Source organism: Micromys minutus (assembly GCF_963924665.1).
Source record: "Micromys minutus genome assembly, chromosome: 23".
NCBI lineage: Eukaryota > Metazoa > Chordata > Mammalia > Rodentia > Muridae > Micromys > Micromys minutus.
The window spans coordinates 50,741,003-50,812,769 of NC_137958.1; the positions used below are offsets into that span (position 1 = coordinate 50,741,003).

At 44.2% G+C, this 71,767-nt stretch overlaps 2 protein-coding genes across 8 annotated transcripts; one reads left to right on the forward strand and one right to left on the reverse strand.

Moving 5' to 3' along the window:
* Positions 1-2,103: 2,103 nt before the first annotated feature.
* On the reverse strand, positions 2,104-17,438 carry IMPDH1 (inosine monophosphate dehydrogenase 1). Of its 7 annotated transcripts, none has more exons than XR_013975506.1 (16): positions 17,252-17,438; positions 13,437-13,538; positions 10,552-10,600; positions 8,420-8,521; positions 8,231-8,305; positions 7,791-7,997; positions 7,551-7,638; positions 6,536-6,735; positions 6,093-6,183; positions 5,803-5,898; positions 4,876-5,019; positions 4,627-4,771; positions 4,243-4,297; positions 4,035-4,118; positions 3,485-3,501; positions 2,104-2,821 (listed from the first exon to the last, which is right to left on the reverse strand). XR_013975506.1 is itself a non-coding variant. In XM_080936127.1 (16 exons), exons 1-16 carry the CDS (start codon positions 17,419-17,421, stop codon positions 2,721-2,723), a joined length of 1,812 nt encoding a protein of 603 aa, XP_080792253.1. In that variant the 5' UTR covers positions 17,422-17,438; the 3' UTR covers positions 2,104-2,720. The 7 variants fall into 7 exon arrangements, 5 of the variants coding, with proteins under 5 accessions (XP_080792253.1, XP_080792254.1, XP_080792252.1 ...); XM_080936127.1 differs by having other exon boundaries at positions 4,243-4,386; positions 13,437-13,535; XM_080936128.1 differs by having other exon boundaries at positions 4,243-4,386; positions 7,599-7,638.
* A 46,440-nt stretch (positions 17,439-63,878) lies between these two features.
* Positions 63,879-66,562, forward strand: HILPDA (hypoxia inducible lipid droplet associated). Its single transcript, XM_080936434.1, has 2 exons — positions 63,879-64,072; positions 65,728-66,562. Exon 2 carries the CDS (start codon positions 65,784-65,786, stop codon positions 65,976-65,978), a length of 195 nt encoding a protein of 64 aa, XP_080792560.1. The 5' UTR covers positions 63,879-64,072; positions 65,728-65,783; the 3' UTR covers positions 65,979-66,562.
* Positions 66,563-71,767: the final 5,205 nt, after the last annotated feature.

Genomic DNA, 71,767 nt, shown 5'->3' on the forward strand with positions numbered 1-71,767 from the left:
TGGGTTGCTCAGACTAGTGCTATGGTGCAGACCTGGGGCACAGGCTGACTGCCCATTGATGATCCATGGTCTCTCCCTGAGTGGCTTCATCTTTATACCAATGCTGTTGCTCACAAAGGGAGGATCTGGGGAGCTACCACAACACAGGTTGGTCTTTGATAGGCCATGTTTATGAAAGCAAAGTGGTAGACACCCTAGGCCATATAGCACCAGGGGGTACCAGAGAGAAACACCTGTACTATGCCAACCAGGCTGGACTCCTGATGGGCACAGAGTTCTGCTAACCAGGCACTGTTCCCAGCTTCTCCTACATATTTACTTGTTATGACCTTCCTTTCCTGAGCATCTGTTCCACTTGTGTTTTGACCACAGTGGATGAATTTATAGCCAGGGCAAGCATGTCGTCTGGGTTATCCCCCAGCCCTTAGTCATTCACTCACAGGATCCTTTGGTCATGAAGTCATGGGATAAGTACTGAGTTATCTGGAATTGTCTTCTATAGCACATTCTTTGGAGTCTCAAGAATCATGCCACTGGAAGCATAATTGCCCTCATAACAATTCTCAAAGTTTGCTAAGTATCAGAAGCTGGGGACTCAGTGTCTATTCAGAGTCCCAGGCTCAGTCCACTCCCTGGAACAGCCTGGATCACAAATTCTGTGATGCTTTGTCTATTTGTCCACTTCATAAAATCTAGACTCACTTGAGAGATGAGTCTTTGAGCATGTCCGTGGGGGATTATCTTAATTAAGTTAATTGAGGTGAGAAAACCTGCTTGCCCACTGTGGGTGGCAACATTCTATACGCTTATGGTCTCTCATCACTCTCCTCTTTCTGTTTGTGACCCAAGGCTTCAAGACATTTCTGCTCTGCTCTAACTTCTCCACCATGATGGAAACCTGGAATTGTGAGCCAAGACAAACCTCTTTCCCCTGTAAGCTGAGAGTATTTCATTGAGAAAAGAAACTAAGACACCAACCAAGGAGAAAAGATACTAAGATACCAACCAAGCTAGAACTTTCTTTAGAAAGGTCAGTCAGTATTAATAAACTCCAGATCATTGTGGCTCACTAGCTTGCAAAGTAGCCTATTCTAATGTCACCTATTGGTCAATGAGATCTAATTCAACAATGTTGATCCACTCAACAGCTTGATTCAGAAAGAGCCAAATTTCCTTCCCAGTCCTGAATGTGCACAAAGCTGGAAGGCACTTTAGTAAAAACCTGGTATAGACTCAGTATTCAACAGTATGAAGCCCATAGCCAAAAGGATTACTGCAAGTTGGGCCTGGGTGATAGCAACCACTATCACTGTGTGTCAACAGAGACCTCTGGAACTTCACCTTGGTAGTCATAGGAGCATTTCTGGATCATAAAACTAAGATCTTCCCTACCCTCTGATCTTCCCCGCTACTGGGGTATTCCTAGGTTATCTTCCTTTCTGCCCTTCTGAGTGATGACTATGTCAAAGCAAGACAGCTTGGCACCACTGCCAATCTCTGCCAGCAGCATGGAAAAGCAATATGAATGCCTCAAGGACACCTCCAACCCCCAACTTAAGGAACTCGGTCTTCCATCAAGGTCATCTGAGTATCTGTACTTTCCTGTTAGAACAACCAGACATGCTTTCTAGGAGTTCAGAAGCCCACAGACAGCAAAGTTTTTCAGTAGGGAGAGGGAGGCTGCAGACAGTCTTGAATCATAGTAAACAGTGGTAGCTCACCTATCTGCCTTATACACACAGGGGAGTCCCAGCTGGTGAAGTCATAGGCCTTAAGTGGTTAGGGCCACCTCCACTCCATCCTCCCACCTGTTCAAGTTTGCAGTGGGAGTCTCCTGTGATAGTCTCCAGTTGTAGGAACTGCTGGCCAGCTGGCTCAGGCCTGAAACTCATCCTATCATATGACCCACCTACCTCAGGACACCCTCAAATGTGGCATCTCCACATCTTCCTGTAGAGGACAGGCCCTGATAGGATTCTCAGTCACTACCAGGATAGGGGACAGTCACCTTGAGGGCAAAGGACAGAAACAGGATTCCTGAGGCATTGGTAACTGCTTGATTTATTCAGATTATTTAATATACAATAACACAATTGTGACCCCAAAGTGTGCAAAGTTAAAGCCTTCGACTGCAGCTGAGAAGAGAGGGCAGGGACAGTACACCTGGGGATGATGGTGAGTTAGGAATGAAGGGCAGGTGGCCATCATCAGGCCCTCCCCAGCTGGGCTCAGAGATAGGGAAGTAGGCATAAGAGCAGGCCCCATGGGAGCCTCAAGCCAGAGGAAGGGGGCAGAGACCTCCCTCTGGCCTAGGTCCAGAACCCATAGTGCCACATGGCTGAGAGAAAAGCACTCCAGGGATGGGCCAAAGGCAGGGTCAGGAGAGCACCATTTCCTGGGAGGAAGGGGGCATCGAGAGAGAGGTGCCCTATAGGAGAAGCCAGGAGGGGCTACTTTCCCTAGGGGCCCAGAGTTGGACATTGGGCCAGAGCAGGTTGCAGTGAGAAAGACCTGAGGCAGGCACAGGGCCTGAGAGCCAAGGCTGACTGGGCTCAGGGAACTGAGGAAGGGGGAACCCAGAAAATCTCATGGGGCAGCCTGGCACAGGGGGCTACCTGACTCTGTGGGGTTGCCCAGAGAAGGGCCACAGTCCCCTCAGGGACTCTACTTCTCTCCCTGGAAAGGAGTTGGGGAACCCGTAGTGCAAATCTATGGACCACTCAGTTATGGAGGGAGGCTGTTCCTGAAGTGGGACCCTGGGGTTCGTTCCCTCCACTGCCTTGGCAGCCGCCACTGTCCTCAGTATAGCCGCTTCTCGTAACTGTGAAGACAAATAATACAGGGCTAAGAGAAGATGTGTGGCCTCTATCCCCTTTCCCAGAATAATCTTGCCCATGGCACCCCAGATTTGGGATAGGACAAGGGGCTGTAGAGCTTGCCTGTCAGCCAGGGGCTAGAGGAGGCAGAGGTGACACTGGACCTCTGTCATCCCCTGGCCAGGGCTCCATGAAAAACCATGCCAGTCCCAAAGAAAGATGTGCTCCTTCCAGCCAATGCCACACCTGAGTTGACTGTTCTTGGTGGCCAGGAGGTCGAGACAGCTCAGGAAAGCACAGCCATCCTCACAGAGCAGGCTTCAACTATCTCATGCTTTAATACCCTGTTTCTACTGTGCATGCCCCCCATGGATGGACTCAGGCCCTTCATAATGGGGTAGCCCCAGGCCAGTAGTCACAGGCATCTTTGTACCCCACAATGAGATTTGTGTTCTTATTGGATGAGGGGTCATGTTTGGATGAGGGGCTGTGACTGGCATCCTCCACCATGGTGCTGGGAATGAAGACCAGAAGGGCCCACCTGGGTCCATGTCTCCTGGTTACACTCCAGCATTACCTCCCACCCAATCCCCGTTCTCCCAGCCCATGGCCCACCCAGACTGCCCCTGCTCTATTCTACGCCTGGCCCCGGCAGCGCAGTTACTTACACGGCAGAAAGGTATAGCTACAGGAGGGTGGGGCAGAAAGAGACACAGGTTAGATGCCCGCCTATGCTTAGGGAGATGGATCCTCTTGACCAGGGTAGGTTGCATGCCTACAACTACTGCTGCCAACTAGCTCAGCCCCCAACCCACAGTCACACCAGCATTGGGCCTGGCATCTGTCTCTCTGCCCGTTTCCCCACCAGAGGGTTCATGCCCCCAATTTCTGCCTGCCTGCCTGCCTGGGGCCACCACCAGCAGGAGCCCAACACCAACAGCCCCTACTACCAGTCATCAAGCTTCTTGAGCAAGCAAGAGCTAGAGAGCCCAGGTAGGACTAGCAGCCACACCTCCCATACCCCCTGTCCAGGAAGCTTTCCAACAGGAGGTAGGGGAACAGCCAGCCTACATAAGGCTATGTGACAAGGTTCCAGGGTGGACTGGACCCTGTAGACAGGGTAACAGTGAGGCCATGTTGCCCCTGGAACCTCAGTTTAGCCTTTGAACCTGTCCAACCCAGCACCAGTCAGCAATGGTGAGAAGGGTATCCACTTACGAGTGTAGGCCGTGCACACCGCCCTCTATCTGGGCCGACATGGTCCGCTTCTCAAACTTGAGCTCTCCTGAGTACATCATGGATCTGGGAGGTGGGCAGGTGAATAAGTCAGAAACACTGCCCCCCCCCCAAAAAAAAAAAAGAAAAAGGGAAGAAAAAAGAGGACCTCCCAGAACCCTCTGTTGCCTCTTCAAGTTACAACACTCACCGTAGGACAGACAGGCTTTGGGCCCCAATATCCTGGCAGCCATGCTGGATCCCTGCTATGAGGTAGGGCACAAACTTCTGAATGGAGCCTTTATCCTGGATGGAGCCTGAGACACCCTGTGCGATCTTCACCTTATCCCCCTCACTGCATGGAAGGTGGGAAGGCTGAGCTAAGCAGTCCAAGGCTCAGAGGACCCCACCCTGATTCTCCAGCGTACAGATAAAATACTACCCAGGAGGATCCTCATAGTAGCCCCAGCCACATACTAGGCTACAACAGAGACAATGTATCCCAGGCTCTGCTCTCCAAAATATGGAATGCCATCTCAGGTATCCATCTGAGGCAAGGGTATACAGGAGTTCAGGAGCATGAAAACAAACCTACCTGAAGTATCGCTTCTGGCTGCTGCTGCTCTTCTCCATGGCGTCCAGAGAACCCATGCCTCGGTACTTCTTAAGCCTCACCCCATCTGAGAAGAAGTATTCACCAGGAGCCTCCGTGGTGGCAGCCAGCAGAGAGCCCATCATCACTGCAGAGGTCAAGGTTGAGGGCTGAATGCCTCCTATTCCACAGTATTGTGACTGCCCCATTGGCTTCTAATCCTTACCTCCCAACCCCAAATGTTCCCCTCACCTGTAGAGGCTCCAAGTGCCAGGGCTTTGACCACATGGCCCACGGTCTGGATGCCACCATCAGCTATTACTGGCACCCCAAAGCGCCGGGCATACTCAGCTACCTTGTAGACAGCAGTCCCCTGGGGTCGGCCACAGGCCATCACTGGGAAAGGGGGAGGTAGGGGACAGAGATGAATCAGTGGTCTCTTCTCCTTGTATCTATCCCCACCAAAGGAGAAAGGATGGTGAGGATGGTGTTTCTGAGGCCTAAGGTGAGAGCCAACTGTAACAGTAGAAGAAAAGCCAATCTAGATTCCTAAGCTACCCACCACTAGCAGCACCATAAAGGATATGGATCAGGGGGTCAGTGCTAGTCTTTAGACACAGACAGCGGGGAGACAGCTGCTGGGGAGACAGTTTCCTATAAAGGATTCCTTTCCAATAGCACTAATACCAGAGCTGGGTTCTTATGGCCTCCTTTGGAATACTGTTTTGCTCTCAACCTCCCCTCTGGGGGGGGGGCTGAGGGAGGAGGTGTCTGCTCTTTTACACATGGCAAAGTGTGTTTATGATATCCCTGGATGTTCAAAGACTGTTTTCTTCATACCATAGGCATGATCTGGTCACAAATGCAACCCAAGCCCTCAGCTATCTTCCAACATACACCCTATAGAAAAGTGTCAAGCCAACCTTAGAGAGTGATACCAATAGTGTCTTCACAACCAGTTTGAAAAGCAGGTTGGTCCACCCCTAAAAGTCACATGTCCTTTATCTGCCTACACCTGTCTCTTCCCACAACTATCCCAAGATAGGAGGTGGCCTGAATCCACCTCCTGAGAATCACCTAGTGGGGCGGACACTCATAGAACAAGAATGAGGCTGTGAGGTCCACACTGGACCAGGGTAGTTCTAAATGGCAGTCCTTCCTCCTCCTCTGAATACCCACCTTCTTGGGTGATGCAGATGGAACCACAGCCCATGCCAACACGAAGCCCATCCACACCAGCATCAATCAAGTTCTTGGCTTGGGCAGCTGTTACCACTGAGGATGGAGGAAGCCGACAAAGGAATGTGAGGATCAAGTTCCCACCCTGCCCAGGAACATCCTGGGATCTTAGTATATCTCCCCCAACCTAAATGCTAGCCAAAGCCCATCCTACCCCTTACCCCCTTTGCCTGGAACAATGTCATTACCTAGGAGTTCTGAAGGACTGAGAGGGGTCACTCCACACTCACCATTTCCCCCAATCACCTGGAGGTGGGGGTACTTCTGCTTGATATAGTGCACCATGGCGATCTGATACACTGAGTTCCCCTGAGATGAATCCTGTGAGCAGGGGCAAAAAAGCTCAGACTAGACAGCCAAGTCCTCTCACAGGAATTAGGAACCAGCACTAAAGAGCAGCTGCTAACTAGGTTAAACACTAAGCAGAACAAGTGAACGTGCATAAAGTTGAGCTCAGTGCCTGGCAAGTGGGGCCTCTCAGTGATTATGAGTTGTAATTATCAGGGTAAATGAACTTGTATGTGAGGGAGGGCTATAATTTGTTCTGGGCTCTACAAGTAGCCTAATTCTGATACCAGAGAAGCAGAAAGAAAAGCAAAGAAGGGAGTAAAGGCTTAATAGAGATGAATGGATCTGCACAGGCCTGATGTGGAGGAACCCGCCAGCTCCTTACTAGTACTATGACATCAGCGCCAGCCTGAGTGAGCAGATCCAGGCGGTATTTGTCATCCTCACGGGTGCCCACAGCTGCCCCACACAACAGCTGTTTGTGGGAGTCCTTGGAGGCCAGAGGGTAATCTCTGTTCTTCTTCAGGTCTGTGCGTGCAATTATGGCTACCAGCTCGTCTTGATCGTTGACTATGGGCAGCTTCCCTGACCAGGAAGAAAGAGAAGCAGGGTAGTGGGTGGAAGAATGGGATGAAAATGGAAAGACCCCTGAAGTACCTAAGGCAGCCACTAGGTAACAGCACCCACCCAGGACCTGGACCTCTCCCAAAGATTAGGAAGCAAAGAACCTTCTCAAGCAAGCAAGTTCCTAAGGCTCTTCCTGCCCTGCCTGGCTGGTTGGTGGAAGAGGCAGCCTCAGAACCCTGGCAGCATTTCACTTGCTGGGCCAGGCCACTGCACAAAGTACCCAGACAAGGTCTTAATATGAGATTGCCCTGAGGGAGGGGAATTGATCTTCTCTGCCCATATCAAATCCCAAAGAACTCTCTACGGGGGACCTGAGAAGCAATAGCCCATAGGAACTTAATATATGTTATACAAATGGCAGCCCTATTAAATACATTTAGCTGCAGGGCTTTTCAGAGACTGAGAAGTCAATGGATAATTGTTCTTTCTTTTGGTTTTTGACACAGGGTTCCCCACTATGAAGTTCTGGCTGTCCTGGAACTCCCCAGTCCTGGAACTCCCTCCTCAGTCCTTTCCCAGACTGCTAAGATCAGAAAGCTCTTTTACGGTGATAAGCACCTCTCAGGACTAGTTTGGAAAAACACTGGAAAGATACTGAATTAGGTATGGGCTTCTGTAAGTAGGTAGCAGAGTATCAGGGATCTTGCTCTAGACTGCCTAGGATTATTCAAGTTTTACCCAAGACCTAGTATTATTATTGAACTGACCATGAGAGGCTGAGAAATAGTGGAAATCCCTCTATACAGGAAGCTGGGGTGCCTACTCCCTGGTACCTTTCTTGCTGCGCTGCAAAATCTCATTTGCCTCTTTCAATGTCACACCTGCTGGAGCCACCACCAGCTCGATCCTTGGCGTCATCACCTGTGGGGCCAGGAACATTTGCCTGCAGGTTGGCAGGTGAGAGAGAAGGAGCCAGGCCTCCCTATGGTCCCTGGTCACAGGCACCAGTCTGGGGCCCCTGGGGATGGAGTTCCCAATGTGCTGTAGCTCTGCCATCCCTGCCCTGCAGGCACCTCACTGAGGAGGGTAGTGTGGTCCTTCTCCGCAAGGAAGTCAATGTCTCGGGAGGTAACGATGCCCACTAGCTTGCTCCCCATGGTACCCGTAGCGGTGATGGGGATACCAGAGAAGCCATGCTGTATCTTGGCCTCCAAAACATCACCCACAGTATGTGAAGGGCTCAGGACCACAGGGTCTGTGATGAAGCCTTGCTCAAATTTCTGTGGACAAAAAAAGAAAATTGCTGCAAGAAACCCAGAGGTGGCATGTAGCCTGGCCACCAGGAACAAAGGGGACCCTGATATGCCACTGAGAAGCGAGAACCCTTATAGAGTGAGGACCAATGGGAAAAGGAGGGCTAAGCCCATATTTCATTGTAAGGAAGGGCACTTAGGACCCACATCAGTTAGAAGATAAAACAGGCTGCATCTTTTTGTGTGAGACCAGTACTTGCCTTGACTTTCCGTACTTCATTGGCCTGGAACTCTGGGGTACAGTTGTGGTGAATGAAACCAATTCCTCCCATGAGCTAGTATAAAAGGGAGGTATGGTAAGAGCAAAGGCTAGCCTCCTCTTCTCTTTGCACACCACATTCCTGTTCAGTCCCCCTGCCCTGGAGTCCCCACCCAGGCAAGTGACTCACAGCCATTGCAATGGCCATGTCAGCCTCAGTCACAGTATCCATGGGAGACGAGATCAGTGGTGTCTTCAGTGTGATCTTCCGGGTTAGGGCTGATGTCAGGTCCTAAAGATGGAAGCATGATCCACTGAAGGGTTTCATCCACTGGACAAACACTTGCCAACATCTATATCCTGCATAGGCCAGGCCTTGCGGCACAGCAGTGAGCAGTGCAGGTTTTGGGGAACTGACCATTCCATTTGAAAAGAAAGTGGATGTGAGGCACATGAGCAAGATCTCTTCAGTTGAGATGAAAGCCACAAAGAGTCCCAGGCCCACAGTCCCAAGATGAGGCAGGAAGATTAGAAGTTCAAAGCTAGCTTTGACTAATACTGAATTCCAGGCCAGCCTGGATTATATGAGACTAAAGAGAATAGTAAAAAGGAGATAAAAGGAAGAGGAAGGAAAGAGAGAGAGGAGGGGAGATCAAGGTCAAGTGACACTGGGAGCAGAGTGAATGGGTTCTAGGTGACAAGGGTTGGTGGCAAAGGGGGATCCAGGGAGGCACTTACTAGCCAGGTAGGAACACAAATTACTAAGAGTCTGGAGCTCAAGAAAGGGGTCAGGATTGTTAACACTGGATCTCTAATCTGAAGATCCCAAATCCAAAATGCTTTACAAGCTAAAGTATTTTGAGTACAGAGATATGATCACAAGTGCAATGTTCCACACCTGACCTCTCATGACAAGTCACCTTCAAATGCAGAAAAAAATACTTTAAAAATTTACCCTCAGGTAGTGTGCAAGATGTATATATAATATAAATTTATTTTGGTTTAGATTTAGGCTCAAATCCTGACTTCACACACTATATATGCAAATATTACCCAAAAATTCAAGTCTACAAATCTGAAAGCATTTGGTCTTAGTATTTTGGATAAGAGACACTACCTAAATCAATTTGCAGGCTGTCTGTTTATACATAGCTAGACCATGGACCCTTCTGAGAATCAGGTCAATAAATAGTGATCTAGCCCCCAAGCCCTCCAAACAAACTCTGGATTCAACCTTTGAAACTCACAACCTCCTGAAGTACATTACAGATTGTAAGCGGATCTCTGGGTCCACACCCAGAAAAATCACACTGACTCTTCTTCCATCATGCCCCAAGCAGCTATCACCTTTCTGACAGAGGCCATAGGACAAGGAGACCCTTCATATCTAGGGAGATATCTTCCCAGTACCTCTCTTCTCAGCAGTCAGACCAGAGTTTGATGTATAGCCAGGATGCACAGCTCAGGATGTGCAGTAAACTTTAAGTAGCTAAAGCAAGAAGTCTTCCTGACTATTATCATAAGGGAACAACCAGAATAGCCCAAAATTTCTCCTGCTAAAACTCTTGTCTGGGTCAGCTCTATACACACTAGCTAAACTTGAGTTTCCTCAATATATATATAACCTAGGGCTGGGCATGTGCCTCTCAGGCCTTTTGTGAGAATGAAAAGAATAAGCAGAGATAAACACAGAAATGGGTGTTTAAAACAGGCATTAGTTCAAGACAGAATTGCTACCTTTCCCTAAATTGTCTTACACTATTGTCTCTACTCTTCTTAGCTTCTCGGCCTTCTAATTATTCGTTGATTTGGCTCAGTGCTAGCCCCTCACGGAAAGGAAAGCATTGTGTTTGCTTGAATTGGGCCAAAGTCCTCCCTGATCATCCCACCAGTCCAGTCCTACTCCTCAGACCCTCCTGCCAGTTCTTGTCCATTATGAGTCAGTGCCCAATCATTGAACACTGTATTCAAAGTGATCATAATTTCAGAGCATAGTCCTGGCTCAGCATTTCAGACAACAGCTAATCCTTATTGTCTATATAATAAAGCAGCCACACCCAACCCTTCTCCTCACAGGGCCTCTTCTGTGCCAACCCTCTAACTTCTTCAGTGCCAGGGTATCCTCTAAACCCCGAGGCCACCACTCAAGACTCTTCAGAATCTCCCCCAACCCAGGTGCTTCTGCCCTTTACTCTGTGTGCTGGTTCCTCCCACAACAAAAGGGTAATAGGCAAAAGTGTATTCCCAAGGAAAGCCTCTTCCACAACCTGCCCTTGAACAAGAAGTCAGCCCCCTCCCTGAGCCAAAGGAAGAGGCACTTACCACTTCATCAGCTATGAAGTCTATGAATCCTGGGAGAATCAGGAAGTCGCTGTGAAGACAGAAAGAAAGTGACTGGTGGGCAGGGTATCCAAAAGCACTGACGTCTGCTATCCTAGGGTTGGTAGCAGGGTGGGGGTGGGTAGAGGAGCAGAAAGGCTGGAATCCATTGACCCTGCAGTCATATCATGAGAGTTCTTTCTCACCACACCTCTCATAATGATGTCCTGACAGCTTTAACCTCAGGAACTAGAGGCAAAAATGGCAGAGGGTCTACAGATCCAGAGGCCACCCAGAGTTTGTGATAGGACATAGACATTTCCTATATGGTTACCCACAGTACATATAATGCATGCCTTTGAAGACTTCTCAATTTGTTATTTATTTTATTTATTTAGTTTTATAGACAGGTCTCGTGTAACCCAGACTGGCCAGATTATCTGCTATATATTCAAGGATAATACTGAACTCATTCTCTTGCTTCAAGTGATGTAATTACGTACCACCACATCTAGCTTTCCTTTCCCCGTTTAAAACAGTATTTTACTGTTGTCTAAAATGACCTTGCCTCCCCCTGCTGAGATTACAGGTATGTGTCGCCATGCCTGATTTGAGATTTCTTGACAGGTGTAATGGTACATACCTTTAATCCCAGCATCCAGCACTCAGAAAAGGCAAATAGATCTCTGTGAGTTTGGGGCCAGCCTGGTCTAGAGAATGAATTCTAAGCCAGCCAATAGTATATAAAGAGACCCTGTCTCGAATTTATTTTTTTTTAGTCCTAACAAAAGCAAAGAATACGGCTGGAGAGATAGATGGCTCAGTGGTTAAGAGCACTGACTACTTTTCCAAAGGTCCTGAGTTCCACATGGTGGCATACAACCATTTATAATGAGATCTGATGCCCTCTTCTGGTGTCTGAAGACAGCTACAGTGTATGTATATATACTAAATAAACATATCTTTAAACAACAACAAAAAGCAAAGAATAACTCAAAAAAACAGAAGCTATACTCATCCCTATAAACCTGGGACTTAGGAAGGTAGAGGCAGAAGAACTGGGGTTGAAGCCAGTTTGGGCTACAAGATTCTGTTTTAGAAAAAAAAAAAAACAAAAAACAAAATAATACCAAAATAACAGAGAATCTGGGTTAAGGATGTAACTTAGTAATAGAGCATTTGCCTATTATGTACAAGGTCCTAGGTTTGATTCTCATCACTGCAAGAGAAAAAGAAAACAGAGAATCTGAAAATAAGTTTATAATACATGACCCAAGCACTAAGTCACCAAGGTTCAAAGCATCTGGAGGGACCCCAGAGAGCTGAGCTCAGAACATGTTCTGACAGAGCAGGCATTGGGATAGGAACAACCAACACACATGGGAAGGACAGCCAGAAGTCCAAACAATTAGGATCTGCCAGAGTGTAGCAGCTGTCAACATGAGTGAGGTAACAGTCAAGTGGAGCCTAGGAAAAAAGAGCAGGCCTAATGGTACTTCTAGGTATACACTGCCACAGGCCAGGGATGCTATGGGCATAGTCTACCTGAAGTCACAGTAAGCCTAGATGGACACACTCCAAAGCAAATGGCCCAGCTTTAAATACTCTGAGCCCAGCTACCCAAAGCAGGAGGCACTTCTCATGCAGGAAACAAAAGCCACAGGGCAGATAGGAGTGCTGTGACTAATTTGCCACCAAGCCTAAAAGAAACTCATTTGTTGTTTTGTCCCTACCCCACCCCCTGGAGCTGAGGACCAAACCCAGGGCCTTGCACTTGATGCTCTACCACTGAACTAAATCCCCAACCCCTAAAAGAAACTCTTAAGAGTCCTCTTCAAACTTTTCTAGGAGTGCAGTAAAACTCCTATCAAAGTTATAGCCCCTCCTTAGCATCAAAGACTACAAAAGCAGGAATGAACTTTTACCCCATCTTGACCTTCCCTGGCAGCCCATTTCCCTCTGTGGCTCACTTAGAGGCCAGAGAAGAAACACTGGAGTCTGAGTCCATTGGCATTTTATAGATAAAATCACCCTTCACAAGGGTGTCCTCGTCAGATCAACAAGAAAGTTGCCCGACAAACAGGAATATTTACGAACCAAGGTAGAGATGATAGGTGACAGGCCACAGATGCTACTGACTACTCTGCCCTAATCAAGGGCTCTGATGCTCCTTCTTGGCAGGGACGTTGTCCTGCAGCCAGTAGACACAGCTAACGCCAGGCCTGCAGGGAGAACTGGCCAAGAGCCCACAAGAAAATGCAAACTAAGCTTGAGGCAGACAGGTAGGTTTCTACCTTTCTCCAAAATGCCACGTGGAGTGGGCTTGAAGGGTTGGCACATAATATTCATGGAGGGCACCGGTCCCAACCTATGGGCAGGAAGCAGCACAAGTGGAAGGGGGGCTGGACTAGATATGGAAGGAAAGGGCCACAATGGGCCCCCTCCTGGGGATTATTATTCAACCAGCTGCCTGAGATGGGATCCTGGGACCTCCCTTCTTTCACAATGAGGCTTGAAGAAGGATGGCATCCTAGATCATGCTGGTTAAAGTCCCCCTAGAATAGCCACTTCTCGTTTTCCCGCATGTCCCAAGGCCTCTCTAGGGTGGCCAAGACACCCAGGAGAAGAGCAAGGGGGCAGGCTAGCGTCTGATCTAGCCAGTTATCAGTCAAGGTTCCCTGGGCAGTGATGTCGCTGTGCCACGTCCCTCTCTATTCTTGGTGCGAGCCTCCTTCCTTCCCTTGCCCAGCCCCCACTGGCCCCAAGTCACTCTTATTGGGCGAGGGCATTTGGGCGTCAGCGAGAACAGCCGTACACGTGTGGGGCGGAGGCCAGGGGCCGCTGGGAGGCCGCGTGCTCACCCAGGTAGGGCCAGTCTCTGAGCTTACTTGTAGGTGAGGCCATCCGCGTTGGCAAAGAGCTGCTGCGCGGTGAGCCCATCCTCGGGAACGTAGCCAGTGCCGCCGCTGATCAGGTAGTCCGCCATGCTGCTGAGAGACACCGCGACCCGACATAAACACCCGTGCGGGCCGCCCCGCCGCTACTGCCTCCTCCGCCGCCGCCGCTACTGCTGACGCGCACCGAGGACACGCTGCCGCTGTGGGCCGGGGGCGGGGGCTGTGGCTGCGGAGGGAGGCCCTGGGCACCGCCCTCTCCTCCAGCCCCTCCTTCGGATATCGCTGCCTCCGCCCCTCGTCGCACAAAGGCTCTGCCCGGCTCCTTCTGCTGTGGCTGCTGCTCTACGCCCGGATCACCCGCAAAGGACCTCGACTCTGGCGTCAAGGGGGTTGGGGGCGGGCAGGATGCGAGACCAGAGAAAGCCAAGCATAGACACGCCCCCCTCGCTGCTCTTCAACATACTGCCCGGAACCACTGCAGTGTACCTCACAGGGTTCACTCCTAATCTGTCTGGGCCCCTTAGTCTCCCATTATCTACCCCAGGGGTATCTCTAACATGGTTTTGCCTTTTCCCAATACTCATTCTCCCAGCCTCGATAAAAAGCCCCAGAGCCCTGAATTCAAAATTCCCCTACACACAGGAGACAGGCCTTGGACCACTATTCTTGCCTGGAACCCATGCAATTCCTAAGGAGCAAGTTTTTTTTTTTTTTTTTTTTTTTTTTTTAAACAATGCTTGACATCTGAGAAGCCTTAGAGTAATCTGCAGTCTTCAAAGCATTTTTCATAAATGAGCACATATATTCCACAGTCTATTAATTGATAGTTATTGGGTCTCCACATGCGTAGGTGCAAAGATTACAATTAAGAAGGGGAAGGGCTATTCCTAACCCCAGACTACAGAGACCAGGAAGGTTAATCTAGAGAAGAAAATTTGTTTTGAGTGGGGATAATAATGCCAGGTTAGAAGTTGAGGAAAGCTTTCAGGCATAAACAAGTATGCATAAAAACAAGGACAGAAATGGGCAATTTTCAGCCCCCCCCCCACTCTTAGGAGAACTCTAGTGGTCAGTTCTGAGTGTCTAGCAAGACCCATATTTCAATCTGGGAAACAATAAGATTAGGTAGCAAACCCATTCACACATGGAGGAGGGTGGGAGGTGACCTAAAGTGTTGTTCCAGATCCTCACCCTTTCCCCCAGCTACTAGTCTGCCCTCCTGAGGTTCCCACACATCTGGGGAGAAAACTAGGTGTCCTGGAGACACTCTTCTCCCTCCCTGCCCTGAGAGTGGCTGGGTAGCTCCTTTCCCCCCCCATCCCAGGAAGGCTGGGTTTATTTACCTCTTAACAGTGTGGTGACAGCCAGGCCCAGGGGAGCCTTGGCTTCCAAGCCACCAGGCTCTCTGGGGTGCCCAACCTCCCCAATGATGCCCCCGGGACCCTGCCAGAAAAACAGAGGCTGTTCCATCCATGAGCAAAGGGAAAGGAAAGTCTCTAGCAGAGCTTAAATGCTACAAAGGGTGTCTTCTTAGCTCTTGGGAGGTGGGCACCAGTAGAGCCCAAAAAATAGGCTCTGTGTGAATTCTGAATATCCTAGAGCACCAGGAAGGAGAGTGCTTGGCAAAGTAGGGATTGGTATCTGCTTGCCAGGGATCCCCTCTGGTTCTCCAATACTCAGAGCTTTACTCTAGAAGCCTAGGCCATATGGGGAGCCAGCACTAGAACCTCTTGCTTGCTACCAATCAGAGCAGTGAAACTAGCCAGAAGACACACCCTGGTCATTCTGAACCACCCTTCCTGGACACAGAAGAAATAGCCACCATGTCAATTATAGGCTCTGAGTATGGCCTGCCCCAGTGGTCTCTCTGAGTTTCTAAGGAGCCTGCTATGGGTCACTATTCCCTACATCATGATAAAAGACTAGCTCTGGTTCAGGCTTCAGCCAAGGCTGGTGCCCAGGAGAGCAGCTGGGCCCTACCACCTTGAATGTGTAACTTGAATGTGTCATCTGCCCTAGCCTAGGACTTTGGGTCCCAGGAGAGGAGACTAGCGGTCTGAGCTATGGGGAGGGTCACCTTCCCAGTGATTACAGACTTCAGGGCCCCATCCTCCCTCCTGCTTTGACCTATGTCAGAGCTCTTCATTACTCTAAGCTGCTGGGCTCAGGCTGGGTTAGGCTGTTCTTTTCTAGAGACTTAATCCATTCCCCCTGGCTTCCCCCCTCCCTCTTCCTGCAATTCCCCAGCTGCTTCCTCCACAGGGAGGAGACACCAGGCAACCAGTAGGCCTCTTCTACTGCAAGGAAGGGCAGCTGGTCCCCTGAGACTCCCCTCCTCACAGCTTCAAGGGCAGAGGATAGGTCCAAGCCAGCTGTTCAGGGGAATAGGGGAATAGTGTCCACCAAGGCACTGAAGTTCAGGCAAGCAGCCCAGAGGACTCTATCTGATCTGAGGTTGTTTAGAGGAATGAGATTTCAAAACACTTTTAGGGGGGAAAGGTAATGACAACATTAGCATTGTTAAGCTGGGATAAATGGGCAGGGCTCACCCAAGTTCAAGCCAGGGAGACCAGTAACGCTGGATTCAAGCCCAGCGCTTCTCATAGAACACTTGCCTCTTCCTACAGCTTCAGGTTGGTAGAGGCAGATAAGGGTCTAACCGGCAGGTTTTGAATCTTATACTGGGGTTCAAGTCTACACAGGCCCTTCAGAGCCTAAGTGGGGGGTGGGAGGGTATGGGGTTGGCACTGTCCCTTTGATGCAGCAGTACATCTGGAAAAGAGATGCACCTGCCTGAACTCTGAAATTCTACAATCCTTCAAGTTCACAAGTGCCACAGCCCGCTTACTCCCATATAGTGGCACCTCTCTAAAACCCCAAGCCCTCCAATTTAGATTTCTATTATAAAATAACGGATGGGGGTTGCCTAAGTCAGTTCTAAAAAGACAGCCAGCAACAGCAAGAGGGGCTAAACCTCAAAGCCCCTAAAATCTTTAAAAGTTCTTATGTAAGCGGCCAGACCCTGGGCAGAACTACCTGGCTAATTCCCCAGACCACTCTCCCCGAAAAGCCCAGCTGCCAGGTCACCTCCCCAAGCTGCTGAGCACCAGCAGATGGGGTAGAGAGAGAAGTCCAAATCCCCTAGACCGGAAGGACAGTAGGATTGCATTTCAAACTGCGATACAATCCAGAGATTAGCTGCTGTCTCTTTTTTCAGCTAGTTCCCTTGAGGCCCAGTTCATTGCCCCAACTCTTTCTCCAGCGACCCTCATTCATTGCCTTCCATACCCCCTGCATTGGGGTACACGTTTTTCCAGGGAGTGAACAGCAGCAGCCTCTCTCTCAGTGCCTGATAAGGAAGTGCAAGTACCTTCACCTGGTCCTAGGGAGGCACTCAATCCGGACACCCACACCTATTGAAGACAGTTCTAGGAACAGGTGAGGAGAAAGCAACGTTGGACCGGAATTCCAGCAAGCACTTTTTGTACCCCCAAAGCTCGGAGCCACTTGCACCAAGCGTCGCTGAGAGTGTAGTATAGGCTGGATTTAGGGAGCGATATTACAACCTTCGCCCTCTCCCCAGCTCCCTGAAGTAACATGGCACTGAACTGTTTCCACAGTGCCCGCCTGCATCTGCAAGCCAGAGTCGGGTGTATGACAGTCTAACTGCGTCTGGGGAAGTGGAGTGGCAGTAGAGGGGACCTGCCCCTGGCCTCCCCTGCAGCACTACACGGTATCCCTGCGCTGCCGCGCCCGTCTCTGCCGCCCGCCCCGGATGAGCCCGCGCGCCTTGCCCTAGGCGTCACCTCTCCGGCTCGTAGCCGGCCTGCAGCAGGCGGGCGCTGTACCGCTGCGCCGCGGTCTCACGTCCCGGGTGTTGTCGGGCTCCCTGCTCTGAAGCAGCAGCGACTCCGCCTCCCTGCAGCAGCGGCGAGAGCTGCCCGGACTCCGGTGGGGGTGAGAGCGGTTCCTCCATGCCATGCGGAGAGCGCAGCTCTGAGTGGCGGGAGCCTCTCCGCGTGGGGGCTCTCGGACCAGGGTAGGCAATAAGAGCCCCAGTCCGCTCCGGGAGGGGGCGGGGCCGTGGGTGGGATCTACTGCAAGAGGCAGGGCTGGATGTTTGGAGGCGGGGCTCTGGAGGAGCTGGTTTGGGGTCCTGGAGTCCATCCGGCCCCGCCCTTGGCACTACGTTCTGTTCCGACCCCATTATCTGCTATTCAGTCTCAAGCGTAGTTGAACAAATGGTGAGGTGGAGCGAGTTCTGTGTTCTTCAAGGACCCAACTGAAGAAGACCTCCTCTGTACCCTGTCTCACGCACCTTTGAGTTTCTTTTGGCTTCATCTGAGGAAAGGGAGCGCAAACACCAGAGCAAGGAACCTTTGCATGACCTCTTGGAGTGCTTCCAGTCCTGGGCAAGAGAGGTGGGGCGCTCCATCAAGCCTTACCTATTCAACAACCCCCACCATTTCTTTATACTGTTACCCAGAGAAGACAAACAGGCTACTGGCTCCTGAAGGGAAAGACCCTAGTTTTGCCCTGCTCTCGGTACCCCTTTACAAGGAAATAGGGTTGAGCACACAAGATACTCATATTTCTCATCTGCTGTGTAGAAAACACTTTCTATTTCAGCTTTGTTACTATTGTCAGCTTTCATAAAGCAACTCTCTGGGAAAGCGAGGAAAAGAGCTATTGCCTCTGGGCAATTTGTTTGAGAAGGCCCAGTAGATAGAAAACAAACAGATGACAGATTTTACACATTGAATACTTTTCAAACATCAAACAATCTGAGGAATAATGCTCTTAAACACTGATCCACCTCTCCAGCCCCCCCCCCCCGCCATGTTTTTATTTGGAGAAATATAGACTTTTGGACTTTGGATTTGGGAAGCAGTAGAATGCATAAGGTGGGGCTTAATGGACCATCCTAGCAGGAATGTGAAAACCAGTGCTGCTGAGGGTGATTTAAACTGTGTAGGCCTTCTGGCCCAAGAGGTTTCAGTGGCAAAAAAAATTTAGTATATGGCCTAGAGACTATTCTTGTGATATTTTGGTGAAGAATGTGACGGACTGTTTTTTGCCCTTATCTGAAGTGTCTGACTGAAGCTAAGGTAAAGAGAGTTCAATTAATTGTATTGACAAAGAAAGTCTCAAAAAAGTCTGGCATAGACTTGCCCTCTAGTTTGCTCTTAAAAGGAGCATTTTGATGAAGCATAGCAAGCATAGAAAGAAAAACACAAAATGTATGGTTCAAAGAATAAAGGAGCAATAGGAAATAGAATAGGGCAGAATCCTATCTTCAAGGAGATAAGCAGATTAAGAAAGTGGTGACTGAGAAGCAAGATCCCACCCTGCTAAGCTTATTGTTTATGCTTTTGAAATTGAACAAGAGACTTAGTTATTGTTTTCATTTGGACTTTTAGTCTAAAATAAACTACAATCAGAAATGGAGAGCACAACTGTGATTCAGATCTTGAGGTTGAAAAACACAGGCCTTTTCTGGATCTTGCAGAACAGTGACCATGTAAAGTTTAGGCCTAGGCATGGTGGTTCACACCTTTAATCCCAGGAGACAGAAGCAAGCAAATTTAGTTCCAAGTAGAGAGAAATTTAGGTCCAGACCTAGTGGTACATGCCTTTAATCCCAGAACTCAGGAGGCAGAGACATACAGATCTCTGGATTCAAGGCGAGTTCACAGAGCACGTTCTAGGACAGCTAAGCTTAGGCAGTGAAGGAGTTGGAAAATAGAAAGCTAATGATAATGCAATAGAACAGGATGGGGCATGTTCCAGCTCCAGTGAGCAGCAGAACTCAACAGCTTAGGCCATGTAGCTCTGGCTTTAAAGTCAAGAATAGAAGAGACTACAGGAACAACTGATGCTGGTTAGCTATAACTAAGAAATTAACAGTGATTAAGAAGAGACCAGCATCACTGAGGTGAAATCTTCTGGAACGTGTTTTCTGAGAACAAAGAGCTGTGTTCTAGAGATAGTCAACATTGTACCTCGTGGTGCATCTGAACTTTGTAATGTGTAAGAGTCACCAGGTGGTACTGGTTTTGAAGGCATGAAGGAGTCATGAAGAACAGCTAAGGCTTGGCACTGTGAAAGGCCAGGAGAGGCCATTGGTGAAAGTACAAACTCAGTTGCAGTTGATGACCCAGGACTGAAGGGGTCATGCAAAAAGTTAAGGCTTGGCACCATAAAGGGAGCCGATGAGAGGCAATTGGTGAAGCCTAGTTTCAGTGAAAGACCCCAGCATATTGGAGATGCCAGTGCCCTGTGATGACCACCAGGAACAACAGCAGCAGTGCAGTGGAGTCAAGCAAAACCTAGAGTGCTATAGAGGGTAGAGCTGGAGAAGTGACCTAAGCCCTTTTTGAGAAGCCAAAAAGACCTTGTATGAATCTCAGACACTGGAACAAGAAGCTGAAGTTGTCTTTGAGACCCCAAGATGTTAGAGATGCCAGAGCATGGGATATGCCAAGGAAAGCTGCTAACAGGGAGTGGAATCAGCCCAAGAGAAAGAAGTTTGTTGCCATCAACAAAGATGAAATGAGTTGGAGATTTGAAGACTGCTTTGACATCAGACATGGACATGCAGAGTTTGGGGTTTTCCCATCTGTTTTTTGGTCTTGTTTGGTCCAGTATTTCCAAACTATAATGCTTTGGAATGGTAATGTATATCCTGTGATGTTTACAGTATGTGATCTGCTTTTTTTTCTTTTTGACTTTATAGGGGACTACAGTTAAGTGACTGAATGAATCTCAGAAAAGACTTAAAACTTTGGACTTTTAGCATTGTTGAAACTGCTATAAACTTTGAGACTTTTGAAGTTCCACTAAATGTATGTTGTATTATGCTGTTTTGGTTATGATTGCTATAGACTCATGTGTTTGAACAAGCCTGTGGGGGCCAGGGAGTGGAATGTAGTAGGTAGATTTCATGTTTGGCCTAGGGAGTGGCACTATTAGGAGGTGTAGCCTTATTGGATTAGGTGTGCCCCTGTTGAAGGAAATATATTGCTGTAGGAGTGGGCTTTGAGACCCTCTTCCTAGTGACGAAGAAGCTTCCAGAAGACTTTATACCTAGGTATGGTTTGCCTACCCTGCTTGGGTCTGACAATAGATTAGTATTCATCTCCCAGATAACTCAATCTCTAACACAGGTTCTGGAGACTAATTGGAAATTACATTGTACATACAGACCCTAGAGTTCAGGGCAATTAGAAAAGATGAATCAATCCTGAAGGAGGCCTTAAAACTGGTGGTGATTAGGCAACTCTTCTACCTTATGCCTTATAGGAACAGCCCTTATACTTTAGCCCCCTGTTTTGAGATCCTATATGGGACACCCTCCTCTCATGCTGCCTAACCTCTAGTCTGATGCCTTAACTAAATATAACCAACATAAGTTTTTAAAATCCTTAAAAGCCCTCTCCATAAGGACCATAAACAACTCTGACCTGCCATCCACCAAGTTTGAGTCTGCTCCTTCCCCTAATCCCCATTGCTTTGAACCAGTTGATGAAGTCGAGATTAAGAGGCATAACCACAAGACTCTGGAAAGGACCTCACACCATGATCTCATGACTGTTAAGGTGGATGGGGTTAGGATGTGGATACATAACTCCCACTTTGGGCCTGTGTACTGGCTGGTTTTGTGTCAACTTGACACAAGCTGGAGTTATCACAGAGAAAGGAGCCTCAGTTGAGGAAATGCCTCCATGAAATCCAGCTGTAAGGCATTTTCTCAACTCATGATCAAGTGGGGAGGGCCCAGCCCATTGTGGGTGGTGCCATCCCTGGGCTGGTAGACCTGGGTTCTATAAGAAAGCAGGTTGAGCAAGCCAGGGGAAGCAAGCCAGTAAGTGAAATCCCTCCATGGCCTCTGGATCAGCTCTTGCTTCCTGACCTGCTGGGGTTCCAGTCCTGACTTCCTCTGGTGATGAACGGCGATATGGAAGTGTAAGCTGAATAAACCCTTTCCTCCCCAATTTGCTTCTTGGTCATGATGTTTGTGCAGGAATAGAAACCCTGACTAAGACAAATTGGTACCAGAATAGTGGGATATTCCCGTGACAACCTGTCCATGTTTTGGGGAGGACTGTGGAAGAACTTTAAGCTAGAAGAGCCATTGGCATATTAAGAGCTCTGTGGGATGTTAAGTAGGAGCTTGGAAGATAATGTTGAGAACAGTGCAGAAGATGGAGGCCTGGCTTGTGAAATTTCAGAGGGAAGATTAAAGACTCTTTGATCAGGGTTGTTGCTGTTTTGGTTGTGAAGATTCTGTGGTTTTGGTTAGCTGTGGCTGAAGAATCAGCTGTGATTAACAAGAAACTAGAACTACTAAAGCAAAACCTTTGCATTACTGGGATTATTAATGTTGGTTAGCTGGAGCTAAAAAATTAGTGGTGATTAAGAAGAGACCAGCATCATTGAGGTGAAATATTCTGGGAACTGTTTTCTGAGAGCACAAAGAGGATGTGTTCCAGAGATAGCCAAGGTTGTACCTTGTGCTGTGGCTGGACTTAGTAATGTATAAGAGACACCCAGGTGGTACTGGTTTTGAAGGAATGAAGGGGTCATGGAGAGCCCTGAGGCTTGGCACTGTGAGAGACTATGGAAGGCCATTGGTGAAGGTGCATCCTCAGTGGCAACTAGTGCCCCAGGACTGACAGTGGTGTTTTGGAGATGTCAGTACCATGAGATGACCACCAAGAACAGCAGTGGCAGTGGAGAATTGGCAGCTGGAGACAAAATGTGTACTACAAAGGGCAGAGCTGGAGAAGTGACTCAAGCCCTTGGAGGAGCCCAGAAGTTTGTAAGTGGATTCCCAGACACTGGGTGGTTAGAGATTAATTTTGCTTTGACTGTGATATCTTTCCCTCTTGAAGGAAGAAGAGGAGCCCACAGTTTAGAGACTTTGAATTGTAAAAAGACCTTGATTTTTTAAAGAGACTGAATATTTTAAAGGTATCGCAATTTTAAAATGTAAAAATTGGTAAAGGCTGTGGGACTCTAGATCTTGGGGATGAACAGAAAGTAAGGGTTGAAGCTTAATATTGATTTGTTTGCGTGTCAAGTTGACAAGGAATCAATTGTACTGGCTGGTTTTGTGTCAACTTGACACAAGCTGAAGTTATCACAGAGAAAGGAGCCTCAGTTGAGGAAATGCCTCCATGAGATCCAGCTGTAAGGCATTTTCTCAACTAGTGATCAAGGGGGAAAGGCCCAGGCCATTGTGGGTGGTGCCATCCCTGGGCTAGTAGACCTAGGTTCTATAAGAAAGCAGGCTGAGCAAGCCAGGGGAAGCAAGCCAGTAAGTGAAATCCCTCCATGGCCTCTGGATCAGCTCTTGCTTTCTGACCTGCTGGGGTTCCAGTCCTGACTTCCTCTGGTGATGAACGGCGATAGGGAAGTTTAAGCTGAATAAACCTCTTCCTCCCCAACTTGCTTCTTGGTCATGATGTTTGTGCAGGAATAGAAACCCTGACTAAGACAGCCTGTAAGTAGAGAGATGATCCAGCGGTTGAGGTCCCATCAGTGGAGACGTCTATGGGAACTGCCACAAGAATGATGGAAGGTCAACTCCCTGTCGATCCAATAAAACTGTGACTCCATTATTTATGATCCTGCTTGCTTGCTGTTTACACTTTGCTATACCAGCCAGTAGCCCCCTTACTATCTGGGTACACCCCCCCCCCCCAGTGAAGCAACAACCTTGTCATCAAGTTCACAGTGGCTGTCAAGAAGGTTGATTGGACTGCCAGTTCTTAACTCCTCTCTCCCTGGACTTAGCACAGAACTGTTGGTTACCAGACAGTGATTCTGCTTTGGAAATAAGGTAACCCCAGTCTATTCCCACCTCTACAACCACATTGTAATCCCTACTGTTACAGGTACATGTAGTTGATGTCTATATACAGGTGAGGGCAGGCACAAGATAAGGCAAGGCCTGTGATTTGGCAGTGAAAGAATTCAGGGAACCAGTCACTGAGGGAGGAGTAGGCAGGAGTAGGCAGGGTTGGAGAGAGGAAGAGGGGAGGCAGGAAAAGGGCCCTTTCTTTTGAATGGAAAGGAGATGGAGACAACATGTAGGTAGGGGAGGCTCCTGGTTCAGGTCGCAGATATGTTGGGATCTGTTGGGAGGATTTATAACTTGGAATGGTTTACAATGTATAATACTAAATTGTTGTGCCCAGCGATTGTTGTTACCTGTTGATTCTAAACAAAGATTGTGTGGTGTTTTCCTTTACTCGGTGACTCGACTAAATTCAAGAGAAAGGTACAGTGGTGAGATTCACCAAGCCTGCCACAGAATTGGGATGTGTGGGGCTGGTGTGGCAGCGACCCAGCATGGGAACTTAGGGAGTTGGGTGAAGTTTTGAGAGCTCCAGGCCAGAAAGTCTGCCGAGATGAAAATACCTCTCTAGTGCCATGCGGCCCACTGTGACTTCCTTTGGTGATGAACAGCAATGTGGAAGTGTAAGTTGAATAAACCCTTTCCTCCCTAACTTGCTTCTTAGTCATGTTTGCACAGGAGTAGAAACCCTGGCTAAGACATAAGCCTTTGTTAAATTCAGTACCTTCGACCCATAATAAACAAAATGTATTACCACTTCTGATACATAGTCACTGGACTTAATATACTAAGAACCTCATATGTTTTAGATCTCATAAGTCTAGTGGACAGAGAACAAACTACCAATCAGAATGCAGAGTAAGGTGAGCTCTGACATAGAGGCATGGCTGTGCAGAAAGAGCCAGATTCTCTGAGGAAATGAATCAGAACTAGAGTAAAAGGAAAAAAAAATGACACACACAAATGCATAATAAGTGAACAGGAGCAATGCTGTTCATTACTCAGTACTCATTGAAAAGTGTTTGTCTTATCTCCAGAGCTTGTTGGCTACAAATGTGATTTGCTATCAAACTATTCATTAAAATAATCACATTGGATGGCTTAGCCAGAGGCCATCAAGATGGCATAGGAAAGAGTTTCACAACAATGCCCAGACCAGTGGTTCTCTAAGGAATACTCAACAATGCCTGGAGATACCCAGCCTCATCTTTTGAGACAGGATTCCAGGTAGCCTTGACTGGCTTCAAACTCCCTATGTAGCTAAGGATGACTTTGAACTCTGCTGCTCCTGTTTCCACCTCTCAAATGAGGGGATCTAGGCATGTGCCACCTAGTTAGTGGTAACTAGAAATTGAACTCAGGGCGACTTCATGCGTCCTAGACAAGGACTTTACCAACTGTGCTATATCTACAGATGTTTTTGATGTTATGATCACGAAGAAATGAACATATTTCTTGAATCTAGTGAGTACAGGCCACAAATATCCAGAGCTGTATAAGGTAACTCACCACAAGAAAGAACTAGCTGTCTCTGTAGTGCTGTTTAGAATTCCTGATCATATTCAAGCTTGGCATGGTGGCACACAGCCATACTTTCACCAGTTGGGAGGTGGAGGCAGGGAAATTAGGAATCCAAAACCAATATTGGCTACACAGGGAATTCAAGGCTAGCATGGGGTACATGAGACCCTGTACCCTACCACCAGCAACTCCCCCTAAAGGAGGAGGAGAAGAAATAAGAGGAGGGGGAAGAGGAAGAAGATAATCATAACGCAATAGTGTCCAGCATGTTTCTCTAGGGGAACAGGTCCCACAGGTGTTTGCTAGCCATCCCTCTAACTCTGGGCTGCTTTCTTAGTGCCTCCCTACCTGTTTCTTATTAAATATGCTTGGATCACACCTAGCTAAAAGCTTTGCTATCTCTTATTCGTAGTGTTCCTGGCCTCATAACATTTACTCTTAACTCTAATAACACTCATTCCAATTGTAATGTGAGGAACTGGTGGTTTTTACCATGGCTCCCTTTCTCTTAGTACCTATCGGTGAGAATCATCTCAATTCCACAATCCATATGATGGGTCAGGAAGCTCTTATCTCCGTAAGGGAGTGGGGAGGGACCAAAGTACTAAAAACTGGAGAGAGGATCCTGTAGTCATTTCTGAGCTGAGACTAGAAGCCAATCCACCTATTTCCCAGGTCTCAGCCTTGGTCTAGTATAACTAATACCCCTGTGCTATGTATAGATATTACCTGGAACCTTCAGGCCCATCGTTCAATCCAGTGCTTTCTCCTGTTTCAAATTCAGCTGACCTCCTTTGGAACATTTGTCCTCTTATTTGAAAGGACACCTGTATTAACCCATCCACTCAAGGAGTGGAGAGGCTGAAGAAAATGGGACCACACTTGAGAATACAGACATTCAATTGGTGTTGAGCACCAGTGGAAAAAGTACAGAGAGACTCCACCAAAGGAGAAACTCTGCAGTAGCAATAGTAATAGAATAGCTCTGGCCTGCTGAGGCAAGGCCAGGGTGAGATACGACGACGCCAGAAAGTGTAGGGGCTTGTGTGCGGTATCACTAGAGCAGGGGAGCTTGGAGATGACTCTCATACAGTAGAGGAAGCACAGGAACTGGATGGCACACATTTGAGAAGCAGGAGGCAGCCAAGAACCCCACAGAACTGTTATACAACCCAGATCTATTGGACTGAGGAGGTTCATTCTATCCTGCACTGTGCTACAGTATACTACACCACACTGTATAACACACTACAGTACACAGCACTACATTACAGTGCGTGAAACCACACTATAGTACAGTGTGCTGCAGTACAGTGCACTGCACTATGGTACAGTACACTGTACTGACACCATACTATACTGCACTACACTGTACTACATTACACTAGGACACTATATGGCACTGCACTGCATTGGACTACACTATACTCACTATACTATATATGTATATGTATATATTTATATATATATACATATACACACACATATATATACATATATACATATATATATATACACTATACTCACACTACTACAGTGCACTGCACTACAATACACTGGAGTACACTATATTTCACTGCATTGGCCTACACTGCACTCACTACACTACCCTACACTCAGCTTCACTCTACACTAAGGGATTTTGAGGTAAGGTATCTTGGAGTGCTGCCAGAAGAGAGAAGACAAAACCAGGAAGAGTATCAGGCATGATGATTAGCTCCTATAATCCCAATACTTGGGAGGATAAGGCAGGATGATAGCCTTGAGTTGAACGTACCCTGGGCTGCACGGGGAATTCCAGGAGAGCCTCAGTTACAGAATGACCACATGTCTCAAACGAATCAAAAACAAGGTAGAGGAACCGGAGGTCTTTTAGGACAGAGTAGATGGTGGTGGGAGTAGGTGTGAGTGGAAAAAAATCCTAGTGGGTTACCATAGGCTAACCCCCCCAAAGTCAAGAAGTTATCTGCTTAAACCAGACACTGAGGAGTAGAGAGGTCAGAGATCAGAGGTCCAGATAGATATGCAAAGCCAGAACCCAGGCACCCAGCCCCATGACTTACTGTTCTACTGCATGATCCTACCCTGACACCCTTAACTTGAATACCTAAAAATACTTAAAGCTGTAGCCTGCTTTACCCAGATGTGCATAATTTCTATCTCCATGAAGCCTGTTCAGTAACAGGGGCCATTGGTACAGAATGCATCTAGGGTCTATTCTAGACCAAGACAGCTACTTCACCATGGCTACACTATCCTCTGCATGGTACCTCCCCTGAGATGCCCTTTCCCTTTACCACAGGGGCAGAGAGAGGAAGCATCACAAGTCTCTTTAAAGGACTGTCTGTCCATATTCTCTTGTTTGTATTTCCAACCATTCCCAAGCAGGCCTCATAAGAAACACATAGTCAGGTGGTGATAGCAAATGCCTTTAATCTCAGCAGAGTTCCAGGACACCAGGACTACACAGAGAAAACCTGTCTCAAAAGAACAAAACATAAAAAAATGAGAACATAAGAGAAAAAAATAAAATGAGAAAAAGAGAAGAGAGGAGGGAGAAAGGAAAAGGGGGAGAGAAGAGAAGAGAAAGCAAGACCAGATTACACTTCTCTCTTGCCTGGACAGCTCTGACATTAACTGAGTTTTAAAATATTATCCTATCCTTCACCTCTACTCCTGCCTCTGGCCTAGAGCTTGGAAACAAAGGAATACAGAGTGCTGTTGTCATAGTGTGAGACCAGGGCACCAGAGCAGGCCCCATCTCTGCTCACTTCATGCCCTGGTGTGGGATCATGCTGCTATGGGGATTTACTAATTCAAAGGGTATCCAATGGCAGAAAGGGGAAGGCCTTCCAGTATAGGTCCAACATGTAATTGGAACCAGAGGAAGAACTTATGGGTCAGACCTGTAATCTCAGCTACTTGTGGTGCTGAAGTCTGGGAATCATGAGTTCAAGGCCTGCCTGGGCTACAGAGGAAGTTCAAGAATAGAATGGGTAACTTAGATCTTGCCTTGAAAGAAATGGAGGAAGAAATAAAGAAGAAAAAGAAAAGGCTGGAAATACAATTTGTCCCCAAGTTCATAAAGAGCCCTACCCTCTATACATTCTGTCTAAGTCCAGGCTGTCCTCTCCTCTTATCAGGTTACAGGGTACAAGCAGCAGGTTATGTTTTTGAGTAAAGGAAAAGAAGTGACCTGGTATGAAGGCCTAGAAGGCCTGGATGTTGGGGAGGAAGGAGGAAAAATAGGTTTCAGTCACCAGAAAGAGATAGTCTTGGGTGGACTTACTTCTCTAAACCTCCTTCAAGCCCCAGGGCTTTGTCTCATTCTTGCCTAACCAACCTTCTGGAAGTTTTGCCTCCCATCCAGCTTGTGTTTCTCACTCCTACTGCACCCACTCAGACCCTCTCCTTCCAGATGTCATTCTGCTTCCAATACTCACTGTGCACTCAGACCCCAGTTCAGTCTCCACTGTGTATGAGTGAGAGTCTGGAGTTTCCTGCTTTGAGATATGATGTCTAGTCTGACCCCCTACCTCAGCCTTGCCCCTCCTGGGTACCTGCAGCCTGGAGCTGTATCCACAGCTTCACTTGACCTTAGATGTGCTAAAGCACAGCCTAGAGGCTCCAGGGGAGGCTGTAGCTACATATGCCAGGAAGGGCAGCTGTGGCTTGGAGATGCAACAGTGCCACCCTCTCAGGCCTCTAATCATGCCTGAATCCCAGCATTTAGGAAGCTGAGGCAGAAGCCTTGTCATGAGCTGCAGGCCAGCATAGTCTACACAGTAAGTTGTAGGCTAGCCTGGGATACATAGTGAGACCCTATAATAAATTCCATGAAAAATAAAAGTGAGGTGAGGCTGAAAACCTAGTCCAGGAATCCTTGCTACAATTCACTTCTTGCTTTACAGGAAAGTCTAAATCTCTGTAGGGGAGGAGGGAATGAGGGGGGGAGAAAGAGAGGGGAGGAGGACATGGGGAATGAGTGTCCTGGGCTCCTTCTGCCTGCTACTCAACACACAGATGGAAGGAAAAAAGGATGTCCTATCTACAACATGGAAATTCAGATGCCATAGGTTTGCCTTCCAGCCAAAAAAATCAAGAACTTACACAAGAACCAAAGCAGATTCAGGTAGTGGTTTGAAAAAAATCCCTCACTGTGCCTCACCTGCAGCAGAGGAGACCTCTGTGGGCCTCAACATCTGGAGTCAGTTTGAGGAGGGGGTTTGTAACAAGCCAACTGAGGGCCTGGTGGCTCTGCCACAGAATCTCTGAGGACTGGCATGGGAGTAAGGCCCCCACATACATGTCCTGGCTAGGAGGACAGGGCTTATGAGCAGATGGGGCCTCTGTAGCAACTGGATGCAGACAGTCATCTGTACAAGTGTATAGGCTCTCCCTGCCCCACCAGACAGTGGGCTCAGCAGTCTGGTGGGTTTTGTCCATTATTCTAAAATTTGGCTCTCACTGTGATAGAATATATTAAACCCTGGATGCGATAACAAATGAAGGAAGCACATTTTTGAAAGTGCTTTAAAAACATTAAGAATTATGCAGACATGAGTAGGGTTTTCATAAAGCAAGGAGAGCTGTAGAGGTTGTTGACAAAGCAGGAAGTATCTGAGTTAATCTAACTGACAGCCTTCATTTTTTGAGGTGAGATGTAAGACTCAATGTAAGACTCTGGTGCCACGTGGAGCAATGAGACCAGAGCAGGAATTCAGGGAGATGGCTAACCATTCACTCAGAATCCAATACAGACATAGTCCCCTTTCATATAAATCCATCCCACCTAGCAGCTATAATGAAGAAGGCATATTAATTTTATAGATGATGAAACTGAGAAAGGATTTATAAAACAACAGCAGCAAAACAAACAAACAAACAAACAAACAAACAAACAAAACCCCCCATGGTTTCATTTCATATATTCCAGGAGGCAAGGCAGTTCTCTTACCTGGGTCTCCTAACTGTTGGAGTTTCATGTCTGAATGGCCATACCCGACCAGGGAAAGGTTTTTGTTATTTGCTTGCTTTTTGAGACAAGGTCTCTCTATGTAGTCCTGGCTGTCCTAGAACTCATTATATAAACCGGCTAGTCTCAAAGTCACAGAGATCCACCTGCCTCTGCCTCCTGAGTCCTGGTATTAATGGCATGTGCCACCAGGCTTGGCTGTTTTTGTTGTTGTTGTTGTTTTTTTTTTTTTTAATTCCATTTTTCTGTATCTGATCCTGCCCCCCCCCCGTGTGTGTGTGTGTGTGTGTGTGTGTGTGTGTGTGTGTGTGTAAAACACACACACACACAAATATGTGCAGATGTGCAAGTACCCTCTGAGAACAGAAAAGAACATCAGGTTCCCCTGGAGCTGGAGTTACAGATAATTGTTGGCTACATGACCTGGGATCTGGGAATGCTTTTAATCAGTGAGCAATCTCTCCAGCTCCTGAGGTTTTTTTTTTTCTTCTAGAATTATTACATCTTGCTTTTAATCAGTGAGCAATCTCTCCAGCTCCTGAGGTTTTTTTTTTCTTCTAGAATTATTACATCTTAATTGCATGCATGTGTTTGTGTGTGTGCACCCACACTTTCTGATGCACCTGCTCATTCTTGCTGAGTAGCATCTAATGCATAGATGTACCACAGGTTGTCCATTCTCTCATCACCAGGACATCTGGTTTGCTTCCAGTGTGGGACAGTTATGAGTAGAGATGCTCTACTCATTCAAATATAGATTCTTGTATGAATGAAGTTATCATTTCTCTTAGACCAGAGAAGAATTGATGAGGGCGTGTCAAACATACAGTTGATCTTATAGAAGAGTGATAAGCTGTTTCTCAGAGTGGTACAGGAAGTACCTTGTTCCTGGTACATTGTTCCTGAGTGTCCAGTTCTAGCAGTTCTGCCTCTTTCCTGCCATTTTACAGTTGGTCATATGATCTTTGCCATTCAAATAGATGTTATGACAGGGACTTTGAAACCTGCCTCTAGAGGTGTTGTAGGTGTGGCTGCTGTGTCACATGTGTGTCAGTAGGTGGCAGTAGGAGGAGAGAGGTTACACTCAGTGTTCAGACCCTATGAGCATCGGAATGATTAGATTAGTAGCTTAACATTCCCTGAAAAACAAAAACAAAACAAAACAAAACAAAAAAAAAAAACAAAATCAAAACCAAAAAACCAAAACAAGACGAGCCTGAGACAACTACCAGTCCAGGCCCCACAGGGAACTAAGCTGAGATGACCACCAGTCCTGTGCCAGACAGACCTGGATAGACTCCCAGAACTGGGGACAAGCCAGAGACTAGAAGAACCCCACCTGGGACCACAGCCCCCTCCCTCAAGGAGTAAGCCTGGGACAAAGGCTTGCAAGAGGCCACTTGGGTGGGCCAGGGAAGAAAGGAGCCAGCCTGAGAGAAATACCAGACTGGCCCAGATAGAGAGCTAGCATGAGATGACCACCAGTTCAGTGCTATGCAGGCCTAGGAGGGAAGACCATGCCCAAGATTACCTCTACCTGGTGCTATAATGCATAAGTGGGGCATGGCACACTTGAGACCACTCCTGAGATGACTTCTTATACTCAGAGACCCTGGGCACCATGAAGAGGAGCAAGTAAGTGGTAGAAAGACAGAAGAAAAACAGAAGAATATGGGTACAACAAAGAGACAGAACTGGAGACTCAAGGGTAGTGAGTAGCTGGAGATGTCACCTGGGACCATGATGGGATTCTGGTCTGTGGTTCCACCAGGGGCCACATCTGGGTCTGTGGCCCTTAGCAACGTCGGTTTGTTACCACCAAAAGCAAATGTCTCTGGTCTGGGCTGCTGCCCTATTAACATCTTGATATCTGACAACTGTGCAGAACTGGCCCCACTCCTCACCAGCTAAGATATCTTTCAGGCCCAGATCCAGGGCTTTGTATTGGCCCACCACAACAACTATCCCATGGATGAACTGCTGGGGTGCATGAAGGGGCAAGAAGTCCAAAGATCCAAAACTATAGACTCTCCATGACACATGGCAACAACAGAATATTTGAGAAGAGTCCCAGTGAGGTTCCAGTATTAATAGTGTAGCAGAAGCCAGAGGCCTTGCACCAGATCAATAAGTCATTGCAATGAAATGAACTTCTTTGCAAGCAAAAAGTGTAGATAAAAGGGTTTACTGTGGGACACATTGTGACACACTACAGCTTCTACAGATTTTTTCCCCCTGTTGATGGGGAGGTAGTGAGGATGGAGGGGAGGTACAGGGGGGAGGGGGAGATGAGTGGGATTGAGGTGCATGATGTAAAATTCACAAAGAACCAATAAAAAAAGATACGAAAATAATAAGTTTAGCATGGTGGTTCACACTTTTATCCCAAAACTTGGAGACTGAATCATGAAGAGTGTCACGAGTTTGAGGCCAGCCTGGAAGCCAGACAAGGTGAGATTGTCTCAAAACATAAACAAAAACTTTTAGTAAAACCCATGGGCATAGTGATAGAGCTGATATTTAATTATAGCTTATCAGTCTCCAAAAGTCCATTCTCCCTCTACCACATATGGAACTCCATTGTTCTGCCTTCACTCAGGACAGTGCAGGGAGCTGACAAATGCTTTTGATGTATGCCTTGTGTTATGCAGTCCTGAGAGCAATAAAACCCAACTCTCAGTGGCTCTCCATAGCACAGGTTTGTTCCTCACGATCCACAGACTGTCATACAGAGAAGAATTCTGAAGCTCTTCTTCTATTTATGTATCACTAGTCCTTGGCCACACTCAATTCCCAAGGACCAAGAGCCAAGGAGTGCAATCTAACCATAAGCTAGAGGGAAGGAGCACACGCTAAACTGTCTATTTTGTTTCAGAGAGGGTCTTGACATACATAACATGAAGCTTTGGCTGACTTAGCATTTACTACTGTAGCCCAGGCTAGCCTATAACATAAAGCAGTCCTCCTATCCCCACCTCCGGAATGCTAGTTTTACAAATGTTTACCACCCCACCCAACTTGGTGAAGAGTTTTAACATTTTCCAAGTACAGGCTTGATTTCTTAGAGGGCTGGGCAATGGTGCAGGAAATAAAATCCAATTAAAGGATATTATTTGTGGTGATTTGAATATGAATGCCTCCCCCCTCCCATAGATATTTGAATGCTTAGTCATCAGGGAGTGGCACTATTTGAGAAAGATTAGAAGACTTCTTTAGTAAGGTCTTGTTAGAGGAAGTGTGTTGTGGGATTGGGCTTTGAGATTTCAAATAGCCTACAACCTGGCTCAGGGTTAAGAGCACTTATGGTGGTTCACAACTATCTATACTAGGATCTGATATTTTCTTCTGGCATGCAGAAGAGCTATACATAACAGGTAGAGCACTCATACACATAAAATAAATAAATCTTAAACAAAACACTAACAGAAAACAAATAGCCTACACCAGATCCAGCATTTCTTTCTCTCTGTGTCTGTGGATCAAGATGTAAAGCTCTCAACGACTGCTCCAACATCATGTCTGCCTGCATGCCACCATGCTCCCCACCATGATGATAAAGGACTAATAACCTCTGAAACTGTATGCAAGTTTCCAGTTAAATCCTTTTCTTGATAAGTTACTTTGGGCATGGTGTCTCTTCATAACAATAGAACTATGACTAAGACAGTATTATTGCAAATATGAGTGTTCTTGAAGCTTTTCAAGTTCCTCCGTCCTGTTGCTATGGCCATTGAATGCAGAAATTTAGTAACTACCCTAAGCTGCCCCTTTCCCTAGATTCAGGAAGAATTTATGTGGTTTGTAAATATAGTTTCCATTAATTTAGCATGTCAAGAAGCTATAGGTGGTGGTGGTGGGGGCGGTGGGGGTGGGTTAGAGAGATGACTCAGTGGTTAAGAGCACTGACTGTTCTTCCAGAGGTTCTTAGTTCAATTCCCAGCAACCATATGGTGACTCACAACCATCTGTAATGAGATCTGGTGTCCTCTTTTGGTGTGTCTGAAGACAGCTACTGTGAACTCATATAAATAAAAATTAATTTTAAAAATAAAAAAAAGAAGCTATAGGATAGATTATGTAGGATGAAACAGAGTACTGTAGTAAAAGGAACCTACAGACTTTCCAAGGACCTTGAACTAGATCTTAGAGAGTCTCTCCTTCATGGAATGTCCTGACTTGGTAGACAAACTATCTGGCCAAAGCCCATATTTATTTCCATTAACAGGTGTGTGAGTATGGACAGTCATTCTGAGACATATCTTCTGGAAAATGAGGGTGACAGAGATGTTTGTTAGTTTTTTTTTTGTTTGCTTTTTAAAAGATTTATTTATTTATTATATACAAGTGCACTGTCACTGTCTTCAGACATACCAGAAGAGGGCATCAGATCTCATTACAGATGGTTATGAGCCACCATGTGGTTGCTGGGATTTGAACTCGTGACTCTGGAAGAGCAGTCAGTGCTCTTAACCACTGAGCCATCTCTCTAGCTCTGTTTGTTTGTTTTTTTTCTATTTTAAAAAATATATACTCTCTATATCTATATTTGAAATGTTATCCCCTGCCCCCACCCCGCTCTCAGCCCCCCCCCATTTGTCTCCACAAAGTTGCACTTGCTCCTGATCACCCTCTTTACTCAGTACCTTGGCATTCCCCTACATTGGGAAAACATAACCTCACTTATCAATCTCTCATTGATGCCAAACACTGCTATCTTCAGCTACATATGCAACTGGAGCCATAGGTCTCTCAATGTGTGCTCAATGGTTGGTGTTTTAGTCCATGGAGTTGTGGAGGGTTTGGTTGGTTGATAACGTTGTTCTTCCCATAAGGTTGCAACCCCTTTCAGTTCCTTCAGTTTTCTTTAGCACTTTCATTGGGGTCCCCATGTTTGATCCAATGGTTAGCTGCAAGCATCCTCAGCTGTATCTGTATGACTCTGGTAGAGCCCCTGAGGAGTCATCCCGATTTGTTTCCTGCCAATGAGTACTTCTTGGCATCAGCTCTAGTGCTTGGGTTTGGTGGCTGCATATGGAGTAGATCCTAAGGTGAGGCAGCCTCTTTTCTTCAATCCCTGCTCCTCTATTTGACCTTGTATTTCCTCCTGTGAGTGTTTTGTTCTCCCTTCTAAGAAAGACCGAAGCATCCACATTTTGGCCTTCCTTCTTTTTGAGCTTCATGAGGTCTGTGAATTGTTTCTTGGGTATTCAGAGCTTTCTGGGGCCAGTATCTGTTTATCAGTGAGTACATATCATGAGTGTTCTTGTGACTGGGTTACCTCACTCAGGATTATTGTCTCTAGTTCCATTCATTTGCCTAGGAATTTCATAAAGTCATTGTTTCTAATATCTGAGTAGTACTCCATTGTGTAAATGTACCACAATTTCTGTATTGATTCCTCTGTTGAAGGACATCTGGGTTCTTTCCAGCTTCTGGCTATTATAAATAAGGCTGCTATGAACACGGTGGAACATGTGTCCTTGTTATATGTTGGAGTGTCTTTGGGGTATATGCTCAGAAGTGAAATAGCTGGGTCTTCAGGTAGTACTATGTCCAATTTTCTGAGGAACCACCAGACTGATTTCCATAGTGGTTGTACAACCCCACCAACAGTGGAGGAGTGTTTCTTTTTCTTCACATTCTCGCTAGCATCTGTTGTCATTTGAGTTTTTGATCTTAGCCATTCTGACTGGTGTGAGTGGAATGTGGAATCTTGGGTTGTTTTGATTTGCATTCCCCTGAAGACTAGGAATGTTGAGCATTTCTTTAGGTGCTTTTTGGACATTTGTTATTCCTCAGTTGAGAATTCTTTGTTTAGCTCTGTATTCCATTTTTAAATAGGATTGTTTGATCTCTGGAGTCTAATTTCTTGAGTTCCTTGTATATGTTGGACCTCTATCAGATGTATGTGTTCTAAGCTCTTCACTATTTTCTTTTCTAATAGTTTCAGTGTACCTGGTTTTATGTGGAGATCTTTGATCCACTTGGACTTGAGCTTTGTACAAGGAGATAGGAAAGGATCGATTTGCATTCACCTGCATGCTGACTGCCAGTTGAACCAACACCATTTGTTGAAGAGGCTGTCCTTTTTCTATTGAATGTTTTTAGCTCCTTTGTCAAAGATCACGTGACTATAGATGTGTGGGTTCATTTCTTGGTCTTCAATTCTGTTCCATTGATCTACCTGCCTATCTCTGTACCAATACCACACTTTTTTTTAAAAATCACAATTGATTTATAATATAGCTTGAGGTCAGAGATGGTGATTCCCTTGGAAGTTTTATTTTATTGTTGAGAATAGATTTTGCTATCCTAGATTTTTTTTGTTATTCCAGATGAGTTTGCAAATTGCTCTTTCTAACTCTATAAAGAATTGAGTTGGAATTTTGGTGGGGACTGCACTGAATCTGTAGATTGCTTTCGCCAAGATGACCATTTTTATATGTTGATCCTTCCAATCCATGAGCATGGGAGATTTTTCCATCTTCTGAGATCTTCCTCGATTTCCTTCTTTAGAGATTTGAAGTTCTTGTCATATACATCTTTCACTTGTTTGGTTAGGGTCACACCAAGGTATTTCATATTTTTTGTAACTATTGTGAAGGGTGTCTTTTCTCTAATTTCTTTCTCAGCATGTTTATCCCTTGTGTAGAGGAAGGCTACTGATTTGTTTGAGTTAATTTTTTAACCAACCACTTTGCTGAAGTTGTTTGTCAGCTGTTCTCTGATGGAATTTTTGGGGTCACTTAAGTATACTATTATATTATCAGCAAATAGTGATATTTTGACCTCTTCCTTTCCAAAGTCCCTTTGACTTCTTTTTGTTGTCTAATTGCTCTGGTCAGGACTTCCAGTACTATATTGAATAGGTAGGGGGAGAGTGGGCAGCCTTGTCTAGTCCCTGATTTTAGTGGGATTGCTTCAAATTCCTCACCATTTAGTTTGATGCTGGCTGGTGGGGTGTGTGGCAGGCTCACTGTGTGCTCAGGTGGGAAAGCACTTGTGAGGCTCTTCTGCATGCTAATCAGTCTTTGGGCAGGTCCTGAATCCTGATGGTGGTTACCCAGCTCTCTCTCTCTGGGCCAGATAGCTTGTTTTTTGTTTTTAAAGATTTACTTGTTTACTATTTATACAGGGTTATGCCTACATACCAGAAGAGGGCACCAAATCCCATTACAGATGGTTGTGAGTCACCATGTGGGTGGTAGGAATTAAACTCAGGACCTCTGGAAGAACTTAGGAACTCTTAACCTCTGAGCCATCTCTCTAGCCTGAGAGAGACCCTTGTTAACACAATACAAAGAATAACAATGTATAAAGGAAGCAGCTTGTATAAGACTGCTCAGCTGGTAAAATGCTTGCTGGGCAAGACTAACAACTTGAGTTTGAACTCCAGAACCCACATAAGGGAAAGGAGAGAATCGGCTCCACAGAGTTGCTTTTTGATCTCCTCACAAACATGACACACACCCTGCCCACACTAATGAAAACAATAATTAATTGATTCCAGAATATAAAATAAAATCATGGATGTTTTAACTTTCAACATGAACACTCTGGCATTGCAGTAAATACCTATAAGGGTAGCTGTTGGGAGACAGAGGTAGGAGGATCAAAAGTTCAAGACCTAAGCTGGCAAGATGGTTTAGTGAATAATGAGAGGCTTGCTGCCGAGCCTGAGGATCTGAGTTTGATCTCTGGGACCTACACAGTGGAGGAAAGAAGCCACTTCTGCAATTACTCTCTGACCTTCACACATGTGTTGCGTCCTCCACAAATGAAAAATTAATTTTAATTTAACGATTTTTGTAAAGCTTGAGGCCATCCAAACACTGAGCCACTTTCGAGTAATCACTTTCCTACTCCCCATACTCAATGTTGTGCCCTCCCCACTCTACCCTGGCCCAGTTCCTGCAACTCAAGGAGCTACTGACCATGGAAGAAAAGGAATTGTACATCCGCCATTCAGAATCTTCACTCTTTGATTAATCCCCATTAATTTACATTAGTTCCCATTAATTCCGCATGTCATGAAGCTATAGGATAGATCATGTGGGGTGGAACAGAGTTCTGCAGTAAAAGGTACAGAGCCCTTGCATGAGATCTTAGAGTCTCTCAGTCAACAGCTGGGGAGTAGATAGCACTAGATCCCCCTGGGACTCTTGGTCTTTTGATCCCTTCACTGATGCCAGGGAAGTGATGACTGTTCCTGAAGGCACTGAGAGCATCCATGGAAGAATCCAGGGAAGAACTGACAGGAATGCTCTTACTACTGCCCACAGGACACTGATGGTTACAATAAAAAGAAACTAGCAAAGGCATTGAAGAAGGCATTGACACTGTAATTGAGCATCTAGAACAAGGGGAAGAAATTCAGCTACAGGATGAGTAATATAAAACACGACAGTTCCTGACAGAGACTAGATTGTCCAAGAATGAAATTGAAGTTTAAGTTAAAGGTTCATGAGTTTTTGTTTTTGTTTTATTTTGCTTGTTTTTTTTTTTTTTTTTTTTTTTTTTAATGCTTGTGGCTTTCTGAAGTTTCAGTGAGGATCTTTTTACAATTAGTAGGATTTCCCCTCTGTCCCATGTCACAAGTTTAAAAAGCTTGTATAATGTAACTATTTGAGATCCACTTTTAACTTGGATTAGTATAACTGGATACAGTAAACTGAAAGGAGGCATGGTTCAGTAGTTAAGAACACTGGATATTGGGCTGGTGATCACTCAGCAGGTAAAGGCACTTGCCCCCAGGCCTGATGACCTAAGTTCTGCCCCCAGGACCCACATGATGAAAGATGAGAACTTACTTCTGCAAATTGGACTCTGACCTCCACCTGTGTAATGTGACATACACATGGAAGCACACATATACACATGAATAAATATTTTTTAAAAAGAGTACTTGATGTACTGTAGAGATGGCTGAGTGGTTAAAGCACTGGATGCTCTTCCAGAGATCCTGAGTTCTATTCCCAGGTCACAGATGGTGGCTCACAACCATCTGTAATAGAATCCAATGCCCTCTTCTGGTATGTCTGAAGAGAGTGACAGTGTATTTATATAGATAAAATATTTTTTAAATCGTTTTTTAAAAAAGAGTACTTGATGCTAATCTAGAGTGCCTGCCTTTGGTTCCCAGTGACCCCATGGCAGCTCACAGATATTTATAACTCCAGTTCTGGGGGATCTAATGCCTTCTTTTTGCCTCAGAGGGCACCAGACATGCATGTAATGGAGGCAAACCTGTACACACACAAAATAAAAATAATGTTCTGTTTTTAAAATAAAACTAATGTTGAAAAAAAGTTCAAGGCCAGCCTATGACACATAGAAGAAATTGTTTCAAAGAGGAAGAAGAAAGGGAAGAGGAGGGGGGAAGAAGAAAAGAATGAGGAAGAAGAGGAGGAAGAGGATGAGGAGATTAGGAGGGAAAGAGAGGGCAGCTAATATATTGCCATCTACTGTAGATGGCTACTTAAGTAGCCATATACAAACTCTTGGCCCAGGGCTGAGAATAGACTGCTCCTTTCTGGAACTTTCCAGTACTTCAGTAACTCGTTATGTAAACAGACTCTTAGTGGTTGGATATAATGGGGGAAGGGTGGACCCCAGCCGTCTCCCTCTGCACAACTGTGGGTGAGTGGGCTTCTTTGTGGTGTACAGACCACCACAGGATAGTGGTCCTCGTGTTTCCTGGGCATTTGAAACCTCTCTGAATTTCATTTTTTATGGCCAGACTACATGGTTTACATGGCCCCATCAGTGCCTCACATTGGTATAGTTTAAAGAATAGTTTCGAGGCTGGTGAGATGGTTCAGCAGTTAAGAGCACTGGCTGCTCTTCAGAATTCCTGAATTCAATTCCCAGCAACCACATAGTGTGGACTCACTACCATCTATAATCAGATCTAGTGCCTCTTCTGGCCTGCAGGTGCACATGCAGGCAGAATGCTGCACACATAATAAATCTTTTTAAAAATAGGGTTTTAACAGAGGTACTCTGGGATGAAACTGCTCCCAGGAACCATGTTATTAAGTGAGAATTCAAGCACCAGGGGTGGGCTGCCTCCCTATGAATTGTTGACTAGGGCCCTCAAAGCACTACAGACAGTTTCTATTGCTCTTAGTTACCCACCAGAACTAGATGGTGAACCCTACTGTTGAAGACACCATATGCTCTAATCACAGGGCATAGAGAAATTAAAGTGGAGCTGAGATGGAAGCTTCTTCACTGATGGCTAAAGGTAAAAGGTAGATAGATGATAGATAGATAGATAGATAGATAGATAGATAGATAGATAGATAGATAGACAGACAGACAGACAGATCCAAACTCTACCTGCTATCTTCTGTGAACACAGTAATTCACTATTTCTACAGTAGATGGCAATATATTACTTCCAGTGCTGCTCCCCCATCCCCCACCCCATCCCAAACTGATTTTTTTTTTTTTAGATAAAAAAATCAATGTGAAACAAGAAATGAGTGTGGCAGGGTCCTCCAATCTGATTTCAAAGCCCAAGAAGTGTTCAGTGGCCAACAATAACAGATACTGTGCTCTGTAAGTAACTTTGGTAACTTCAGAACAAAATAAAGGCCAAGTGTGGTAGCACACAACTTCAGTTCCAGTAATCGTGTGAGTTAGAGGCTCACCAGCACTAATGTAGTGCTGTAATGCTGTAACACTGTAACGTAAGACCCTATACCAAACAAAAACAAGAAAAAACAAAGGAATAAAATAGAAAATTTTAGCCAGGTATATGGGCTCACTTGTAGTCTCAGCTACTCAGAAGGTTGAGGCAACCACCATTTGTCTCCTTTTCCAGTTGTCCACATGCTGTTTTTATAGACTTTTAAGTGGGATCTGGAGGTTTGAACTCAGTTTATCTTGCTTTCATAAGCACACTTATATCCTGTGAGCCATTTGTAAGGTTTCCTTCCGGCTTTAAGGCTTTTCCCTACAAAAGGCAGTCTCTCCACATTCCTGATGATTGAACACATGATTGAAGTGTTGTGCCCCTGAGCTATATCTCTAGCCCTAGGGCAGTAGTAACTCTTCCCTGGCAGGTGGTTAGAACCCCAGGCCAACTATTAAGGGGGAAGTGGAAGTAGTAGGAGTGTCCCTAACACATGCATTCCATAAACATTTAGGGAGCACCCACTGTGTGCTGGGTGGAGGCCCAGGGCACAGCAAGACTCAACCACTGCCCTCTAGGTTTACAGTCTAATGAAAGAGTCAGACCAAGAAACAGACAATTACACATCTCCTGGGATCTGTGTTAACACTTGGAGAAAAAGCCAACTCTTGCTCAAGGTCAGCAAAGACTTCCCTGAAGAAATAACATTTATTTGGCATTTATTCCAAAGTTGAAAGTAGGAGGAATATAGGGAATAGTGGCTTATGCCTGTAATCCCAGAATTTGAGAGGCTGAGGCAAGCAGGATCATCTACAAGTTCCAGGCCAGCCTGAGCTACAGAGTAAGACTTGTTTTTAATACCAAAAAGGGTGGTGGTAGATGAAATGACTCAGTAGGTAAAGGCACTTGCTGCCAAGCCTAACAACCTGAGGTCTGTCCCCAAGTCCCAGGTGGTAGAAGAAAAAATAAAGTTGTGCTATCTTCTGATCTCCACAAATGCTCTGTAATACACACACACACACACACACACACACACACACACACACACACACACACACACACACACACGTAAATATGTGTTATTTAAAAAGAACAACAAAACATGAGCCAGAAGAGAAATAGTGACTTAGGCTCAGTGTTTAAGAGTACTGGTTGCTATTTTAAGGGATATTTTTATTATAAATATAATGAAAAGAATTTCTCACCTTAAAAAAAAAAAAAGAGTGCTAGCTGCTCTTCCAAAGGACCCAGGTGCAAATCCCAGCACCCACATGGCAGTTCACAACTATTTTGTTCCAAGGGATCTCACACCCTCACACAGACATACATGGAGGCAGAACACCAGTGTAAATAAAATTTAAAATTAAAAAAATGAAGATATCACCCAATTGGTACAGTTCTTGCCTAGTATATACTTCCTAATCCTCCTAAATTGAGTATAGCAGCAAACACCTCTAATTCCATCACTTGAGAAGGAGAGGCAGGAGGGTAAGAAATTCAAGATGATCTTTGGCTACATACAGATCTCATGTGTTACATGAGATCCTGTCTCAAAAAATATAAAAGTAGGAGGTGGAGAGATGACTCTGTGGATAAGAGCACTTTCTGTGCAAATATGAGGATCTGAATTCAGATTCTAGTACACAGGCAACAAGTGAGGGATGGTCCTGAGCATCTCTCAGCTCTGAAGACATACAGACAGGAGGCAATACAGGGCTTGTTGCTAGCTGCCAGCCCCACTGAAAAAGTTGAGCTTCAGAGAGAGAGACCTTGTCTCAAAGCAATAGAATGGAAAGTAACAGGATACATCCTCTCTTCCCTGGTTTTCATGGCCTGCAGAGGCTCACAAACTTGCACACTCAAACATGTACAAACAATACACATTGTTTGTTTACTATTTATTTATTTATTTATTTATTTATTTATTTATTTATTTATTTATTTATTTATGGAGAAGGGAGGCTGGAGAGGTGGCTCAGCACTTAAGAGCTCTGGCTGCCCTTCCAGAGGTCCTGAGTTCAATTCCCAGCAACCACATAGCAGCTCACAACTCTCTATAATGGAATCTTGTGCCCTCTACTGGCACATAGATGTACGTGCAGATAGAATGCTTATTTATATAAAATATAATTATATAAAATATAAAATATAAATAAATCATAAAAGAAATAAAAGAAGTTAGACTCACATGGTAGTGAGAGGCTATCCACTAAGAAAGAACAGGTGCCTACTTGTCCAGGGACAAAAACACCTGGTATACGAGTCTTGGATTTCCTTTACATTTGCAAAGTGTTGGTCATGATTACGATGGTTTTATTCAAGTCCAGATTTAGTGATTTATTTACTTTTGTTTATTTATTTTAATGGTTTGACTATTTTTAAACTGTTCCATGGTTTTAGTTTTCTTTTCTTTTCTTTTCTTTTCTTTTCTTTCTTTCTTTCTTTCTTTCTTTCTTTCTTTCTTTCTTCTTCCTTTCTTTCTTTTTTATAAGGCTGTCCCTTGAACTAATAACAATCTTTCTGCCTCAACTTCTTAACGCTGGCATTACAGCTATGCACCACCAAGCTTGGAGGGAAAAAAAAAAAAAAACAGCAACAACAAAACCTTAGTAACTTAGCTCCTCCATGTGTCAAGACCCTTTGTTTTTTGTAGCTAGTGTTTAAGGGCACCTGCATTCCAGAATAATCTGAGTCCCACACTAGTTTCCAACCTGACACACCCAGGCATACCTTCTCAGTAGTTCAATGGTCCCAGCCAGTATCCTATCTACATGGAGTACTAGTTTGAGTCTTAGTTGTCATAAGTTCTCACTATGACATGCTTTGGATTCCAGTGGCCCTAATGAGAAAGTCAGAGTCTTGGGTGGGGCTCATTTCAACCTCTCAGCCACCTAGGGCTGTAAGTCAGAGGTAAAGTCACATAGCCCAGGTGTTGTAACTGTTCTGTGTCTGAGCATTCTGGAAACACCTCACCACTTCTATCAGTAGTTTGGGATTAGAGAGAGAAAGATGGCCAGATGATATTTGCTTTGTAATTTAAGCATAGCTCTAAAACTCTGAGTATACCAGAGGGTGAGATTTGACTTGTTCCATGTAACTCTGTGGATACCCAGATTGTGAAAATTAAGAAGTTGCTGTGGGCAGTGTTAGAAAGCCACTTTTAAAAAACATGTCTAATGGGAACATGGTGACATGACATCAGAACAGGATTTCCCAGGTCACTCCTGGCACTCACCCCCTTTCTCATCCCATCACATGTGATATCAAGTTTCCTAATACAAAGCATTAGCATCACCACCTTTTAAAACACTGAGCTCTACTTCCGGATGAAAATGATCAGCCTATTTCTGCTGCCATGCTTTCTCTCACTAACCTTTTCATACCCTTTCCCACTAGGATGGACTCCATCCCTGTGAAATTGCAAGTAAAGATAAACCCTTAAAACAAAAGCAAACCCTGTTTGAAAGCAAAGCTGATAGCCTGAGGTGGTGGTGCATGGTGGTAATCTCACAAGCAAGAAAGGACTACAACAGGTTTGAGGCTAGCCTGGTCTGCGTAGTAAGTTCTCTACCAGCCAGGGCTACATGACTTTAAAACAATCAAGGCAGGCATAGTGGTGCACTTGGGAGGCAGGTGTATGAGGATCTCTGAGTTTGATGGCAACCTGGTCTATATAGTGAGTTTCAGGACAGCTAGGGCTGTGTAGAAAGACCCTGTGTCAATAAAAACAAACAAACAAACCCCAGTCAGTGAAACAGCTGAGAGGGTAAAGGTGCTTGACCTGGTCACCTGAGGCCGATTGATCCCTAGAGTCACATTGGAGAGGAGAACCAACCCCAGGAAGCAGTCCTCTGATCTCTGAATATGAGCCATGTGTGTGAACCATCTAACACCCACACACAAAATAAAGAAATAAGTGTGAAAAAATACCTAAAAATAAAAGCAAAATTTATGAAGACAGGAATTGGTACCACCACCTCCTTAGGAACACTTCAAAGAAGCCTGGGAATGGGAGACTCCGACCTTGACTCACTTGTGGTCAGGACAAGACCTCTGCCCTCCACCACTTTTGGGAGTCAGTCACTAGTCCAAGCTTGCTGACCTCATGGGTTCAGGTGGAGGCTAAGCTGAAGAGACCTTTCACCTGCTTCCTGCCTACTCATTTCCCTGTAGCAGCCACAGATCCCTACCCTGCAAACAGATGCTAGTCAAACACACTGCCTCCTTCTTGGCCTGGGGGAATTAGACCAGACTCTTACAATGCAGAGATTTTGAACCTTCACTAGCCTCTGTGTTCTACCAGCATCAAGAACAGGCTGCATGTGGCTGTTCTTGGGAAAAGTGGAGTTGCTGTCTCCCTGAATTTTGAGACTGCTGGGGACAATATTTAAAGGAGCCCTACAGTCTACTTTCTGGCCTGAAAAGAGGTGGTTTCAGACCAGGTACCTCCAAATTACCTGCAAACATGCCTTCCTCATGTCAAGTCACCTCTCCTGCCTCTGCCCCACAGCAGGATTGCTGTGTGACCCATCCCCTCCCTGCCTCTATGTCTCACTGTCCTATAAAGATGAGGCAAGCAGAGGCCAGCCATTCAAGGCAGTTTCCTTCTGAGTCACTCCTTCCCAGAAAAAACTACTCAGCAGGCAGCACTAATCTTGGGGGGACCCATCTGTTCATGTACACTGAGGCTCCAAACAATTTGGGAGGCCACCTCCACTAGATCTGAGCAGGTCAGGGACCTGCCTAGACCTCCCTGCTTCATGGAACCTAGGCATTTACATGGGACTGATGCTTTTTAAGAGACGAGCCAGTTTATTGTTGAGAAGAGAATACTGTCATAAAGGATGACAAACCTGATTTGGGCATTTAAAAAAAAAACAAACCTTTCTTTACAAGAGATAACTTTCTTTTCTCAGATATCAGCTTGCTTATTTGTAAACTGTGTAAGATTAATATTGTACCCATGCTCACTTTTAAATTTAATTTTTATTTTATATGTCTGGGTATTTTGCCTACATGTATGCCTATGCACCACTTGTGTGTCTGATGCCTACAGAGGCCAGAAAAAGGTGCTGGATTCCCCTCTGGAAATGGGCTTGAAGATGGTTGTAAGCCACCATCAGGGTAGCTAGAAACTGAATGTGTGTATGAATGTGTGTGTGTTTGCTTACACAAATGTGGGTATGTGCCACTGTGTGGAGGTCAGAGAACAACTTTTGGGAGTCAGTTCTTTCTTCCTGGGACTTAGCAATGAAAGTCAAATTGTCAGTCATGGTGTTAAATGCTTTTATTCTTTGAGCCATTTTATTTGGACTCTTTTTGGTCATTTTTATTGTTACATTTTAAATTTACTCTGTGTGTATATGTGTGTGTGTGCATGTGTGTGTGTGTGTGTGTACACATACCACAACACAAGTTTGGCAGTGCTCCCATTCTCTATGCTCTTAGTCCTAAAGATCAAACTTAGGTTGGCAGGCACCTTTACCTGCTGATCCATTTCACTAGCCACCTACTGTTGGTTTGAAACAGGATCTCACTCTATAGCCCAGGCTGTCTTCAAATTCCTGGCAATCCTCCTGCCTCGGCCTCCTGAGTTATGGGATGATAAATGTGAACCACCCCTCACAGCTTCTCTGCTTCCATGTTTAATGACTACATTCCCCAACACTGGGTTGGGGCTTAGTAACATCAGCATAAAAGGAAGCTTACCACAGAAATTCAAGGAGATATCTTGTGACAGACTGACTCACAAAGCACTCAACATTTTCTCAGCATGTGTCAGACACCACAAGACTTCACCATACAGGAGAATTAGGCAGAAGGAGACAGATCTAAGGGTCTCTAGTATCTCTCTTCCTGACTACTTCAAAGATATTGCACTGACTTCCTGTCTTCAGACACCTCTTTTATTTTATTGGGACAGGAACTCACTAAGTAACTGGGTCTGATGTGGAACTGAGAGGTATCTAAAGGCCTTAATCTCTTCAGTGCTGGGATCAAAGGCATTTAGCACCACACCTAGCTTCAAATACCCCCTAGGGATGATACATTCCAAATGAATAAGGGTCTAAAAATATTTTTTTGAGATAAAGTCTCACTTTGTGTTCCAGGCTGACCTTGAGCTCACTATATATCCAATCCTCCTTGTAATTATCATTTCTTCTGCCCCGTGCCTCAGCCTCAAAGGTATTGGGATTGTAGGCATATGCAACCACACCTAGCTCTCCAAGGTTTTATCCAGAGAAGTTATCTAACAGCACAGGTATTTGACTACCTGAACCTCATCTGCTGAAGGATGTGGGCTCATAAAGGGCTCAGGGGGATTTGAACACTAGAAACTACCTGATTCATGACAACTACTTTCTTTGCTTCTTTCCTTCTTAGTTTCTTTCTTTCCTTCCTTTCTCTCTTTTTTTCTATCCTTTAAATTTTTTAAATTTAGTATTTTATGTGTATGTGTGTTTTGCCTGCATGTATGTTTGAGGAAAATAGAAAACTGTGTCTGATCCCTTCGAACTGGAGTCACAGGTGCTTGCAAACCATGGGGATGCTGGGAACCAAACCAGGTCCTCTGAAAGAACATCAAATGCTCTTAACAGACCCTCTTTTCTGTTTTGGACATGGTTTCACGTAGCTACTGATGATCTTGAACTTCTGGTCCACATACACACGTACACACAGAGAAAAGAAATAAATAAAAGTAAATTTTAAAACATTTTAAGTTAGGGTTGAGAAATGGTGAGGTCAGAAACACTAAGGAAGGTAAATAAGAAAGCTCACAGCTGGGCATCAGACACCCAGGATGACCAGACAAGAGAATGGCAGGGCTCTGGAAAAGAAATAAACTGGTCACAGCCTCAGAAAACATCCACCAAGCCAACTGAGGAACATTAGCAAGTCACTGTGGCCTTTTCATATTTTCCTCTAGAGCCTCTAACTGCAGCAAACTGAGTTAGAACTGTTTCTAAAAAGAGCTACCCCCTTCCTCCCTCTCTTCGCCCCTCCCTCAGGTGTTTGTGTGTGCATGCATTCACACCTGTAAAAGTATATATCACAGTGTACTAGTGGAGGTCAGAGGACAACTGTGGAGAATCAGTTCTCTCTTTCCACTATCTGGGTACCAGGGATGGAACTCAGGTTGTCAGGCATGGTGACTGACAGTCTACAGATGGTGAGTTAGATAAAAGGGAACTAAGGAAAACTGCAGTTGTATATTGGTGGCAGTGTCTTTGGATGGTCAGAATGCTCCTTAGTGGCTAGACATCCTTGAAGCTGTAGTTAAATTGTTCCCACTATATCAGGAACTAAGGCTTCAGGACATTCACCCACACGTGTGCTTAGTGAAGAGGCTCAAGGCATTTGATTCCTTCTTCTGGCCTCTTTGGGCACCAGGCAGTCAGCTTGTGTACTGGCATAAATGCAGATAAAACATTGATACATGTAAAATAGTAACATTTAAAATAAATAAAATAAAATAAAGAGGCAGTTATACAGCTACTTTGTGAAACAGTGTAGCAAGTTTCCAAAGTATTAAACATAAAGTTGCCACAGAGCCTGGGAATTCTACTTCCAGCTGTTGTAAGTGGAATGACAAGACCAGAGCTTGGGAGTAACTCCAGACTAGAATGGGTACAATTTTTTGTTGTTGGTAGTGGTTTTTCAGTTTTTTTTTTTTTTTATAGAGCTCAAAGGGTTAAAGGGACGAGTCAGAAGTTAAGAGCATGAACTGAAAGAGCTAGAGAAAGGACTGAAGGAGCTGAAAGGGTTTGCAACCCCATGAGAAGAACAACATTATCAACAAACCAAACCCTCTAGAACTCCCAGGGACTAAAACACCAGCCAATGAGCATACATGGAGAGACCCATGGCTACAGTTGCATATGTAGCAGAGAATAGCATTGTCTAATGTCAATGGGAGAAGAGACCTTTGGTCCAGTGAAGGCATGTTTTCACAGTGTAGGTGAACGCCAAGACACTGAGGTGGAGAGGGTGGTTGAGAGAGGGAGCATCTTCATGGAAGCAAGTGGAGGGGGAGGGGAGATAGGAGTAGGAGGAAGGGGATTACATTTGAAATGTAAATACAGAGAATATCCAATTAAAATAAAAAGAGTATGAATTGTTCTTCCAGAGGATGCAGGTTCAGTTTCCAGCATCCATAAGATGGCTAACTGACATTCACAATTCTAATTTCAGGAAATCTCATGTCCTCTACTTAACTCTAAGGGTACCAGGCACCTACTTGGTGTGTATACTTGCAAACAGACAAAACACTCATTAACATAAAATAAAATATAAAATAATTAGTGGGGCATGATGGGTCAGCTCACTATCATGAGGCAATGCATTTTAAAAAGAGATTTATTTATTTATTATATATAAGTACACTGTAACTGTCTTCAGACACACCAGAAGAAGGCATCAGATCTTATTACAGATGGTTGTAAGCCACCATGTGGTTGCTGGGATTTGAACTCAAGACCTCTGGAAGAGCAGTCAATGCTCTTAACCACTGAGCCATCTCTCCAGTTTGAGGCAGTGCATTTTATAATGCCAATTGAGACTGACCATTTTGAGATGATGTACTGGGATTTTAGGAGTTGGGCTCAAACTGTATAAAGCACTGAAAATCACTGGTCAGGCTAGAAATAGGATCTAACTGCTATAGTGGGATCTATTGCTTGTTATATTTGGCCCCTTTACATTGAGCCTTTTTGTGCCTGTACTAGTTACATGCACAAGAGAATTGAAAACCTGTACACAATATCCATGTAACAGTCAGAGCATAAAAAACAGATGACACAAATGTTCATGTATTGAGGAATAGATAGCTAACATAACACATCTATGTAACACTGTATCGGTTGAACATAAAAATGAAGGCCAAGGGTTCTATGGTGAGATCTTGTTTCAAAGATAAATGCACAGGTTAAGATGCTCATTTGCTGCCAAACTAAAGAGGACCAGAGGTTTTAAATTCAAGGTCAGCCTGGTCTACAGAGGTAGTTCCAGGCCAGGCTACACAAAGAAACGATCTTGAAAAAACAAAACAACAAATCCCAGCACTCTGGAGGAGAAGGAGACAGATCTTTGTGCGTTTAAGCCAGCTTGAGAGTTCCAGGACAGCTAGTGATAGAAAATGAGACCCTAATTTCAAAAACAAAAACAAAACAAACCCCACAAAAACCAAAATAAACAAAATACCTGTCTCCAAGATGAAATAAACACAAAAATGAGACCCGACTCACATAGTTGTAATCCCACTTATTAAAAAGGCCAAGAAAGGGAGGATTACCTTGAATTTGATGTCATCCTGGGCTGTGTGAAACCCTGTCTCAAAACAAAATCTCAGCATTCAGGAGCCCGAGACAGAAGGATTGCTCATAAGTATATGACATAGCAAGCTCTAGCATGGTGTTTCATTTGCTTTCTGTTGTGAGGAGTAGCTCTACAAAAGCACCTTGGAGTAGACAGAGCTCATATATCCATCACAAAGGGAAGCCAATCATCAGAGCAGGAGCTCAAAGCAGGAATCTGGAAGAAGGGAATGAAGCCAAGAAGAAATGTTGCTCCGTAGCGTGCTTGGCCTGCTTCCTTATACCATACAGGACACCAGCCCAGAGGTGTTACTACCTGATGTGGACTGGACCCTGCCACAACAACCTTTAATAAAAAAAAAAAAATACCCACAGACTTACTATAGGCAATCTAATTGTGGCCATTTATCCATGAAGCATTTTTTTTTCCATTGATGTTTCCTCTTACTAGATGATGCCAGTATGTATCAAGTTGAAAATCCCTAACCAATTTACCAGGGCTACATAGTAAGACTCTGGTTCTGTTGCTGTTGTTTCTTTGTTTGTTTAAAAGATGCTTCAACAAAACAAAACAACAACAACAACAAAACAGGGTTAAAGAGATGTCCCAGGTATTAAAAGCACTTGCTGCTCTTGCAGATGACAAAGAGTCAATTCACGAACAACTCCATTGCCAAGGAATCTGGGAGCCTCTTCTAATCTTGGTAAGCAGCAGACAGGTGTGTGGTGCCCATACAAAAATGCATACAAAACACTCAGGTACATTAAATAAGATAAATACATATGCGGTTAGTAAGTAAAACAGTTTTTAAAGCTAATCCAGAGACTCTGTCTTAACAAACTTTTCCACTGGAATTTTTAAAAGAATATTGTGTGCATATGAGCATGTGGGTGTTTGTAAATGTTCCCTTCCCTCCCTAGGATATATGAAAGTTGTTAAAAGTGGTTCCTTTGCACTGGAGATACAAACAAAGCAAAACAAAAACAAAAATAATCAAAGTAGATTTCCTGTAGGGATAGGAAGTTCCTGACTGGAGCACAGAAATTCTTTCAAAGGATGTTATTGAGATGTAATTTAGGCAATAAATGCATTCCTTTAAAAAAAATCAGTGTATATTTTCTGGGTCATATGGTGTGTTTAACTTTTTGAAGAACTAGAAAGTAGTTTTCCAAAGTAAGAGTATAATTTGCACTTCACCAGCAATGCAGGACATCATTTTGCCTGTGATATGTGTGGGAGCTTACAGAACTGCTGTCTACTGTCCATCAGAATTAGGAAACTAACCTTAAATATACAATAAAGATCCCCAAGGCTACCACCAGAGTTTTTTACTACTTAAAAAAAAAAACAAAAAAACAAAAAACAAAAAACTTTAACTGTGTGTGTGTGTGTGGGGGGGGTGCTTGGAGGCTGGAAGATGGTGTTAGAGATCCTGGAGTTACCACAAGTTGTGACTTGTACAACATAGGTGCTAAGATTTAAACTCAGGTCCTCTGCAAGAGCAGTATGTGCTCTTAAATGCTGGGCCACTGCTCTAGCCCAAATCTTCAGTATTTTAAACATTTTAATGTAACCTAACTATGCCAGGTAAACTGAAAAGTCAAGTGATTTCATTTCCCTGGAGCTGTTTAAATTAGGTTTCAGTTGCTTAGGAATAGAAAAACTGCAAGGGAATCATGCCCCAGGCCTGTACCAGAATGTGAAAGGCTAAAGCAAGACGATCAGGAGTTCAAAGTCACTCTTAGCTTCATATCAAGATCAAAGGCAGTCTGTATTGCATAGGCTCTTGTCTCAAAACAGATAAAATTAAATTTAAAAAGCTGCAAAGAAAAGGCATTGCCTTCCTTCAGATTTCAGCAACCCATGCAACACCAGAACATCTAGTAAATGCTGGAGCAAGTGACTGTGTACATGTTGCTTGTCTCCAATGTTAATCTCACTCTCTGATTATAATTTATTTTCTCAAAGACAAAATCAGAACACAGGAACTAGGGATGTAGCTTTGTGATAAAATGATTGCCTAGAGCTGGAAAAAAAAAATAAAGTAGAAAGAAATTCCAAACATGGATTCGTGGCTGAAGACTAATTAAAGGAATCAGGAAATTTAATTACTTAAAATGAGAGCAGGAAACTTTGCCCCTGTCCTGAGCTACCCTTGAGTAATGGTGATAGAAAGCCTGTTTGGGGGTTCTGCTTCCTCTGGTCTTTTGGAATTCAACTCGAGGTCACTCTGGCCTTCCTAAGAAGGCCTAGGGTATGGGGTAACCACAAATGCCACCTGTCCCTCCAACTTGGTCTTTTTAGTATTTTTCCACTCGACACCTTTGTACCTGAGAAGGTTTTACACGGTAGTAAGTGTGAAACTGAATAAGCCGTGTCTCTGGTCTGTACCCTACCACTACTAGTGGGGTCTCACACAGCCCTGTCTAGCCTTAAATTTGTTATGTGGGTAGAGCTGGACTCTGTTCTGCTGCTTCTAGCACCGAAGGAAGTTCTGGGATTGTCGACTAGTACCAACATAGCCAGCCTTGTAATCTTAAGATTTTCATTTATGGAGCCAGAGAGATGCTTTTGGTTGTGAGCCTAGTTTCATCGGTTAATAACAGTCTGCTCTTGCAGAAGCCTGGGTTTCGATGCTAGCATCTACAGGGCTGCTCATAACCATCCTTAACTTCAGTTTCAGGGAATCTGATACCCTTTTTTGACCTCCATTGACACAAGGCATGTACATGGAACACAGTCATAAATGCGGACAAAAATGATTATATACATAAAATAAAATTAATTTTGTATTACTGATTTAAAGTGACTTTAGGATATTCTTCCCATGGAGCCTCTCCCACTCTTGAAAACACCTTCTCATCCTTCCTTAAAAAAATATACATTTGCTCTGTTCAAAGTAAATAAATAAAGTGACTTTACAGCTGAGCATGATAACACACACCTGTAATCTCAGCTTGAAAGAATAAGGCAGAACCTGGGAGTTGGAGGCCAGACTGAGTTATAAAGCAAAACCTTGTCTCAAGGCCAGCCTGGTTCATCCAGAAAGTTCCAGGACATCCAGGACTACATAAGGAGACCTTGTCTTTAAAACAATCTTAAAAGAAGAAAGTCATTTTCAGGGTGAACATTGTCACCTTCATTAAGAAAAAACTAAAGAGAAACTAAGTTTCAGGAAGGAGGAGAAACTTATCCAGGGTCACCCAGTCATTAAGTATGGAGGAGAGCTTCATCCAGGTCAAGTTATTTGGAAACCACTACTTTCAGCTTCACATGGATAGACTAAGAAATTTATCCCTGCTAATGGCTGTCTTCTTGTGGGATAATGATGGCAGCAAGTAGTAAAGGTTGGTGACTCAGACCTTTTGCAATCCCCTAAGTAGCTGCCCTAGAGCTGACTCTACAGCACCCCACTCCTACTACCAGCTGTCACCTATTAAATCCCCAAGTAGACTACTAGATACCAGAAAAACCAAGCAAACAGTAAGCATGAATGAGTGGCAGTTAACCAATGTGTTTGTGTCTGAAGCTAGAGACATGGCTCAGCTGTGAAAAGCACTGGTTAGTCTTGGAAAGGACCCAGATTTGGTTCCTAGCACCCATGTGGTGGCTCACAACCACCTGTAACTCTAGTTCCAGGGGATCTGATATCTTCTTCTGACCTTCAAGGGCACTAGACTTGAATGTGGTGCACATATACACATAGAAGCAAAACACTCATATACATACAATAAATAGATCCAAAAAATAATTTTAAAATAATGTTTTTTTTATTTTATTTATTTTATCTATATGAGTATACTTTTGCTATCTTCAGACACACCAGAAGAGGGCATCAGATCCCATTATAGATGGTTTTGAGCTACCATGTGGTTGCTGGGAATTGAACTCAGGACCTTTGGAAGAGCAGTCAGTGCTCTTAACCTCTAAGCCATCTCTCCAGCTCATTGCTAACTTTTAATGAGTTATAACAGTATGTAACAGTTTTTTTCAAAATGTTTTATTGTGTATATGTGTATCATGTATCAATTTAAATGATAAGGTACACAGCTTTATCATCTAAGGGTGGTAGTGCCATCAAGCCTCTAGAACTGTAGATAATGGCACCCATGGAAGTAAGTAGAGCCCTACAGCACAAGTAGTTTAGTCTCCAATGTCTCCCCCAGTTGTAGTGATCCATCTTGGCAAGGCTCTGCCTTCATGGCTGGAACCACCATTTTGGTCACCAGATGACTCTGGCATGTATTCCACATTCTATAAGGTGCTCTATAGGATAAAGTCACTAAAATAGTTAGACAAGTGTATTCGGCTAGCTGTAGATGCCATGACAGTTTGATTTGCTTATTTATTTATGATAGGACCTTCCTATGTAGGCCAGGCTGACTTGAACTTGAAATCTACCTACTGAGTGAGCTTTGAGATGCATGATGCTTCATCCCCTTAAAAGTGGGTTTTTACCATCTCTGTCTCATAAGCACTTCACAATGTGATTATATAATCTTTAATATTCTCATATTAGTGTAATACTTACATTTCATATTTTCATAATCGAATTTGTATTCACATATTTACATATTTATTATTAAATTCACTTTTTACTGCTGTTTTCTAGTGTGTAGCCATGTCAAACAGAAATTTATGTATTTTCTAGAAATTATTTCCACTTTCCTTACTGCTCTTTTGCCTAATGTACCTCACCTTTGCTACACACCAGGGTTATCACAGTTCCTCTAAGATTTATTTATTCACAATTTTTTCCTTTTTTATGATACAAATGTTAGATCATATTTATACTGTAAATAAGTTTCAACAGTCAATGCAAAGCCAAAACCAACCACCAGCCCTGGGACTGAGAAACAACTTGGTGACTTCCTCAGGGTATTCATCAGGAAGGGTATGGTGGCATCTGTACAGTACACAGGGCAGTGGCCAGGGACTGAAAAAGATCCACCCTTCCCCCCAAAAAATGTAAGTAAAAGATTAGGGTCCTGGGTGAGCAATCCAATACTTGAGGAGCAGAATTAAGAGCTCAGAGGCTCAAGAATAGCTTATGTTTAAAAAAAAAAACCAAAACCCAAAAAACCAAAAAACAAAACAAAAAACCAAAAATCAAAAACAAAAACAGATTAGGGGAAATGTTGGGAAACAAGGCCAAACTAATGCCCCAAATTTACCATCTCTTATCTCAAATTTTATCCCTGAAGTAGCTAACTTTCTGTGCTTTCATTTAGAGAATAAATACATTATCTGCCTGTCCTGTTTCAAGAGAGCTCAACTATAGAACTGGGTTAAGCCTGTTTTGGATGAGGAGGAGGCCAGGAGAGAGAGAAATACACAGGTTGATGGGATAGTCACATGTCCCCAGTTGAGGAATATAGACAGAAAGCTGGGAATCCTGCACAGGGGGAACTTCCTGCTTTGGAAGCAGCATTGTGCTTTTTTACTGGGAATGGGGTGACAGTAAGTCCTGGAGGAGAAAATCAAACTACAGACAGTGATGCTAGGGAGAGGAGGACCAGGGAAGCCACCCTCTTCCCAGAGCAAGGTTTGTTGTCTGGTTTACCCTGGTAGGTCTAGGTGGCCCAGCTTCAAGAGCAGGCTGAGGACAATCCTTGGGATCTGATAATATTGGCAGTTTTTCTGTCCTGTCTGGCACCTAAAAATATCCGTCCTTGGTCAATCGGGTGATATGACTCTAGGGACTGGCCACTATGGGATTGGCTATTGTACTTGGATACTGACTGGTCCTTGACTTATTTTTAGACACTGAGAAGACTTGGAATTTCTACCTTTTCCCTCCAAGGAACTCGAAAATTAAGTCTTTTCCTTTGGAGACACTTGTGAGCTTTTCCAGTGCACCCCTTTTATAGGAGCATGTATGGGCTTTAGAAATGAGGAAAGTAGAGACTTGCCTTCTTGTCTGGCTGAGAAAAACTAGAAGTGCTCAGGAAACCCAGAGCTTTGAACACATGAAGGACTGTGTTACTGAGTTACATCCCAGCCCAGAATCGAAATCTCCTATGGTGATGGGTTACAGCTGGTCTCAGTGCAAAACTACCAACATCATATGCTATTGATTCAGAGACCTGTCCCATGAGCTATGAAAGCCATTGTTCTTATCCCAGACATTACAGGTCACAGGAGTGATGAAGACAATAAGAATGTCAACAGCTCTAAGCCATGACAGGTACATAGGTTTGCAATATACACACACCTGTCCTAACACACAAACTCAGAGTGTCTCCTGGGCCTGATGGAATGATTGCCCACCAAGCAAACTTATTTTGGAGAGAGTTCCCACACTGAGTTTCTAAAAAAACTGGCTGCTTTTGTTTTGTTTGAGACAGTCTTATTCTTTCATTTACACTCTGTAGCCCAGGCTGACCTGGGCTATGTAGCTGAGGCTGACCTTTAACTCTTAAGAGACTTGGTTTGCTCGATGCTCTAGGCTATGGAGTGACTAAACATCAATGATTTAGGTGAGATGAACAGGTTCAGTCTAGGTAAAAATATTTGCAACTTGTATGTAGATCTTAATATCTAAAAAGATTCAGTAGATTAGTGGTTGACAGAAGCCAGGGGGATGTAGAGAGTGAGACTAAGCAGTATGAGGCTTCTTTTGAAGAAGACAAGATGTTCTGGATTTAGTAGTAATAGTTGAACAAATCTGTGATATTTAAAACTATTGAATTAGCCAGTAGTGGTGGCACATGTCTTTAATCCCAGCACCTCGAAGATAGAGGCAGATGAATCACCAAGCTCCAGACCAGCCTGGTCTACAGAGTAAGTTTTAGGACAGCCAGAGCTACATAGTGATATCCTGTCTAAAATAATAACAATAATGAGAAGAATAAAAATAAATAATAAAAAATCCTAAACCTCTCAAACCTCCCCTGTTCTCTCCTCTACTCCTCTTGTTCCTGCTTTCTTACCATCATCCCCCGCTCTTCCCATTCCCCTTCCCCCTTTCTCTCCACTACTACTCTTCTCTCCTCTACTACTCTTCTCTCTCTCTCTCTCTCTCTCTCTCTCTCTCTCTCTCTCTCTCTCTGTCTGTCTGTCTGTCTCTCTCTGCCTTTCTCTCAACTCCCCTCCCCATGCCCTGAATAAACTCTATTTATACCCCCACCAAAAAACCTCTCAGAGCAATCTAATTATTGTCTTTTCCCCTTGACTTACTTTTCTCCCCTCCCTCCCTCCCTTCCTCCCTCCCTCCTTTCCTCCCTCCCTCCTTCTCTTCCTCTTCCTCTTTCTCCTCCTCAGTGCTCTTTTGGAACCCAGAACTTCACATGTGCTGGGTTAGTAACCCCACCATTGTGTATTTTCTAGCTGTAATAACATTTAAGGCAGTAAAATGATTCTTTAGACAAAACATGCTCATCAGCAGAGAGACATAAACCATGAATGACATAACCTAGTGAATCCAGGGTAGGAAGAACTGAGAGCCAGACAACAGCAAACAGTATTGTCTAGGGGTTGTGGGGACAGGGGAATGGAGACAAGGCACTTTCATTGAAGCTGTCACAGAGAGTCCACTTCTAAGCCAAGAATAAAGGAAGGTTTGTCAGGAAAGGAAAAACAAAGAGTCTAGGTGTTTGTTCTCTTTCCATCCGCAGCTGAGGATCCAAGCCAGGCCTTGCACTTGCTAAACAACTGCTCTATCAGCTCCATCACTGAGCTAAATTCCCAACCTGTCCTTTAATAATAAACATTACTGTGTATGATGTGGTGGGTGTGTGCTATAATATACATGTGGAGGTCAGAGGACAACATTAGAGCTGGTCTCCTTTGAGTTATGGGGATTGAACTAAGTTCATCAAGCTTGTGGGGCAAGTGCTTGACTGACATAAGCCTCCCTCTGGCCCCTCTTTCCTTTTTATGGCTCTCCCAGCAGTAGCTTCTGTCCTTCTTGGCTAGGTCAGGAAACAACAGGACAAGCCTTGATCCTCCACTAGCCAACTTGGAATAGAGCCATAGGGTTAGGCAGCTGGCAGGAGAAATGTCTGGGCATCTGGCTGGGACAGAGTTGCCAATCAGCTAGGAAAAGACAGAGTGTAGTTAAGTTCAAGTGTCTGTCAGTACAGTATGTGTGTGTGTGTGTGTGTGTGTGTGTGAGTGAGTGAAAAGGATGTGATGTAGTAATTATGAGTGAAAGTATTTCCCAAAACTTGAAATCCCCAGTGCACCCCAATACTTCTACCCACATCCTCCACCTGCCTGATCTGACAAGATGCCCACTTTCCTCAGTAGTTCCACAGCCATTTACCAAGCCTTGTGTAGCTCACCCCAGACCTGGCCCTGGGCTCCCCCATGCTCAGAGCTGATTGTGGGCACCAAGGCAAGATGACAGATGGGAGAGAAGCTCCACCCAGGTTCTCACTTTAGTCACTTTGGAGCAAGAAGAGTATGAAAGCTCTATGCATACGTTCATCTGAAGCTCCCGAGTAGGTATGTGTGGAGGCAGCTCACAGCTCTTCCATCTGCAGAGGTTCTTTTGATGCTCATTACCTACACAGCAGGGCTGTTCAGGAGCCTCCACTGAGGGAACTCATTCTGAATCTCTCCTTAAAAAAATATTTATATGAAGACACAATAGCTGACTTCAGACACTCCAGAACAGGGTATTGGGTCCCTGTTACAGATGGTTGTGAGCCACCATGTGGTTGCTGGGAATTAAACTCGGGACCTCTGGAAGAGTAGTCAGTGTTCTGAACCCCTGAGCCCTTGAATCTCCCCTAATCTGTTGCTTTCAAACATCCTTTAGCTCTTTTTTATAATACCACCACTCTTCTGTAGCCTTGATTCTGCAGCCTTGGATTGAAAATACTTACAAAGCTCTATACTGAACATGTATGAGCATTCTCCAATATTATCTCCTAAAAGTAATACAGTATAGCTATTTTATGATTACATAGCATTCTTGTTGCATTTTATAATACAGGTATAATCTATGCAGGCTCATAACTGATCTAAATTAAGGTATTCAGAAGAATGTGCAAAAACCACATGCAAAACCCATGGCACTTTATGGATGGGACTTGAGAACCTGCTCTGGTAGCTGCAATGGCTTGAAACCAACCTCATGGATACCTAGAGGTGATAGTGCTATTCAAAGTAGAACACCAGAAACTTGGGAAACTATAAATCTACCCATTCTCGTTTTCCTCAGCACACCTGGATATTGTGGACATCCTGCACTCTTAGCACTCAGGGAACAGAAGCAATTCAAAGCCTATCTGGGCTACATAGCTCCAGCCCAACTTGGTCTGCAGAGGAAGACCCTATTTTAAAACCAAACAAAAAGTCTGAGCACAGTGGCTAATGCCTTGTGATCCTGGCATTTATAGGGGTGGAAGCAGGAGGATACTGAGTTCAAGGACAGCCTCAGCTACATAAACACCTGGAAGTCAGCCTGGAATAAACGCACTTTACCTGCTGAGTGAGTCCACCAGATCCTAGTGTTGTTTTAAACCCTTGATTCTCCCCTATACTGCACTATTCACCAATATTCCCCAAATGGACAGAGGGAACAGGGGCCGGTGGTAGGGCCTCTGACTCCACACCAGGCTGCTCTGATGAAGAAACTAAGAACTGGAGGAGTGACTTACCTCAGCTCTGTGTTTAGTTGCAAAAGAGCCAGATTCTGGATTGAGGCTACTGACCTAGATAGACTAGTGAAGTCACTGTTTACATTGGGTGCCCTCTGTGCATCTCTTGGTGCTTCTTCTAGATGCCCCCCCCCCCCCCCACGGGCCCTCCATACCTTCTCACGGCCTTTCCTCTCACTTCCCCTAGCATCTCACTATTTCACACAGTACAGGAAAAACAACATGAGATGGGATGAAGAAACTGGGTCAAGACTTAAGGCAGGCATGGGGCAGAGCTCAGAGGTAGAAAGTTTTCTCAGCATGTGCAAGGCTGTGGTCTAATCCCTAGGATCAAGGTGGTAAAAAAATCAAAGAGCTCAGGCAGCAAATTTTCAGAATACTTGTAAATTTTAAATTTTTATCAGATTATAACTACAACAGATACCAGTGGGAAAAATTTGGAAGATAAATTATCATCCTGTGACTCAGATATAATGTAACAAATACTGATAGAGCTGGGTGTACTGTCTCACTCCAGTGGCTGAGGCAGAAAGATTGACATGAGTTCAAAGCCACATTACACTAGTGAATTTCAGGTTGGTCTGGGCTCTAGAGTGAGATTCTGCCTTAAAAAAAACATAAAACACAAACAAAACCACAACACTTGCAGTCACCCAGCAACTGTTCTTTTATTTCCAAAATGTTATGAAAATATTTCATTTATAACATATGGTTTATTCAGCAAATATAAAAGTACCTACTGTATGTAGGTTCTGTTCTGGGTTTAGGTATGTAGTAATTTTCAGAACAATCCAAATCCTCATTCTCACAGAGCTTCAATCTAGTCTGAGAAAGCAGTCAACAAATGAGATAGATTTGGTGGTGTTGGGCAGTAGGGAAGACAGTGAAGCCAAGGAGGGGAGCTGGGGGTAGGGGTGGGGCTGGTACTGAAACAGAGGCGCTGTTTAGGAAGGGCCCAGAAGTGCGTGGCCCAATCATCCCTTCACTCACTTCTCCAGCACTTAGTGAACATGTGTCACACAGAGAATCCAGCAGTGAACAGAAGGCATGTACATTCCAGGCCACAAATCCTCTGGTCCAGGGCAGAAACTACTGGAGGATTGTTTTGTTTAGTGTTGAATTTTTCCCCTCTTTTATTTTCTTTCTTCTTTCCTTCTTTCCTTTCTCTCCCAGATCCCTGCCCATCCCAGTTCTGGATACACAGTTGGAGTTGGCCCATGCTATCTCAGCCTTCTCAGTATGAGTTAGGATGTAACCCACCTAGCTTCACACTCAGCTTCAGTAGCCTGCCTCAGTCCCTCAGGTTGCTACAGGTACCTGTGAAGAACTGAAACTTTTCTCTGCTTGGCAGGATGGCAAAGGCTGGCAGCAAGAGCATGAGGCAGCTGGTGCCACTGCATCAACACAGGAGTTCAGCTCTCTTCATTCAGTCTGGGACCCTACTATAATCAACCTAATCTAGAAACTCCCTTACAGACTTACCCAGGACTTGTTTCCATGGGGTTTCTGAATTCCATTAAGTTGATAATCAAGATTAACCAAGATAGAAGGCCCCAGTAGCCTAGGCTGGCTTTGAATTCAATACAGGTGAAGCTAACATTAAAATGGCCCAGGCTTCGACTCTCCAGTACTAGGACTGTAGATATTCAACACTACACCCAATTTCCTGTTGCCTTCTTAAATGTTTATCAGGGTTTTTTAGTTCATCTTATCTTTACTTTCTCACACGAATAATTATTATTAAAAATAGTTTTGAGTCACCATAATTTAGATGGACCCATGTGTTTTCTAAACACTTAACTACTTTCTCTTGGTAGCTCATTTCCTTTTGACCTCAGTTTTCTTTTTTCCTTTGTAAAAGTCCTTGGTGTTCTGTTTCTGTTATCTGAAGATACCCATATCTTACTCTCTTTTCAAAACAAATACTATTCTTGTCAGGAGCAGATAGTCTGTGCCTGTAATCCCAGCATTTTGAGAGACTGAGGTAGAGATGAGGAGTTTAAGGTGAGCCTTGGCCAGTAAGACCCTGACTAAAAAGTTAATAATCTAACTTCATCCGATATAATACCTGCAACAAATTTCACAGTTTCTGGTGTGTGTGTGCATGACCAGGGCTGGGGAAGATAATTGGTATATATCAGAAAAATGACCCTGAAATCTCATCATGAGCCATCACACCTGATTTATACAATGCTGGGGATTGAACCTAGGACTTGAGCATGCTAGGTAAACACTCTACCAACAAAACCAAATCCCCAGTCTGAGTTTTATTTTATTTATTTATTATTTAAGTACAAGAGGTTATCAGATCCCATTACAGATGGTTGTGATCCACCATGTTGTTGCTGGGATTTGAACTCAGGACCTCTGGAAGAACAGTCAGTGCTCTTAACCACTAAGCCATCTCTACAGCCCCCAAGTTTCTTTAAATGAAGCATGTAATTCAGTGGTTTGGAGTGCATTCCCAGATTTGTGCAACTATTCCTACTAATTTCAGAACATTTAACAATCACAAGAAAAAGAAAGCATATATAGGTATGGTGGTCCATGCCTTCAATCCCAATACTCAGGGGCCAGAGGCAGGTCAATCTGAGTTTCAGGCTAGCCTAGTGCATATTTTATATAGCAAGACCTTGTATCAGAAACCGAGGGGGGAGTGAAGAAACCTCCCACCTTTTAGTATGTTGACCACTAATCTATGTTCTCTCTCTCTCTCTCTCTTTTTTTTTTTTTTTTTTTGATTTACCTATTCTGACATGTCACCTAAGTGGAATCATGTTTGTGTCTGTTTTATTATTTTGTATGAAAGTTCCACTTTCATGTATATGGCTGTTCACCTGTGAACATCACTGCTAGTTGTGAGCTGCCACATGGGTGCTGTGAACTGAACCTGAGTTGCTCTTAACTGCTGAGTTTCTTGTTTTTAGTCAGCATTAATATTTTTAAAGTCTTGTTCACATTAGGACATGCACGTCTTTTTTGTTTCATTTATTTTACCTTTTCAAGACAGGGTGTCTTTGACTAGCACTGCTACCCTGAAAGTCACTCTATAGACCAAGTTGGCTTTGAACTCAGAGATCTGTCTGCTTCTCTAGCTCTGGGACTAAAGCCATTTTATTTTAAGACTCTGTTGCTTGCAGGCCAGGCTGGCCCCTAACTTGTTAGGTACTCGAAGATGGCCTTGAATTTATATTGATCCTCCTTCATCCACCACCCAAATGCTGGGATTATGGACCAGATAAATGCTCCATAATCCATTCCTTGTACTTCCTTTTTTCTTAACAACATGCCAGGGAGACTGTGTTAAGTATATACAGACTTTTTCTTACTCCACAAGTGGGAGTTTACTTTAGGAATAATCCCAGAAGTAGAAGTCTACCCAGAAGTAGAAGTGTACCTAGGGTAAAGGGGCACAGATACTATGTATAATCCTGAACCGAACTGATGTGAATTGCTCATGAACGCTGATTTCCACCCCATCTGCTGGCCCGCACGTCTCTTCTAGGCAACCCCACCCTCTTCGTGACAGATGAGATGTCCTAAAAAGTAGGGGAAAGGTCACAGCGGAAGTTTGCTTCCTCCCTTCAACTCTGTTTAGTTTAGAGGTCAGGGCTTCTCCCACACACAGAATTGGCTCTTGCCCGGGTACACTGACTTGCCAGTCCAGGAAGTCATGAGAACGCCCCCCCCCCCCCCCCCCCCCGCCTTGAGTCTTCGACTGCAGACAGAACAGTAACTATCACCGTTACAACTTCTTGGCTTCTCTAGCACCCCAGGAATCTTTTCTGTGAATCTCCTTTTGGGACAGCATCTCTACTTTGCCATGGTTGGGGCCGGCAGGTGACTGGTAAGGCAGGTCAGTTTCCAGGTATGAAGCCTAGATCGTGATCTCCTCCCTCTCTAGTTCAAGCTGAAGGCACCTTTAAAAGAAAATAGCTTATTTTTAAAGAAAACAAAAAGCATCTAAAAGCCAATGCCCTCACTAGGGACCGGAGCCACTGAAGGCAAGGTGATTTGTCCAAACACCATAAAAAGCAGAGACCAAAGACAAGAAGAATATTTTACTTTCACTCTGGAGGGCTCGAGGCCGGTCGCAGCTACACGGTAAGAACTTGACTCATTTAAAAAAAAAAAGAAAGAAAGAAAGAAAGAGAGAGAGAGAGAGAGAGAGAGAGAGAGAGAGAGAGAGAGAGAGAGAGAGAGAGAGAGAGAGAGAGAGAGAGAGAGAGAAGAAAGAAAAAAGAGAAAGGAAGGAAGGGAAAAAAAAACCCAATCCTGCCGGGCCTTCACCCAATGCCCGCCCCAGCGATTAGGGGTTGGGGTAAAGGCGCCTTTTGGCTCCCGATTTTCTAGAAAGCGGCTGGGAGGACCCTCATGTCCACTCCAGCTGCAGTGAATCAACTGCCGCGTGCTTCCCGTGACTCCCGGAGCCCTTCGCTAAGACGCAGCTGACGCAGTGGCAGGATGACCAGCCGATACGCCCCAGGGCGAGAACGTGCAGGTTCGGTAAGCCTGCGCGGTCTCTGAGGGCGGAGCCTCGCCCAGAAGGGGCGGGGCTTCGGGAGGTCCGTTTCTCTTTGCTACTTATTTCTATCCAGAGCACTACCTGTGTGGAGCTTCCACGTTGCCACTCTGCCGACCTTCTTCCCTACACCTGCACGACCTGGTGTGACTGTGAGCAGCGGTCTCCCGACTCTTCCTCCTGAGGTAACTGACCCATGACCTAAATCCCTCGCCCAATCGGTCGAGCTACCTGCGTTCGCGTCAGGGCTTTGCACCCCGAGCCTCCTCCGGCTCTCTGTGTCGCCCACATCTATGAACTACATGGGCCATATGTGTTCGCTCACCCAAACTTCCCCAAAGTACTTTTAGCCTTCCCTTCCTGTCACCGCATTAGAGTATTGTGTAGTAACTACCCCTTTGTAGGCTGGGTTCTTGTCTTTAGGACGACCATGTGGCCCTGAGTACCTTCCAGAATGCCTGAGCTATTTGAAAGCATTCAAATATGTTTGGATAAATTAATTAGATTGAACTTTTTGCTATATTGTGTTTGCTACTTTTTTGTTTTGCGGTACTCCGGATTGAACCTAGAATCTTGTATGAGCTAGGTATGGCTTATACCACTGGGCTGCATTACCTACCAGAGACAAGGCTTCATTAAATCTTCCAGATTAGCTTTGCATTCTCCATAGCTCGAGCTAACCTTAAACATGCATTCCTTCTGCCTTAGCCTCCTTCATAGCTGGGATTACAGGCTTTTGTCACTCTTGTCGTTTATATTGATATTATATTCAAGAAGTTTATAAATTCTCTGGTGGTGGCGGCGACGGAGGGGGACGCCTTTAATCACCCCTTAGGAGGCAGATGCAGGCAGATCTCTATGAGTTTGAGCCTATCCTGGTCTACAGAGCTAGTTCTAGGAAAGTCAAGGCCACACAAAGAAACCATGTCTTGGGGGGAAAAGTTTGTAATCAACTTAAATGTACGATACAGGAGAAACTTCTACAGGTTGTTTGCTCTAGGACATATTCCTATTTCTTATTTTAGTGGTACTGCAGTATGGGGCTAGGCAAGCACTCTATACTACTGAGTTGTATTTTCAACTTACTTTTTACTTTTTGAGTCAGGGTTTTACTAAGTTGCCCAGACTAGGTTTTAACCCACTATGTAGCTCAAGTATGTACCACCAGCTACACTTAGCATTTTCTTGTATTTCTTGTATTGTGTGTGTGTGTGTGTATGTGTATGTGTAATATATAATTTTTCATGGAGATGCTTTGCCTTCATGTTTTGTATACATGTTTGCTGCACATCATGGGTGTAGAGGCCAAAAAAGGATGTCAGATTCCACAGGGCTGAAGTTTCCAATGGTTGTGAACGACCATGTAGCGGCTGGTCCTCTACAAGAGCAGCCAGTGCTAACCACAGAACCATCTCTCCCACCACATTTTCTTTGTTTCCATCTGCCTTTGATGTAAATATGAGTCCTGGTGTTGTAATATAGGGTTTGTACATTGTGCTTGGTAGCAATGGTCTTAAAGAGAAGTAAAAGTAGTTGGATGTGTGGAATGTACCTGTAATCCCAGCGTGTAAAAGGAGTGCCTGAGTATGAGGCTAGCCTGGGCTACATAGCAGGAAGAGGAAAAGACATACAGTTCTATAAACAGTGCTCTTGAAATTATCCCAACAACATGTGTGATTTTTTCTCCAACAATATTGTTTGCAGTACACATATGTTTGGAGATGATGCCATGCTCAGACTTGCAGTTGTCCCTGTCTCCCTGTCTGTCAGGGCCTGTCATGCTCCTGGGAAAACAAGGGTTGAGACTAACTCATAGACTCTTCTTTCTCTCTCTTGACAGGATTTAGAAGCAGAAAGCAGCTCTGCTTCCCTGCAAAGGAGCTGAGCACTGTGGCCATGAAGTACATGCTGAACCTCTATGTGCTGGGGGTCATGTTGACCTTGCTTGCTGTCTTTGTTAGACTGATGGAGTCACTGGAAGGCTTGCTGGAGAGCCCATTGCCTGGGGGCTCCTGGATCATGAGAGGTCAACTAGCCAACACACAGCCTCCCAAGGGCCTTCCAGACCATTCATCCAGAGGAGTGCAATAAAACCTCCCTTCAGGCATCAGCCATACTTTGACACACTAACTTCAGCATGTCCAACCACATGTTCCATTTCCCAAGAGGCAGCATCAAGTGTCTCCAAAGAACTGTTACTAGGCCTGGCAGGGCATTTTTTTTCAGCTGTTTCCTTACCCTGGAAAAGAGCTATTTATTGTAGAGGTGTGAGTGGGTTGTCTGTGGCTCTGATATGGAGGTGTACCAGTTTCAGCTGTTGGGAGAATGGTTTTTGGTTTTGTTTCAGTCCTCTGTCTAAAGGACTCTTTTGGACTGAAGTATTGTCTTTTTGTTTACTATTGAGTCTCTTCCATGAGAGTTGTTTGGAGAGCATCTAAGGGGTTGTGGGTTGGCTATAAAGACAGTGGGTAGACTATCCAGTGTCTAGGTCTAAGTTGTATATTAAGTTCTTTCTCCAGTGTAATGCACATGTGTTTGTATATAATGTCTAAAGGGCTATGGGATGATCAGGCCTGCTCAGGGTATACCATTCCAGCCACTGTGTGGCTTACATGAATTTTTCTAATGCAATAAATGTGAATGTAATGAATTTTACTCTTGTGAAAGGTGTATGAGCAAATACAGGAAAGGAATGACATCCATTGTTTCCGAAGTAAAGTAAATCAGTTACAAAGCAGAACTAGCTTAATGTTTTTTAAAGATGACATCTATTGAGTGAAACGTTCTTTTTTTCTTTTAATAACGCACGTTTACCACTGGGGATATTTAAAGCTAACTGTACATGAAGTTATAAAAGAAATACTCTTCTGGTTATTGGCACAGAGAGGAACACATGGGCATGCACATTATATTGTGATTTGTGTACTGTTTTAGTTAAAGAAAGTTTCCTTCAGCTACAACGAATTGTTCTGTTTTTGTGAAATGTGTATTAGCAAGTACAGGAAAGGAATGACAAACGGAATTCCTGTACTAAAAACAGTTATAAAGCAGATCTTACCTTATGCCATTTGAAGATGAGAACTAGTCTTATAGTCTTCTAAAAAAACTCACCTTTAACACCTAGGATGTTTAATGTTAACTGTACAGGTAAACAAGAAAAGAAACTCTCTTCTCATTCCTACACAGGCATGTGCCTTGTACTGTGATTTGTGTAACACCTACATTTAAGTACTCTTCTTTCATTTGTAATGGCTTCAAATACCCCCTAGGGATGATACATTCTTTATGAATCAGGGTCTAAAAATATTTTTTTCAGATAAGGTCTCACTTTGTGTTCCAGGTTGACCTTGAACTCATTATATATCAATCCTGCCTCAAAGGTATTGGGATTGTAGGCATATGCAACCACACCTAGCTCTCCAAGGTTTTATCCAGAGAAGTTATCTAACAGCACAGGTATTTAACTACCTGAACCTCATCTGCTGAAGGATGTGGGCTCATAAAGGGCTCAGGGGGATTTGAACACTAGAAACTACCTGATTCATGACAACTACTTTCTTTGCTTCTTTCCTTCTTAGTTTCTTTCTTTCCTTCCTTTCTCTCTTTTTTTCTATCCTTTAAATTTTTTAAATTTAGTATTTTATGTGTATGTGTGTTTTGCCTGCATGTATGTTTGAGGAAAATAGAAAACTGTGTCTGATCCCTTCGAACTGGAGTCACAGGTGCTTGCAAACCATGGGGATGCTGGGAACCAAACCAGGTCCTCTGAAAGAACATCAAATGCTCTTAACAGACCCTCTTTTCTGTTTTGGACATGGTTTCACGTAGCTACTGATGATCTTGAACTTCTGGTCCACATACACACGTACACACAGAGAAAAGAAATAAATAAAAGTAAATTTTAAAACATTTTAAGTTAGGGTTGAGAAATGGTGAGGTCAGAAACACTGAGGAAGGTAAATAAGAAAGCTCACAGCTGGGCATCAGACACCAGGATGACCAGACAAGAGAATGGCAGGGCTCTGGAAAAGAAATAAACTGGTCACAGCCTCAGAAAGCATCCACCAAGCCAACTGAGGAACATTAGCAAGTCACTGTGGCCTTTTCATATTTTCCTCTAGAGCCTCTAACTGCAGCAAACTGAGTTAGAACTGTTGCTAAAAAGAGCTACCCCCTTCCTCCCTCTCTTCGCCCCTCCCTCAGGTGTTTGTGTGTGCATGCATTCACACCTGTAAAAGTATATATCACAGTGTACTAGTGGAGGTCAGAGGACAACTGTGGAGAATCAGTTCTCTCTTTCCACTATCTGGGTACCAGGGATGGAACTCAGGTTGTCAGGCATGGTGACTGACAGTCTACAGATGGTGAGTTAGATAAAAGGGAACTAAGGAAAACTGCAGTTGTATATTGGTGGCAGTGTCTTTGGATGGTCAGAATGCTCCTTAGTGGCTAGACATCCTTGAAGCTGTAGTTAAATTGTTCCCACTATATCAGGAACTAAGGCTTCAGGACATTCACCCACACATGTGCTTAGTGAAGGGGCTGAGTCTTTGAAAGACCTTATGTCCTTATGACATTACTTGCATTGTGGTTTTTGACATGGGCCCTTTCATGAGATCATGGGAGAAAATACCATAAGAAGACTATTCAATCCATAACAATTTGGAACACACACACACACACACACACACACACACACACACACACACACATCTTTAAAGGAAAAAGAAGGAAAGAAGAAATTTGCAAAGATAACTTACAAGAAAAAAAGGAGTGAAGAGGATGAGGGCCAGAGAAATGGCTCAGTTTGTAAAATGCTTGTTGTGCAAGCATGAGGACCTGACTTCTGATCCCCAGAGCCCATGTAAAATCTGGCACAGTGGAAATATGTCTCTAGGCTCTGAGCTTTGTGGTAGGAGGGGGAGGTGAAAGTGTTGAGAGAGGTAGTTCCCTACAGCTTACTGTGAGCTCTGGTTACAGTGAGAAACAATGCTTCAAAAAATGAAGGTAGATGGTGAGAGGCAGGTACCCCATATGTAAACCTCTATTCTCAGACCAACCTGTGTACACACATACACACACACACACACACACACACACACACACACAGTGGAGGAGCAGACTGAGGTGTGACTTGGTTGTAAAATGCACACCTAGCATGTACAAGATACTGAAAGACCTGGGTTCAATTGTCATCACAAAAACAAATAAAAATAATAAAGAATAAAACCTAACAGACCTTCAGTGAACAAGTTAAAAATAAATTAGAATAACATACAAGCTTAATAAAATTAACAGCCTCAGATTCCAAAGATTCCAAAGCATGTGTATTCTGGCTTTGTGTGCTTATGTGCCAGAGTATTAAGGGTCTAAGTCCAGGCAGCCATAGAAGGGTGCAATTAGCAACATTAACAAGAGTGGGCAAATAAAGCTGGGATTATCTAAAAGTTAATAGAAATTGAACAAAGAGAATGCTTTCAACAAGTTCAGGGAGCTAAATTTATCAATTGTATCAAGAAGATCAATGATAGACACTCTGCAAAAAGATTGATTTCCAGCTACATCATTTGTTTTTGTACTTCTTGTCTTTCAATTTATTAAATTTGTTCTTTAACTTGTTCACCAAAGTTCTATTCGGTTTTGTTGTTTGTTTTTGTGCTGAAAATTGAACCCAGGACCTTGTACATCTATTTATTAGATAAATAAAGAAAATATATAGAACAAGTTATAGTTGGTGACTTGGTGACTGAAATAATTTGAAAAGCAGAGCCCTGGTACAGAACAGTGAATGGAATGGATTCTTACAAAGCACAAGCAGGCACTGCAAGCTTGTGAGATGGCTCAGCAGTTAAGAACATTTTTTTTGTTCTTGCTCCAAAGGATCTAACATCCTCTTTCAGCACCTCAGGCATGTTGCACATACATATACATGCAAACAAAACACACATACATGAGAAATAAAGTAAATAAATCTTAAAAAGAAAAATAGAGGGGGCGGGGAATAAAAGAGTCAGATGATGGGCACAGAGGTGTATGACTCCAGTAGTCATGATGTTATAGGTGGCCAGAGTGTAGGCTAGGCACTGCCATGTTCTTGAACTATCTAGTTCACACCAATTAACAAAGACAAAAGGCAACTTTTTAAAAGGTGAAATAGTATTGCAGATTATAGAAGGACAGACTATCAAAACTGACAATGGGTCACATGAGTGAAAATATGGAAGGGTCTCAATGGTTGATTCTGAATTCCCTTTACTGGGTTAAGAGGAGAAGTTTGGTTGCTTAAGGATGTAGTTTGGGCAGTTCTCAGATAAATTTGGTAATACAATAATTGTTCTACTTCAAATATCTCTTCCTATAATGCATCTGATTTCAATCACATTACATCAAATAATGCACAGGCATAAGATGGTATGGGATTTTTTCCTAGAAGTTCATTTGAGGACACAGTTTGGCCTTCCTGCATGCACATGCATGCAGCATGAGCTCAGGCTTGTGAGTCTTTCCATTCTTCATATACAATAAAATGAGAGGAGAAAATTACTCCATTGTTTGTTGAAAGCTGTATGTAAAGATTAGTTGTAGGTGGGAACGTGTGAGGTTGCTAGGTGCAATGTTTGGAGAAGGATGAGTTTGAACAGTAAGTGCAGATAAAAGAACTAGGAACTAGAAAGTGCTAGTTGTTAGGGTCATGTTTAGGGTTAGGATTAGGAACAGGGTTAGGGGTAGATTAGGGTTAGGGTTAGATTAGGATTAGGGGGTTTAGGTTTAGGGTTAGGGTCTATCAGGGTTAGGGTTAGGGTTAGGGGTGTAATAGGGTTAGGGTTAGAGGTTAGATTTTGTGTTACATTTTGGGTTAGATCATCCACAAGAAAGTAATGACTTCTCTTGTTTCTGAACTAAAGTAAATCAGTTACAAAGAAGAACTTGTTTAATGCATTTTGAACATAATGTTAATTGAGAAAAAATGTTTTTGTTTTCTTCTTAGAGGCACCTTTTTTACTGGGGGTGTTTAATGCTAACTTTATATAGATTATCATTAGAGAAAAATCACCTGTTTATTGACACAGTGAGGAACACCTTGGTAAGCACATTGTAGTTTGTCTTCAGTAGTGTCTTAGTTAAGGAACTTTTCATTCAGCTACAATGAATTGTTCTGTTTTCTTTGAAAAGTTTAAGAGCAAATAGAAGAAAGTTATGACATCCATTGTTCCTGAAGTGATGTAAATCAGTTCCAAAATAGAACTAGACAACCTGGCAATGTCAGAACTCAGTTCTCCCACAACAACAAGTAGTGGATATTCCAACACACCAGAAAAAACAAGATTTTGACTTAAAATTATACTTTACAATGATAATGAAGTCCTCGAGAAGCACATGAATAACTCTCTTAATGAAATACAGGAGAACACATGTAAACAAGTAGAAGCCCTTAAAGAGGAAACACAAACATCACTTAAAGAGATCTAGGAAAATACAAACAAAGAGGTGAAAGAATTGCAAATGGAAATAGAAACAATAAAGAAATCACAAAAGGAGACAACCCTGGAGATAGAAAACCTAGGAAAGAGATCAGGAGTCATAGATGCAAACATCACCAACAGAATACAAGAGATGGAAGAGAGAATCTCAGGGGCAGAAGATACCACAGAAAACATTGACACACCAGTCTGAGAAAATGCAAACATCAAAAAGCTCCTAACTCCAAATATCCAGGATATCCAGGACACAATGAGAAGAGCAAACTTAAGGATAATAAATGTAGAAGAGAGTGAAGACTCCCTATTAAAAGGCCTACTAAATGTCATCAACTAAATCATAGAAGAAAACTTCCCTAACCTAAAGAAAGAGGTGCCGAAGAACATAAAAGAAGCCTACAG

Coding starts and splice junctions, on each gene's coding strand:
- IMPDH1 (XM_080936126.1), bottom strand. CDS start 17,421: ATGGAGGAACCGCTCTCACCCCCACCGGAGTCCGGGCAGCTCTCGCCG. Junction 8,306..8,419: donor ACATGGCCATTGCAATGGCT/GTGAGTCACTTG, acceptor CTTTTATACTAG/CTCATGGGAGGAATTGGTTT. Junction 6,184..6,535: donor GCGCTGATGTCATAGTACTA/GTAAGGAGCTGG, acceptor CCCTGCTCACAG/GATTCATCTCAGGGGAACTC.
- HILPDA (XM_080936434.1), top strand. CDS start 65,784: ATGAAGTACATGCTGAACCTCTATGTGCTGGGGGTCATGTTGACCTTG.